Source organism: Rhinatrema bivittatum, chromosome 4 (genome assembly GCF_901001135.1).
Source record: "Rhinatrema bivittatum chromosome 4, aRhiBiv1.1, whole genome shotgun sequence".
Classification (NCBI taxonomy): domain Eukaryota; kingdom Metazoa; phylum Chordata; class Amphibia; order Gymnophiona; family Rhinatrematidae; genus Rhinatrema; species Rhinatrema bivittatum.
Window position 1 is genome coordinate 131,474,916 of NC_042618.1, and position 72,089 is coordinate 131,547,004.

Genomic DNA, 72,089 nt, shown 5'->3' on the forward strand with positions numbered 1-72,089 from the left:
TAAAGTTTCCTTCAAAATATAAAATTAAATTTCAGGGAGTACATTTTACTTTCTTTGGGGCCGATGCAATATTATTCGCGGAAAGCGGGCGTTGACGTTTCACTTGTGCGACCTTAGTGCCTCCTTGCTAACGCAACCCCACGATTACCGGCAGTCTGCCGGTTATGAACACCGACGCCGAGTTTATCGGTATCGGTTTTCATTACTGCAGCCGGCTGGTTATGAAAACTGATGCCGAGCATATTAGCGTCTGTCTTCAAGGCGGCCGGCAGAAGGTTTTTTTTTAAACTTTTAAAAAAGTAAAGTTTTTTCTGCATTTCTGTACTTTTTTTTCAGTGCACTCAGCTATTAACGCCTGTCTGAGACGCATGTTTATTTTTTTGCATTTGGAGTGAATGAGTAATAGCCTCATTCACATGCACTTGCATGTGATGAGCACTAACTCATTCACTCTGCGTTGGATGCACGTTCAATAGGCACTAATCCCCCTATTGCATTAGGGGGTGGATTAGCACCTATTTAACCCGTGTTCGACAGCGGGTTAAACAGTGCACTTGGCTGAGTGCACTGTATTGCATTGGCCCCTTTGTGACGTTATCAGTTGGCCAGTTTTCTCTAGGAGTACCTGTCTGAGCTAAAGGTTTAATCCGATGGATAGAAAAAGGTCTTTGGCTTTGTATATGGGGGTTTATATGACATACACATAGCAAGCAGGCATTTTTTTCCTCTTGAATTATATTTCCCTTCTATTTTTCTAATATTTTTACTTCTCTTTAATTTGTGGACTAGATAATGAGGACATGGGAGTTATATTTTACTGTTTATTCCAATAGTTACCTCTCATTATTTTTGTTATCTTTTTAATGCTTTTCTTTATATCAAATGTTATATTTGAATTTATTGGAAATTAACAAGCGAATTCTCAAAGGAGTTACATATGTAAATGTAACATACTATTGTGGACCCAGAAAACAAATCAGAAACCAATCCAAATTGCTGATAAGCGAAGAAACATGAAGTGATCGGTGTAAAGCAGCCTTTATTAGAATGAGCCCGACTCTGGCCGAGTTTCACTCCCACAGGAGCTGCCTCAGGGGCTATCGTTGTTAGTTGTCTTCAATTGTGAATGAACATCGATCAGTCAGAAATCATACAATCCAGGAGAAGCGCAAGGCAATGCGTTCACAGTGACTGTTGTAGTTGCACATTCCGGTTTTGTATTGCCAGTCTAGTCAGCGTTACTTTCTGGATTGCTATCAAATTTATTATAACACCAAGTTGCTTAGCCTGGATTGTATGATTTCTGACTGATCAACGTTCATTCACAATTGAAGACAACTAACAACGATAGCCCCTGAGGCAGCTCCTGTGGGAGCGAAACTCGGCCAGAGTCGGGCTCATTCTAATAAAGTCTGCTTTACACCGATCACATCGTGCTTCTTCGCTTACATACTATTGTGGTAATTTTCTAAATCTATTTACCCATGTTAAGTCCACCTAATGTGGATAAAGCCTATTGACAATTCCATGGCATGTATTATAGCAGTTTTCAAAAGCCCGCTTACACAGATAAAGTGCATTTACATTTGTAAAACCCAATTTTAAGTGTGTAAATGCTTTTGAAAATCAGGTCTAATATTTCTAATCAGAAAAAAAATCTAGCAATCTAGCTACTTTGGCTTTTTCCAGTAAATATTGCTGTAATGATAAATTGTTTGCAGTGGACAAATTATGTGTGATTATAATATAGTATATTAATCAGGAAGAAAGCAATCATTATAACATTAGTGAAAAGAAATGTAATACCAAAACCAACATTTTTTAACAGTTTATTTTTGGGGGGTTTTTTGACCTGGCAGTTTCCTCCTGCTCTTTTGGGCTTCCAGCTCAGCACTAGGATTTAGTGCCATAAGCCTTCGTTCTCAACTACCCATATATTTTTATCCCCTCCCAATTTATTGTTATGATCTGGTGTGGTTGTGGACCCTGGACAGTAGTGAGAGTTGGCTCCACCCACAGGGAGGAGCCTTGTGGGGACTCACTACGGTAGGCATGGCTTCAGCAGAGACGGACACAGATGAGCTAGACTTTATTGTACTAGAATCATGGAAAATACCCACAGCAAGGATAGAAGACACAGTTCAATAGTAAGGCAGCTCGATGCAGATATCCCTGGTAGTGGCCCGCAGCGCAGGGTATGCCGAGGATCAGTGAATAGAAATCCAGAGTAGTGCAGGAGGTCAGCAGAGCGAAGTAGATGACGGTACTTACTCCGTAGTATAGAAGGGCAGCTGGAATGAGCATGGTAGTGGTCCGAAGCACGGGGTACACCGGCGGTTCCGTCAGCTAGGAGATAGAAGCAGCAGCAATATTCCCAAGGCTGAACTAGCGATATCCTGAAGAAAAGTGAAGGAGTCTCCAGGCAAGAAGGCCCTACGAGGAGCGGATAGCAGAACGTAACAAGGCCCCCGAGGAGTTGGTACTTAAGGCGTTCTAGTTCAGGAAGTAGTGAAGCGAAGCGTCTCCGAATGGAGTGGAATAAGCAAGAAGGAAGTCCTTGCTAACTCGTAGTAAGCTTGGGATGGCTGGTTTAAATACAACAAGCGAGTGTCGTCATGCAGAGGGGACGCTCCCGAGGTTCCCGCCATGACGTCGATAAGAGAGGGCCTGGCACATGCACGTGTGCCCTAAGAAATCCCTGACTCAAGATGGCAGACGGGATCGCCCACGCCACCCTGGGGACGCCTAGGAAGGCGGTGTTTGCAGGCTGAGGCCGCCATGGCCTTAAAGATCACTGTAGCAGGGAAAAGAGAGGCGAGCAGCAAAGGTCGAAGCCATCTGCGACTGACGGGTGCAACAGTACCCCCCTTCTTAGGGCCCCTCCCAGGGGGTTTCAGCTTCCTTGGGTGAGTTAGATTAAATTGTTGGATAAGATCCTTGTTAAGGATGTTTTTAGCAGGTTCCTAGCTGTTTTCGTCCGGCCCTTATCTTCCCAGGATAATAGGTATTCCCAATACTTTCCACATTTGCGTATATCTAGGATCTCATCCACTTGGTATGTAATGTCCTCTTCAGCATTCAGAGGCTGTGGATCCGGGGTCTTCTTTGAAAAATTCGGAGAGGACGATTGGCTTCAAAAGTGATATGTGGAAGGAATTGTGTATTTTCATGGAAGTGGGTAATCGCAGGGTGTAAGTCACGGGTCCCAGGCAGCGGAGAATAGAGAAAGTGCCGATGTAGTGTGGAGAGAATCGAACAGATGGCAGATTGAGACGGATAAATTTGGTACTGAGCCATACCTTGTCTCCTTGCTGGAACTCAGATGCTGCTCTGTGATGAGTGTCATAATATTTCTTGGCCCGTTGTCCTACAGTCTGCAAAAGGCCTTTGGTTTATACCCAGAGCTGATGGAGTTCTTCAGCTGAAGCCGGGACTGCTGGCGATGGAACTGACAAGGGTATTGGTAGCGGAGGTAGTGGCTGACGGCCATACACTATCTGGAATGGGGGTCGACAAAGTTGAGGCAGATGGGTGTGAATTCAGGGTGAACTCAGCCCATGGGAGCAACTCTGCCCAGTCGCTTTGTCTGGAGTTGATGTAGGAGCGAAGGAACTGCTTAAGTGTTCGGTTTGACCATTTGATTGAGGGTTGTATGCTGACGTCAGGTCTAGAGAAATATCAAACTTCTTGCAAAGAGCTCTCTAGAACTTTGCTGTGAATTGTACACCTCTATCTGAAAGGATATGCTTCGGTATGCCGTGCAGGCGAAAGATATGACATATGAACAGCTTAGCCAATTCTGGTGCAGATGGGAGTCCGGGTAATGCCACAAAGTGCGCCATTTTCGAGAAGCAGTCTACAGTAACCCATATGGTGTTGTTTCCATTGGATACTGGAAGGTCAACGATGAAGTCAGTCCCTATAAGCGTCCATGGTTTCTCTGGACTAGGTAGAGGCTGGAGAAGGCTCCAAGGGCAACCGGTCAGAGACTTTTGTCTTACACAGGTGACGCAAGATTCTATGTATGCTTGTATGTCCTTCATCGAAGGCCACCAGTAGAATCTCTTTAGGGTGGATAACGTACAGGTTGTCCAGGGTGACCAGCTAAAGATGCATCCTGAGCCCATTTAAGAAGTTTCTTTCTTAAGGACAGTCTTTCCAGCTGGAATGGGTAGCAGCAAGACTTTATCTAGGTTGATTATATGACGAGGTGCATCTGGAACATCCTCAACATTGAAGGATCTTCAGAGAGCATCTGCGCATGTGTTTGTCAGCAGGGTGGTACTTGAGTAGAAAGCAAACTGATTAAAAAACAGGGACCTTAGGACTTGTCTATGATTAAGTCGTTGTGCATGTCGCAGATATTTCAAGTTTTTGTGGTGTGTGTATACAGTTATCTGATGTTGTGCCCCCTCTAACCAAGGGCACCACTCTTCAAATGCTAGCTTGATAGCCAACAGCTCTTTATCTCCTATGCCATAATTTCTCTCGGCAGGAGAAAAATGCCGGGAAAAAAAAAAAGAGCAGAGGTGTAGAGTATGAGATTCACTGTTCTGGCTAAGAACAGCCCCTACACTGACATCGGAGGCATCAACTTAGACTATAAGTGGATGTCAAGGGTCTGGGTGGAGAAGGCATGGTTTTTTGAGGAAAGCCTCTTTGAGGGTTTGAAAAGCTGCAACTGCTTCGGGAGACCACTGTGAAGGTTTGGCTCCCTTCTTCATCATGGCGTTAAGTAGTGCCATCAAGGTAGAATAGTTTTGGATGAATGTGCGATAATATTTAGAGAAGCCGAGGAAACAGCGGAGTGCTTTGAGACCAGTGGGTTGAGGCCAGTCCTGTATACTTTTGATGATTCATCTGAAAACCTCTACCGGACACCGCATAGCACAAAAAGGGTACAGACTCCTGATGGAAAGCGCATTTTTCGAGCTTGGTGTAAAGACGGTTATCACGTAGTCTTTGCAGGTCTCTGGCAACGTCTAATTGATGGCATTGCAAATCTTGGGAGAACATAAGAAATTGCCATGCTGGGTCAGACCAATGGTCCATCAAGCCCAGCATCCTGTTTCCAAAAGAGGCCAAAACCAGGCCACTAGAACCTGGCAATTACCCAAACACTAAGAAGATCCCATGCTACTGATGCAATTAATAGCAGTGGCTATTCCCTAAGTAAAATTGATTAATAGCCATTAATGGACTTCTCCTCCAAGAACCTATCCAAACCTTTTTTGAACCCAGCTACACTAACTGCACGAACCACATCCTCTGACAACAAATTCCAGAGCTTTATTGTGCGTTGAGTGAAAAAGAAAAGAATTTTCTCTGATTAGTCTTAAATGTGCTACTTGCTAACTTCATGGAATGCCCCCTAGTCCTTCTATTATTCGAAAGTGTAAATAACCGAGTCACATCTACTCGTTCAAGACATCTCATGATCTTAAAGACCTCTATCATATCCCCCCTCAGCCGTCTCTTCTCCAAGCTGAACAGCCCTAATCTCTTCAGTCTTTCCTCATAGGGGAGCTGTTCCATCCCCTTTATCATTTTGGTTGCCCTTCTCTGTACCTTCTCCATCGCAACTATATCTTTTTTGAGATGTGGCGACCAGAATTGTACACAGTATTCAAGGTGCGGTCTCAACATGGAGCAATACAGAGGCATTATGACATTTTCCATTCTATTAACCATTCCCTTCCTAATAATTCTTAACATTCTATTTGCTTTTTTGACTGCTGCAGCACACTGAGCCAACGATTTTAAAGTATTATCCACTATGATGCCTAGATCTTTTTCCTGGGTGGTAGCTCCTAATATGGAACCTAACATCGTGTAACTACAGCAAGGGTTATTTTTCCCTAAATGCAACACCTTGCACTTGTCCACATTAAATTTCATCTGCCATTTGGATGCCCAATCTTCCAGTCTTGCAAGGTCCTCCTGTAATGTATCACAGTCTGCTTGTGATTTAACTACTCTGAATAATTTTGTATCATCCGCAAATTTGATAATCTCACTCGTCGTATTCCTTTCCAGATCATTTATATATATTTTGAAAAGCACCGGTCCAAATACAGATCCCTGAGGCACTCCACTGTTTACCCTTTTCCACTGAGAAAATTGACCATTTAATCCTACTCTCTGTTTCCTGTCTTTTAACCAGTTTGTAATCCATGAAAGGACATCGCCTCCTATCCCATGACTTTTTAGTTTTCATAGAAGCCTCTCATGAGGGACTTTGTCAAACGCCTTCTGAAAATCCAAATACACTACATCTACCGGTTCACCTTTATCCACATGTTTATTAACCCCTTCAAAAAAATGAAGCAGATTTGTTAGGCAAGACTTCCCTTGGGTAAATCCATGTTGACTGTGTCCCATTAAATCATGTCTTTCTATATGCTCTACGATTTTGATCTTGAGAATAGTTTCCATTATTTTTCCCGGCACTGAAGTCAGGCTCACTGGTCTATAGTTACCCGGATCACCCCTGGAGCCTTTTTTAAATATTGGGGTTACATTGGCCACCCTCCAGTCTTCAGGTACAATGGATGATTTTAATGATAGGTTACAAATTTTAACTAATAGATCAGAAATTTCATTTTTTATTTCCTTCAGAACCCTAGGATGCATACCATCCGGTCCAGGTGATTTGCTACTCTTTAGTTTGTCAATGTGGCCTACTACATCTTTCAGGTTCACAGTGAATTTGTTCAATAACTTAATAATAAGATGGTGCCAGCCATAACCCACGCCATTTTTAAAGATGGCGCCAGCCATCCAGTGCTCCTACCATGTGACAGGGGCCAGCCAATGGCACAGATACCCTGTCACATGGTAAGGGCAAAGGGCCCTCGGCGCCATTTTTTAGTGGCAGCCGACGGCCCGAGAGCAGGCGATCGGTCCCAGGGCTTCCACTGGACCACCAGGTGATTTTAAAACATTTGGGGGGGGGGTTTGGGAGGGTGGGGGTAGGTTTAGGGGTTGTTTTGGTGTGCCGGTTTTCCCGCCCCCCCCCCCCCAAATAACTCCCGTTAGTGGACACAAACCCGATTAATGATTTTTCATGATAAATCGAGGGAATTTCTATTGTCTCGCACTCTTTAACAATTTAAAAAATATATCGGACGATATTTTAAATTGTCAAAAAACGATTCACATCCCTATTAAATTCAATAACTTAGTGCAGGCTTAGCCCCTTGTTGGAGGTGCAAAAGAGCAGACCCAGCAACCGTCTTGCGAGCTGGATCATCAAATACTGACTTGAATAGAGTAAGAAATCCTGGCAAGTCACTGAGGATTGGATCACTGCGTTCCCATATAGGTGAAGCCCAGGCCAGAGCTTTTCCATCTAGAAGTGACAGGCTATATGTGGTCTTGGCTAATGCCGTAGGGAAGTAAGATGGTTGTAGAGAGAAGAGCATACAGCATTGGTTGAGAAAACCCCTACACAACAGGGAATCTCCTGAGAAGCGAGTGGGGGCTGGTAGAGGTACAGCAGTCTGAACAGAAACCACTTGCGACAAGGCATCTTTATCAGACGGGTAGAAGTATACAGTTGTGAACTCAACTGGTTGAAAGCAGTTGTCAATGTCTCTAAGGTCCTCTGTTGTTCAGCAATGAGTTAGGCCAGGCCAGGTATGGCCTGCAGGGTTGAGACCTGAGTTGGGTTCATAGAGTTAGCAATTTGTTATAGTCTGGTGTGGTTGTGGACCCTGGACCATAGTGAGAGTTGGCTCCACCCACGGGGAGGAGCCCTTTGGGGACTCACTATGGTAAGCGTGGCCTCAGCAGAGACGGACACAGATGAGATAGACTTTATTGTACTGGAATCTTGGGAAATACCCACAGCAAGGATAGAAGACACAATTCAGTAGTAAGGCAGCTTGATGCAGATATCCCCGGTAGTGGCCCGCAGAGCGGGGTACTCCAGGGAACCCCTTTCTTGGAGGGATCCTGTAAGTGGCCCACAGCGCGGGGTATGCCGAGGATCAGTGAACAGAAATCCAGAGTAGTGCAGGAGGTCAGCAGAGCAAAGTAGATGACAGTACTTACTCCGAAGTGTAGAACGGCAGCTAGAATGAGCACGGTAGTGGCCCAAGGCACACCGATGGTCCCGTCAGCTAGGAGATAGAAGCAGCAGCAATATTCCCAAGGCTGAATTACCAATATCCTGAAGAAAGGTGAAGAAGTCTCTAAGCAAGAAGGCCCTCCGAGAAGCGGATAGCCAGAACGTAACAAGGCCCCCGAGGAGTGAGTACTTAAGGCGTTCTAGTTCAGGAAGTAGTGAAGCGAAGAGTCTCCGAATGGAATGGAATAATCAAGAAGAAAGTCCTTGCTAACATGTAGGAAGCTTGGGCTGGCTGGTTTAAGTACAACAGGCAAGAGACGTCATGCGGAGGGGATGCCCCTGAGGTTCCCGCCATGATGTTGATAACAGAAGGCCTGGTGCACGCGCGCATGCCCTAAGTAATCCCCGACTCAAGATAGCGGACGGGATCGTCCATGCCATCCGGGGGACACTGAGGAAGGAGGCGCGTTTGTAGGCTGAGCCGCCATGGCCTTGAAGATCACTGTAGCATGGAAAAGAGAGGTGAGCAGCAAAGGTCGCAGCCGTCTGCGACTGACGGGCGCAACATTTATGTTGTCTAGTCCAGTCATTGCACCTGGTCTCTTTCCAGAATTCTGCAATCACAGGCCCTAAATCTAGTCACTAGGTGTCGCCACCTCATGACTACCACCTCTCCCTCCCCCTCACAGGGGCTGTGAACTCTTTGTGGCACCCCCAGTCGTAGCTGACTTGGGAAGTGGAAAACCTGGCAGCATGCCCTTTTTCTCAACAGTTTTAATACAGTTTGTTCGGCATATTCTGCCATCCTTATCACACAGAGAATTGGGGTTGTTTTGTTAGATTACTGAGGAATGTTGAAGTAGTAATCAGGATGGATGATTCTGCCCTGGCATGCAAATCCCTTTTCTTACATTACATTTTCAGTTTATAGATAGATCTCCTTCCAAAAAGAATCCAGGGCAGCTTATAACATATCAACAAAATACATAATAGTATAAAAATATAATACAACAACATTCTAATAGCAAACGTATATCAGATCCTAACTATACCCCTTCCCGCTCCTCCTCTCATAAGAGGTCAGGACTAACAACATTCCTACCAAAGCCTCCACCCAAACATTCACACTAACCCTTGCACTCTCCCAAAGGAAGACAAATGACCCACCTCTTACTATCCCTGTAGTGGGCTAGCTCTTATGGTTGGCACCATGAAATCAACAGGAGGGGGTGGGGCCAAAAACATGAAGGCAAGCAGAAGAAACTGCTCAGCCACTTGAGGGGGAATTCCTCAATGGAAAATATTTCTCCCTCAGCCTCTCCTGCAGCTTAAGCCCAGCAATTCATCTATCTCTGGCAGCAGGGTGGCATTTATGGCTGGCAACATAGTGATATGAGCAGAGAGGGTGGGGGCCAAACAAACATGGATGCAGGCAGAAGCAGGAAATTGCTCAGGAAAGGTATAATATTCACACCAGGCAGAAAGAGTGTTACCAGATTTGAATACTGTAAAACACACTTTTAATATTACTTTATGTAGCCTACAAAATTCACAATAAAATATAAAGCATTTCAATGCAAGAGCTTTGAAAAGCTGTTATAATAGGGAAGAGATGAAAGCCTTTTGCTTTTATACAACCAGATTTGCATTTTTTCTTCATATTCATTCTTATCCACATCTTCACCCAGATCCTTGGACACTTTAGTTTCACTGCCCTGCAATGACACCTGCTGGGTAAGATTAGTACTGCAAGGAAAGAAAGAGCCCATTCTAATTGCGCACATAGTTATAAGTTCTTTTTTTTCTCCATAGTGGCGACTTGTCCTCCTGATACCAACTGGAAACAGCAATAGAAAAGAAACCTCACCCCAATCTCATCATGAGCAGGCATTCAGCCTGACTTATGAAAAATGTAATAAAGAACTTGAGAAACAGACTAAACACAACCCATGAGTGATAAGAACCAGTAACCAGTAATTCTCTTTCATTTTATTTGACCATAAATTAGTGTATAAATTAATATCTGTTTAATATCTTTCATAGGTTTTTCTTCACTCGAAAACTTATTTTTCAAAGCTGATAAATTATTCCGTCCTTTCATTATAACTGCTTTGGCAAAAATATAAAAATAGGGAAAGAAATTGAATGTCATATTTGGTTTCTTTGTCCTAGGTTTTCCTCTTTGATTCTTTGCATGGAATTAGATATCTTTCAAAGACATGCCACTAATTGTTATAGGCAGTCAAAGCACAGAATCTTTTACCAAATGCCATTGAAAAAAAAAAGCTCAAAGAGGAATGGGGAAGGAACACTGGATAAAAGGGTGCTAAATATTTATCATGAGCTCCCGTGCATTAATATGCAAAAGGAAACCCAATCCTTCTCAGCTTCAAAAGCTGGATATGTTTCTAAACATGTCATGTCTACATTTTAGCTTCTCTAGTTTCCTATTGTTCAAAAATAACCTCATTACCAGCACTGAGCATAAGGATTTATGTGGCTAATTGGAATACTTCATATCATGTGCCAATTAACATTCCAAGACCAAAAATGCTATGAGGCTCATATTTATTGTGATTTTGAGCAATTAAAATTCTGGGTATGAATTAGATGGTCTATAAGGGAGGCCTACTAGACAGGGTATACAGTAAAATTATTAGAAATCTATTTTTCTGAGATTATAGATAAAGCAGGCAGCCCACATTGCTTTTATATGAATGCTCAAATGAAAATGAGCTTAGGAGAAAATAGTCTTGAAGGTGCTATTATAGTTTTTCCTTAAATATTTGGCTAGACATAAAATTTACACATAAAATACAGCTGAGGAGTGACAACAGAAATTAGATATCGTCAAAACTAAATAAGCCTGGCAGTTTCTTAAATTGTCAGGAAAGGACAGAGCAAGCTACATTACAAATAGAACAGTTTCATTTAGAATGAAGCGTCGGTATGATATAAGAACTTGCCATGCTGGGTCAGACCAAGGGTCCATCAAGCCCAGCATCCTGTTTCCAACAGAGGCCAAACCAGGACACAAGAACCTGGCAATTACCCAAAGAAACAGACTACTCAGATTCTTTGGTCTGTCAGCCAGTATGCTCAAATTTAAAGACATAAGGGAAAAAGCACAGGCAACTATATAAAATGACCTGAATTTTCAAAGTTATTTACGTGCATAAAACAGGACGTTCAATGAATCATTTTCGCTTAGACTTTGAAAATAAACAGCTCCAAGGGGAAGCAGATAGGTTTTGTTAGGACTGATATCCAGCTGTCCTCTGAGAGCACCTGTTACAGAGAGGCAACTCTGCTTTCTCCGAGAACAGCAAAACTTGTTCACTTACCCAGTAGCGCATGCTCAAAATTTCAAGAAACTTTCTAGGCAAACCTCTGGTGTCAGACTCTATCTGATGATGTCACCCATGTGTAAGAGCAGAAATCCTGTTATGGATAAGCAACTCTGCATTCTCTGAGGGCAAGGAGGATAGCTGTCCTCACACATGAGCAATCCCTAGCTCTAGACTGTCCTGAATGAAAAAGAAAAAACATAAAGTAGGACCAATAAGCAGAAACTGTTTTTAGCTATTTTAATATTTTCTGAGGTCTATTTTTTTCTCTTTTGTTTTTAATAGAGGCAGCCTGGAATCAAAATAACAGACCTTACAGGAGATGTAATTGGGTTCTCTACCTCAAAGAGACTCATCAGGGCATACGGACCAAATCTACTGTCATATCAGGTAGACACTGTCCAAGCAATAGTGCAATGTGAATGTGTGGAGAGAATGCCACATCATAGCCATACTTTGGAAATCTCTAGTTCCAGAGACACAGATAATTTGCATCAATTGCTGATTCTCCAGGAAAACTCTAAAAAGCTCCAGGGCTTTACTATTCCAGCCACTCCCCTACAGGAAGCCTGTAGGGAACAGAGAAGGGTGAGCTTGGAGCACAAACACTGCTGGCATTGTGCACAATCCAGCCTGCAGCTGTGATTCTGGGACTTGGGATTCAGTTGAGGGTTAGTGAGGGAACACAACTCAAGTTTTTATGATTTATAAAGGAGCAAAGTGTGCAGTGGTCAGGGAGGGAAGAATAGGAAGAATGTTGGTATTATCTCTGGAGGGGAGAAGAATAGTGACAGTGGCAGAAAGAGTGTGCAATAGCAGGGAGAGGGTAGCACAGAGAAAATTGATTCCCCCTCCACCTACAAATCAACAGCAATCTCAGAGTGACCATAACTCAAAAATTCCAAGGAATGATCATATGGTTGAAGATCTCCTCCATGGAGGTTGATCTTATTTGGCCTACCGATGCTGCCATGGCTATGATTATATAAGTCTTGATATGCCCCACCAGATTCAGGCCTGCCCAGGTATAAGAGAAGGAGATACAACTCTGTTAGCTAATTAGACAGGGTGCACTTGGCAACTAAAGTTCCAGGTTTGTTGGTGTCAAAAGAAAAAAAAAAAGCTGAGTGGACTCTAAGAGTTTCAGTCTGCTTCAGATAGAAGGTCAAGGCTCCTTTGAAGTCCAAACTATGTACAACTTGTTCACCTTTGTGGACATGTGATCTGCAGAAGAATGTTGGAAGGACAATTGACTGGTTAAGGAGAAGTCCTACGCTACTTTAGACAAATTGTATGATCCAGAACTACTCTATTGTGAAAAAACTTTAGCATAAGTTAGATAAGTCACAAGGGCCTAGAGCTCACTGAGTCTATGTGCCTAAATGATCACTACCAAAAAGTAAACACCCATGTCAGGTACACTGCTGGCAATCTATCCATTCCCCTTCAACAGTAGTCTGGGTAGGTTCACAATGATGGTGGTGTCTCCACTTCTCACCAGGAGCAGAAAGCCAGCACCACCATGAGGGCTACAATCCCCTAAGATTTCCATATTGGTGTGTGACACTTTCACCGGTCTGTACACCATCAATTGCATCAGCTCCAGGGTCCAATCCCTGAATGAGCTTTCCTGACCATTCAAAAACTCAAATAGAAGTTAAAGGTTATTTATCTTTACAAATCCTCAGGTGGGGTTTGAACCCTCCCAGCCTGAATGGAAGGCAGAAGCCCTCCCCACTGAGCCAGCAACTCAATTTCCAAATAGTGGCTTCAGAAGTTCATCTCAAAGTCCAAAGTCTGGCTCCCATGGGCCTAACTGCCACCTCCCTCCATAACTCTGGGATATCAACTCTTCCCCAAAGGTACAACCACCCACTGGCAGTCTCTCAAACAATATCCTTAAGTAGGCACATCCAGATAGTCACACAGCCTGTATCTCCCAGCTCACCTTCCTGGAAGTCACACCAGTCATCCATCTTCCATCTAAGCAGGAGCACCAAAGTTCCAGTCTTGTAGAACAGCAGGTAGCATGGCCCTTCTCCTTCAGTCCCCAGCAGGAGACTGACTCTGCTGGGTTAGGGAGTCTCTTTTATACTCTAAACTCCTCCTCCTCTGCCAGCTGATTGACTCTGGGGAGGTCCCACCCTTAACCTCCCACACCTGTGTGTTTGTCTCTATGGTTACCAGGGGAGCTACCAGTGTATATCCTTGACTCTGTGTCACCTGGGTTTTCTTCCCCCTCCTTCTAGCACTTTGGTTCCAGGGAGATTTTGTTCCTGGCTTTCTTCTACCTACCCAGACTGGCATAGTGACCCCGTCACACGGTGGAATAGAAATTGTTTAAATGAATAAATAAATACTGGCGGGGTCTCCACTCTCTACCAGCTGAAGGAGAAGTTCCGGCAAGGTGAGAAGAAGGAGAGGGCAGATAAAGAGAAGGGAATATGGGTGAGCAGAGGAGGCAATATTTCTGAGGAAGGGAAAAGGAGGGAAGGGAGAGTGAGGGAGGTGAGAAGGGAGTATTGGGAGATGGAAGAAGAAGATAGGAAGTACAGGAGAGGAAAGTAGGAGGGAAAGGAAGTGAGTGAGAGGCGGAGATGAAAGAGAATTGAGAAGCAAAGAAATAGGGCTGGAGGTAAGGGTTGAGAAAGTGGAGGGAAGTAGAGAGAACAAGAATGTAAGCAAGTGTGTGAGTAGGAGTAGTTTTTCATGAGCAGGAAAAAGGATCTAAGGTCTTTCCCTCACACCAAGAGCAAACCATAGGTTTTCCTCATAGAATCCTGCCTGGAAGCCAGAAAAACATAAGACATCTCTCAGGAACATGCAGGGGATACAGAGCTGCCCTCTCAAGATCTAGACTATAAGATTCAAGGACTTGATGTTTGGATGGTACAAGAGCCCCAATCTTGAGTGATGAGAATTGGGGAATTTTCCAGCCTAACTGGATTCCTGATGGACATCTCCTGAAGGAGTGGAAATCAATAGGGAGCTAGGAAATCAAGGTTCCCCAGTCTCTTCTGAGTTTCATAAAGTTCTTTGCACTAGAGAAACTGAAGGATAAGCATGCATTAGATGGTGGCCCAAATCCAGGGCAAAGGCATCTGAGGCTAGTTTGCCATAAGTCCCCCTTCTGAAGCAGAAGAATAGGACCTTTCTGTTCAGAAAGGATGCACATAGATCAACTACAAGTGTGCCCCACTGGAATATCTGGTTTGCTATCCCCACTGCCAAAGACCATTCATGCGGCTCCAGGACTTGACTTGGTTGTCTGCGAGAACACTTTCCTCACTCATCAGGTATGTAGCTCTGAGAACCATTCCTTTGGAAATGACCCAGTATATCTGGACAGTTTCCTGACATAGGAAGTACAAATCTGTTCTTCCTTGCTTATTGATGCTGAACATTGCTACTGGATTGTCCATCTGGACAAGGATTCTGAACCACCCTTGTCTCTAGGAAATTTATCTGAAGGTTTCCCTGAGTAGACCAAAAGCTCTGGGTGCAGAGTTCCTCTACATGGGCTTCCTAGTCTAAGATGCACAAATCCATGATTAGGACAATTTGCACCGTAAGAGTATTCCCCAACCAGATAGAGTTGTTTATCTGTAACAGGCATTCTCCAAAGACAGCAGGATGTCAGTCCTCACAAGTGACAGCACCCAATGGAGCCTGACCCAGAACTTTTATTTCAAAGTTTCTAGAACTTTATGCCATGCATCCACATGGGGGCCCCTTCAGTCTGTTTTCTTAGCTTAAATAAGGAGAAGCCAACTCCAAGGGGAAGCGGGCGAGTTTCATAAAGACTGGCATCCTGTTACCCTTGGTGTAAACCAGTTACAAGTAAGGAACTTTGCTTTCTCTGAAGACAGAATGGCAGTCCTCACAAGTGGAGAATCCCTAGCTACAGACTACCTTGAATGAAAAAGAGGAAAAACAAAAACAGTATCAATGGACACTTTTTCTTTTATATTTTTCTTGTAAAAGGGCAGCTTGAAACAGAAATAACAGGCCCTAGGATGGATGGAGTTGGATTCTACACCTCAAAGAAATTCTGCAGAACAGGCTTACTGTCGTATCAAAAGTCCCTTTCCAAGTGTGAGATGTGAATGTATGGAGAGAACTCTGCATTACAGTTTTGCAGATCTCCTCCATGGAGACTAATCTTAGGTGGGTTGATGATGCCATGGTTCTGACACTATAATTCTTGACATTTCCACCAGATTCATGCCCGTCTGAGCATAACAAAAGGAGATGCAATCTGCTAGTCAATTAGAATGTGTTTGGCAATGGCAATGTACAATTTATTAGTGTCAAATAAAACAAAAAGATGGGTGGAATTTCCATGTGCTTCCGTATGCTCTTTTGCATTTCAAACTGTGCATTGCTGGTACATCTTATTTATTTATTTATTTATTTATTTATTTAGAGTTTTTCTATACCGGCATTCGTGATTAAAAACCACATCATGCCGGTTTACATACAACAAGGGATGAGAACAAAAAAACGGAACATAAACAAGTGCAAAGAGATCAAAAGTTACATTACAACAAGGGTCTTAAACTGGGAAGAGAGTTAGAATAAGAAAGCCGAGCAGTTAGGATTATATTATTTACATTATTTACATTATATTGTGAAGTCTCTTATACAAGTTGCTATATCTTATAAAATTGCTATCAATTATAGAATTGCTATCATTTAAATCGGATCTGGGAAGGCTTGTTTAAATAGCCAAGTCTTAAGCCTTTTTCTAAACGTAGGTAGGCATGGTTCTTGTCTCAAATCCGGAGGAATAGAATTCCATAATGAAGGACCGGCTGTGGAAAAGGCTCGGTCTCTGAAAGTTAGGTGGTGAGTGGTTTTGGTTTGGGGAACGAAGAGTGATCCTCTGTAGGCTTCTCTGATGGGTCGGGTGGATGTGTGTTGTCTAAGTGGTATTTGTAAATCGAGCGTTGCTTGGTGATGGATAGCCTTGTGGATGATATTGATGGATTTGTGGATGATTCTAAAGTGTATAGGCAACCAGTGCAGGTTCTTGAGAGTGGGGGAAATGTGATCTCTTCTCCTGGTGTTAGTCAGGATTCTCGCAGCTGAGTTCTGGAGCATCTGAAGGTGTTTAATGGAAGCGGAAGGGAGACCTAGTAAGATAGAATTGCAATAGTCTATCTTAGAAAAGATAATTGCTTGAAGGACCGTTCTGAAGTCTCGCACATGAAGGAGCGGTTTGATTCTTTTAAGTACCTGAAGTTTATAGAATCCGTCTTTAGTAGTTTGTTTGATGAAGGATTTTAAGTTAAGATGGTTGTCGATAATTATACCTAAGTCCCTTGTTTGGGTAGTAGGTGGGTTGGTTAGAGGACACGGAGATGGGTTGCTATTTTCTGGCGAGATGATAAGGAGTTCCGTCTTAGCCGTGTTTAATATCAAGTTTAAACTCAAGAGGAGGAGATTGATTTCTTTAAGACAGAATTCCCAGAATTCAAGCGTTTTGGTGATACATGTGGCCTGGGAAAAAATGCTGGAAGGACGACTGACAGGTTAAGAAGGAATTCCAACAGCACTTTAGTAAGAAACTTAGGTTGGGTATGCAGAACCATCGTATCATGATAAAACTTAGTATTAGGTGAATAACTTAATAGAATCTGGAGTTCAATGCCCCTACAAACCAAAATCACCACCATGAAAATATAACCTTCTAGGGCAGGTACATTAAGTCACATGCGTGCAGTAGCTCAAAGGGAGCTTTCATCAGTTGTTTCAGTACTATGTTGAGGCCCCAAGACACAACAGGAGGCCTGATAGGAGGTTTCAAATGAAGAGGTTCCATATGAATTACAACAAAGATTATACAAAGATGGATCTACCTACTGCATCCTGAGATGATCTGCATCCTGAGATGATCTGAGATGATCTTGAGACTCGACTCAGACAAATGTAGAAGGCAACTGAGCAGTTTTTGTGTGAAGGAGAACGAATCTAAGCAAAATTCCTCCATTTTAGTCCACAGGACTTTCTTGTAGACTCCTTTCTTAAAGTTAACAGAACATGAGACATCCTCTGATAGATCCAGAGGTTGCATCATTACACTCTCAACATCCAATCAGTGCAACCACCCTTATTCCTGAGAGATTAACGTTGGAGAATTCCCCAGTTTGATCTGATACATGATGGACATCTTCCTTATGAGTAGAAACCAAATCTGTCTCAGCCATAAAGGGACTATGACAATCATGCTCCCCCTATCTTCTCAACTTCAATAAAATTTTCATGATGAGCGGAATCACAGGATATGCATACTGCAGGTTCTCATGCCAATCGAGGACAAAGGCATCTGAGGCTAATTTGCATTGTGTTCCTTTCCTGGAACAGAAAAGTGGAAACTTTCTGTTCTGGGGAGATGCAAACAGATCTACCATGGGTATACCCTACACAAGGAATATCTGATTTGTTACGCCTCACTCCAGGGACCATTTTTGGTTTTCTAGAACCCAACTCCATCTGTCTGCAAGGGCATTCTTCTTAACTGCCAGATATGTGGCTCTCAGAACCATCCCTCAAGAGATTGCCCAGTCCCATATCTGGACAGTCTCCTGATACAAGAGGTCTGAACCCATGTCTCCCTGCTAAACGATGTAAAAATCACTACTTGACTGTTCATTTGGACTAGGATATAGAGGCTAGATGATGGAAATTAAGAAATGGAGTAACCTATGTTAATGTTAAGTTTAACATTCCTGCAAGGGGGTAATCTGCACGGGGTGTTACTGCCCTAAACAAGTTACTGGGCAACCTAGGAGTACACATGGATGATTGACTTTGGAGATTTAAATGGATAGCAGCAGGAAAGCCCCCACAGCCTCTAGTGATGACATTACCCACACAGCTCTCTATAAGGGCAATTCCCAGGAAGCAACTCACCTCAGCAACAGGTCCAACTACTTACTAGTAGTGTATGTTGCTTCCAAGCATTCCTGTCTTCGTTCCAGCCTTGTCTAAAGTCTTCATCCAGCTTGTCTTCAGTTCTCATTCAGCTGTCCCCAGTTTGTCTTCTGTCTTTGTCTCAGGCTGATTCATCCATATTGCTCTCCTGTTCTAGTCCTTGCCCACCTATCCTATCCATCCCTCTTCTCCTCCCTTGGATGGATAGCTGGTTTGACCTCAGCCTGGACGCCAGTTACAACTGACCACTGCCTGCCTCTGAGCATTGCCTGAACCTCAAATATGACTGACTGCTGCCTACCTCTGACCATTGCCTGGACCCCAGATATGTCTGACTGCCACCTGCCTACAGTCCAGCTTACCATGGTCCTTCGCCCCTTCTATCAGCAGAGAACCCACCTAAGTCATGCTGATCCCCCCATCCAAAGCTCAGCTCGAGGGGAATGTAAGCTGGTATGGGTGAATGTCCTTTCTGGTCTCTGCTTCATCTGGGTTCAATTGCTGATGGTAGGAACCTGTAAGGGCTCTTCCCTGCAGGTAGATCCAATTCTGCTTCGGTCCAAGTGTCCAGAAATGGAACAGGCTGCTGAGACCATTGACTCGGTGGACTTAATTTAACTGCAGGCTATCCCCATCATAGCCCACAGACTGCAAGACCAACAAGGTGCCCTGGAACACTTAGCCGTTATCATGGACTGTGTCTCCACGCACCTGGAAGCATTGACCACTTCACTGGTGCCACTTCCGTCCTCAGACGGAAGTGGCACCAGTGAACAACAGATCCTCTGCCTCATGCCACATCCACTCACCCAGTTCCTCAGCTGCCAGCTCCAACCCTGTATGCCGGGGACTCCAAGTGGTGTTGGGGATTCTTGAACCAAAGCAGAATGCACTTCCAATTACAGGCTCTACTATTCCCCGATGATTAGGCTAAAATCACATATACTCTCTCCCTGCTTGATGGGACAGCATTAGTATGGGCATCTCCCCTCTGGGAGTAAGAGGATCCCCTCTTTCTCGATATACAATAATTCATGAAGCAGATCTGCACTGTCTTCAAGGCACCAGGTCGCACAGCAGCGATGGCCTCCAATCTGCTGCACCTCTGAAAAGGTTCCCGAACGCTAGCTGAATATGCGGTAGAAATCTGAACACTGCCATCTGAGCTGAACTGGCCAAGGATAGTCTAGTCGCCATATTCTTGGAAGGCCTCTCTGGGAAGGTCAAAAATGAGCTCACTGCTCAGGATTGTCCCACTTCACAAGAGGCCCTCATCACCCTAATCAGCAAAATATATCGCTGCTGCAGCAATGGGCTTGAGAAGCCTGTCCTGCCTATAGGAATATCTCATTGCCACTTCGATTCCAACATCTGCTCTCACCCCTTGCTGCCACACCCTTGACCTCTTCGCTTTCAGAACCACAATTACAGCTGGGCCGCTGTCTCTTGGCTCCAGAAGAGAGGCTCTGTTGTAGACAGCAGGGCCTTTATCTGTACTGAGCTGCCCAAGGCCATCTCTTCGCTTAATGTCCAGAGATAGGAAAACCTCAATGCCTAGGATCTTTCAGGGAGATGACCCTAGGCCATACTGTTCTGGCTCCCCAACTAGTTTTAACAGTCACACTGGAATTGGGCTCCACTAGTTTCTCCAGGCTTTTGTAGATTCTGGCTCTGGAGGAAACTTCATCTTAAAGAAACTAGTCGACCAGCTCCAGATTCCCACAGTCAAGATGAATTCTCCTTTAGTGATCTCTTCCATCTATGAAGTCCTACTGCCAAGGCCAGGTCACCATGACCACGGTATCTGTGGCATTAGGCCTCTTGCATGTAGAAAAAGTCTGCCTTCTCGTAATCTCCACAGCCATTCATCCTATCATGCAACATCAGCCAAGGTTCCAGCAGCATCAGCCACACTTCAACTGGTTTGCTTTACAACTTGCCCGATGGGGTCACAGGTGTACAGACTCCTGCCTAGTGCCGGTAGAAAGTCCTTTTCCAATGACTGTGGCATCCTTACTCCTGGGACGTCCCCTTCAGTATGCAGATTACAAGGATATCTTCTCGAAAAAGATTTCTGAAATCTTCCCACCTCATGCAGGTACGACTGCAGCATTGAACTCATCTCAGGAGCAATGCCCCCACAATGACATATGTACCCCCTGTCTCTCCCAGAAACTTGGGCTATGTCCATCTATATTTAGGAGATTTTAAAATGGGGATTTATTCATCCTTCCTCTTCTTTGTCAGGGGCTGGGTTCTTCTTCATTGCGAAGAAAGATGTATCACTCAGGCCATGCATAGACTACCACAGCCTGAACACCATCACTGAGAAGGACCGTTATCCATTACCTCTAATTAAGCAGCTCTTCAACCACCTATAGAATGCCAAGATATTCACAAAGTTGTAACTCAGGGGTGCATACAACCTCATCCGTATCAAGTCCGGTGAGGAATGAAAAGCAGCATTTAACACTCGTGATAGACATTATGAGTATTTGGCCATGGCATTTGGGCTTTGCAATGCCCCAGCAGTTTTTCAGAAAAAGGTCAATGAGATCTTTCGCAATCAGTTTTACACCTGTGTAGTCATATACTTGGATGACATACTGATCTTTTCTCAAAACCTGAGTTCCCACCAAAAAAAACATTCACATTATCCTGCAATGCCTGAGAGAGAATAATCTCTATGCAAATTGGAAAAATGTGTCTTTGAGCAAGAGGAGATCCCCTTCCTTGGGTACATCATCTTACGAGATGGATTCTGGATGGATCCTGCCAAGATAAAAGCTATCATGGACTAGCCTCACCCGGTGTGCCTCCAGCCTTGCAAAGGATTCTAGAGTTTGCTATTACCGTCAGTTTATTCATAATTACTCCTCCATACCAGCTCCACTTACTGCCCTTACCCGCAAGGGCGCCAACACCAAATATTGGTCATCTGAGGCTATCAATGTGTTCCAACAATTTAATAAGGTCTTTGCAGACAAGCCCTGCCTATGTCATCTGGATTCTACATGACCTTCATCTTAGAGGTAGAGGTCTCTGCCCTGGGGGTAGGTGCTGTCCTCAGCCAACACACTCCAAAAGGGGTACTCTATCCATGTTTTTTCTTTTCTAAGAAGTTCTCCCCAGCTGAACACAATTACAGAATTGGAGACCGAGAGCTCCTGGCCATCTTGAGGAATGGCGCCACTTACTCGAAGGAGCTCAACACGGTGTTACAATGTACAAGGACCACAAGAATCTTGAACATCTACATCAAGCCCAGCAACTTAATGCAAGACAGGCCCATTGGACTTTGTTCTTCTTTCACTTTGATTTTGAACCATGGTATTGCCCTGGATCAAGAACCAGCAGGCCCTCTCACACTCCTTCCAGACCAAGGATATTCCAGAACCTCCCAGGCACATCATTGATCCCACTAAAATACTTCTGAATATTATGGTATCCGTCCCTCCAGGGAAGACAGCTGTACCTTCCAGATTGCATTGAGAAAGGGTTGAAATGGGCCCATGACTCCCATGTTGAAGATCACCCTGGATGAGCACGAAACCTTGAATTTCTTCAATGACAGTACATGTGGCCTCCAGATGAAGCAAGATTTCAAGGCCTATTTTGACTTATGTCCCACTTGAGCACAGCACAAGGTGCTGCATAGCCAACCCTGGGGGCTGTTACAGCCATTGACAGCCCCCAAGAAACTTTGGACCCACTTGTCCATGGACTTTATCGTGGATTTCCCCGTCTCTAATGGCACTACTGTCATTTGGGTGCTGATTGATAGTTTCTCCAAGATGGCACACTTCGTCTCATTACCAGGCCTTCCTTTTTACTCTGGAACTGGCATATATCTTCATCCTCCACATTTTTTGCCTACATGGACTACCAAAGCACATATTCTTGGATAGAAAAGTGCAGTTCACTGCACAGTACTGGCTTTCTCTATGCAAAAAGCTTGGCATCATGCTCGACTACACAAAAACCTACCATCCACAAAGTAATGGCCAGGCGGAGCGAACCAACCATACCCTCAAAATCTTCCTTCGCTCATCTGTTAATAAGCGACAGGACCACTTGGCCACTCTTCTACCATGGCCAGGGTCTCTCATAATAACCATGTCAATTCACCATGAGCTCTTTGCCCTTCCAGTTGGTTTACAGGAAACAGCCTCTATCTCCTCTGCCATTGCCTGTAACAGTTTGATCACCAGCCACTCACCTCTGCCCAGGAATCGCATGAATTATGGGACCAGACCAATCAGCTGATTGAGAAAGTCGCCACCCGAACCAAAAGAACGCAGATACCCATAGGCCAGTACCCCAATTCAAAATAGGAGATAAGGTTTGGCTCAGTACCCGCCACTTACATCTACGACTTTCTTTGATGCACTTGGCACCACGCTTTATTGGGCCTCTTTCTATACTGCTGAAGTGGGCCCTATCACATATCAGCTAAGACTACCACCCACATTAAAAATTCATAATGTATTCCATGTTTCATTGCTTAAACCAGTTGTGCTTTCATGGTCCTCTCAACTGCCACCTGAACCCCCAGAAGTCATTGCTGTTGCAAATGATGTCTACGAAGTCCAAGAAGACCTGGATTCCCGCTGGAGAGGAAAAAAGGTTGAGCACCTAATTTCTTGCAAAATTATGGCCTAGAAGGAAAATCATGGGAGCCATCCTGTAAGTATGTTTAGGGGTACAGGGACCTGTCTGTTACAGGACACTTCCAGTTGCCCTCCCACTTTACTTCATGATCCTAAGTTCAGGAAAAAGACAATGGGTTCTCCTCAGAAATAGACTTATTTATCAGATTTGACAGGATTTAGCATTTAGAAAATAACAACAATACTAGTCTCTAACATCCTGGCTACTAAGCACCAATTTACCCTAAGAAAGTTCTCTACCATGGGTGGTTGCAAACATACCATAAACCTTAGCCTGCTTAATAGATTAATACTTATGGCTAACTTACTTACCCCTGGTCCCAACTTCAAGTTATCTGCCTGTTTACCTCTGAAGCAAGCTCCGGCTAGAGAGATGGAGAATGTGGGCAGGGGAAGAGACTTGATTCTGGTCTGGTACTGGTAGAGCTACCAGCTGCCTGGGGGCTTGCTTTTGGTTCCCATACTGGCACAGTTGACAGGCAGCTCTTGTCTCCCCATCACCTTGGGCTCCGTACCACCAACAGACCCTGGGAAGGACCTCTCCTCTCTCTAGTCTCCTGGCCACACCTTAGTCATCTCCCTCCTCGATAGTAGGTGGTGCTGGGCTGCTTTGAGTCTGCTCTTTCTTTCAAGGTCGCATTCCTTTCTCAATATTTTCCCCCTGTCTTATAGGTTTGTGCATAATCATAGTGGGTGGAGGGTCTTTGCCGCATTGCAGGTCTTTTAACCCCCTCCCCATTTCATTGGAGGGGGGTCTTGCCATGTCTTGGACTGAGGCCATATGCCAAGCTGTTATGTCAGTGTCAGCATTTTCTCCTTCTCAGTGTGCCCCCCCTTCTTCCAAGGGTGGGGGTCTTTCTGACCTCTGAACTCCCTTGGCTGGTCCATGACTCCTGCTTATGGGTTTAAGCTGTTGCATTGTCCCTATACCTTGGTTGTATTTACACAGGCACTTCCAAACAGGCAGATCTTGATAAACAAAGGTTTCTTTTCTTAGCTGTGATAGTGCTTTGGCCTGTTGGCACACTGGTCTGCATACTTCTTTGGCTATTATGATTCATATTTGGTGCTTTCAGTGGTAAAACATGGGATATCTCCCTACAATCCTCTAACATCCTGGACACCAATCTCTGAAAGTATTTCCATCAATGGTATCCCAGGAAACCCAGAGCCTCAGGGAAGGGGCTTAAGAGGGGAGTACTGTTGCATTTGGCAGTATGAGGCTGCTCCCATGAACTGCCACACTCACATCAGCGGCCATCACATCAGCAGCCAGGCCATCATCGTCTCTCCTCAGTATGGCAAAAGCAGCAGGATGATGCTCTTTGTCACAGCAGGATGCCACCAACAGTGTGTGCTGTGCTTCCCCCAGGTATATGCGTGCATCACCTTCAGAGATTTAAAGGTACTGCGGTGGGAAAGTCTCCTCAGCCCCTAGTGATGACATCACCTGCACAGCCCTATATAAGGGCAGCTCACAGGAAGCAACTTGCCTCAGCAACAGGTTCAACTACTTCCTAGCAGTATGTGTTGCTTCCTAATGTTCCTGTCTTCATTCCAATCTTGTCTTTAGTCTTCATCCAGCCTTCAGTACTCATCCAGATTTCCCCAGTTTGTCTTCTGTCTTCATCTCCATCTGCTCCATCCATTTTGCTCTCTTATTCCAGTCCTTGCATACCTGTCCTGCTTGTCTGTCCCTCTTCTCCTCCCTCGGACGGAAACCTGGTTGGACCTCAGCCTAGACCATGAATACGATTGACTGCTGCCTGCCTCTGACCATTGCCAGGACTTCAAATATTACTGATCGCTGCTGGCCTCTAACTATTGCCTGGATCTCAAATATCACTGATTGCTGCCTATCTCTGACCATTGCCTGGACTCCGAATACATCTGACTGCCACCTGCCTATGACCTTGCTTACCACAGATCTTCACCCCTGCCATCAACAGAGACAGAACGCCACCCCCCCCCAAGTCCTAGCACTCAAGGTCTCAACCCAACAGGAGCATGGGCTGGTATAGGTGAAGGTCCTGACTGGTCTCTGCTTCACCTGAATCCACCTGCCGATGGTGACATCCTTCGGGGCTCCTCCCTGCAGTTAGAGCCAATCTTGCCTCGGTCCAAGGGTCCACAATACAACATTTCCCTTGGTAAAATGGGCTAAACTACATTGGTCTCCAAAAGTGAGGACAGCTGCTTTTGCATCAATTCTTGATACTGATATATCAATCAAGTGGATTTTGATGGGCAATTTGGTGGGAAATCTAATAGGTGCAATTTGTATTTTCTTCAGATTAAACTGAGGACCCATGTGTTTGAAATAATTCTGGGCCAAAGGCTTATATAAAACCTTAGCCTTCCTCTGGCAGGAAGGCTTTCTGGCATAGATACTATGCTCTCCACAATCCAATCAAAACCTCATCCCAGGTTTTGGCTGGGTTGCTGGCTGTGGCTTTGGGGCCTCTACTGCCTAGGACTAGCACAGGAAAGGATTGAGATAGTGAAGAAAAATGTCTCCTCAGCTAATCCAAAGAAACAAACTGGAAACCGATCCAATATTGCAGTAATGTCCAAAAGATGAGAAGGACCGGTAAACACCAGGAAATCTTTATTCTGCACAAACCATCATAAAAAGCCCGTCTCAGGCCGAGTTTCACTCAATGAGGTGCTTCAGGGGCTAATACAGCAAAACAGATTATAGTAGTCACATATAGAAATAATAAGTCATATACCAATATAAGGAACAGATAATGTAAAAAATTAAAAAACAAAAAGCTTTGGCCATTATACTTTGTCACAGTCTTTGTCATCTTCCATCTATGAGTATTATAATGATTCTAAATATTCATTTATTTGTGTTTATTTTATATGATTTAATTTTGTATGCATGGTGTATGTGTTTTCTATATGTGACTATATCTGTTTTGCTGTATTAGCCCCTGAAGCAGCTCATTGAGCGAAACTCGGCCTGAGTCGGGCTTTTTATGATGGTTTGTAGAATAAAGATTTCCTGGTGTTCACCGGTCCTTCTCCTCAGCTGATCGAAATGCCTCCTCAAACACAGCTCAGATATTTCCTAGTTGAGAAGGGTGGGTCAGGCGTGGCAATGAATAGGGTCTGAAGCATTGTACAATGATTTTTAATCTGAGCCACTACTTTTCTGACCTTATCTCCAAACAGATTCTCTTCATTGCACAGTTCGTTGCCAAGTCTTTCCTGGACATCCTGTCGTAAGTCAAATGTTCACAGCCATGCAAATCTGCAGGCACCAATACCACTGCAGTGACTCTTGATGCAGTCTTGAAAACATCAAAAGTCATTGGGCCATGTGTTTCCAGCACTCCATCTTCTAGTCCACTAATAACTCCAAGGGTTCACATTGCTTCAGAGGAAGATGCTCTAATTTCTCTTTTATGCTCTTCAGTATGTCCCGCATATACTGGCTCATGAAGAGCTGATAGGATGCTATGCTGGCAATGAGCATAAAACCTGAAAAATCTTTCTCCCAAGCAAGTCCATGATATGAGAACACATCACTGGAGGCACCAAGGAACAGGTTCTAGACCTCTTAAGAACATAAGAACATAAGAAATTGCCATGCTGGGTCAGACCAAGGGTCCATCAAGCCCAGCATCCTGTTTCCAACAGAGGCCAAAACCAGGCCACAAGAACCTGGCAATTACCCAAACACTAAGAAGATCCCATGCTACTGATGCAATTAATAGCAATGGCTATTCCCTAAGTAAAATTGATTAATAGCCATTAATGGACTTCTCCTCCAAGAACTTATCCAAACCTTTTTTGAACCCAGCTACACTAACTGCACTAACCACATCCTCTGGCAACAAATTCCAGAGCTTTATTGTGCGTTGAGTGAAAAAGAATTTTCTCTGATTAGTCTTAAATGTGCTACTTGCTAACTTCATGGAATGCCCCCTAGTCCTTCTATTATTCGAAAGTGAAAATAACCGAGTCACATCTACTCGTTCAAGACCTCTCATGATCTTAAAGACCTCTATCATATCCCCCCTCAGCCGTCTCTTCTCCAAGCTGAACAGCCCTAATCTCTTCAGCCTTTCATCATAGGGAAGCTGTTCCATCCCCTTTATCATTTTGGTTGCCCTTCTCTGTACCTTCTCCATCGCAACTATATCTTTTTTGAGATGCGGTGACCAGAATTGTACACAGTATTCAAGTTGTGGTCTCACCATGGAGCGATATAGAGGCATTATGACATTTTCCGTTCTATTAACCATTCCCTTCCTAATAATTCCTAACATTCTATTTGCTTTTTTGACTGCTGCAGCACACTGAGCTGACGATTTTAAAGTATTATCCACTATGATGCCTAGATCTTTTTCCTGGGTGGTAGCTCCTAATATGGAACCTAACATCGTGTAACTACAGCAACGGTTATTTTTTCCTATATGCAACACCCTGCACTTGTCCAAACCAAATTTCATCTGCCATTTGGATGCCCAATCTTCAAGTCTTGCAAGGTCCTCCTGCAATGCACCACAGTCTGCCTGCGACTCAACCACTCTGAACAACCCTGTATCATCCACAAACCCGACAACCTCACACGTCGTACTCCTCTCCAAATCATCCACACATACACTGAAAAGCACCGGTCCAAGCGCAGATCCCTGAGGCACTCCACTGCCCATCCTCCTCCACCGAGAAAATTGACCATCCAATCCCACTCTCCGCCTCCCATCCTCCAACCAACCTGCAATCCACGAAAGGACATTGCCTCCTATCCCATGACTTCCCAGTCTTCGTAGAAGACAACCACCACTGATTGGTGAGGTAGCTGCTGCTTTTCAAATCTGGGAGTCTTCTGGATATAAGAACATAAATTGACATACTGGGTCAGACCAAGGGTCCATCAAGCCCAGCATTCTGATTCCAACAGTGGCCAATCCAGGCTACAAGTACTGATGGCAGGGGGAATGAAGAAAAGTGGATCTATATACAGACAACAACCAACAAGGACTGAATTACATAGTCTGGGTAAACAAATAAGCATGAGTGTAGCTTGCTTATTGCGGCGTTACTTCCCCTACCTAATTAAGCTAGATATTTCACTTAGATGCAGTTCCAACACTGCTCTCTACATTAATGGTGGGGGTGGAAGGAAAATAGAACCAAAAGGTTACTAAGAGCCAAGAGTAACAGATAAGTATGAGAAAAAAAAAATGGCGAAACTTGCTGGGCAGACTGGATGGGCCGTTTGGTCTTCTTCTGCTGTCATTTCTATGTTTCTATGTTTCAATTACCAAAACACTAAGTAGAACCCATGCTACTTATGCTAGTAATAGCAGTGGCTATTTTCTAAGACAACTTGATTAATATTAATGGAATACTCCTCCATGAACCTATCCAAAACTTTCATTTTTGTAACTTATCTTTATTGATGTTCCATTACATACCTTAACAAGAAAAATAGTCAAATTAGGTGAGTCTCTTATAACAACAAACATTGAACAATGCATCTCAAGAACTGAATACAATCATATAGTGAATATATATTTGCATGTACAGCAAATGAGAAAACTACTGTATTTAATTTGACATTCATACAGTTAGTATTTAACCATTATCTAAACTTATCTAGTCTAGACTAATCTATCCCTTTAGCCCCCCCTACAACCCCCCCACCCTCATCCCCCCTCCCGCCCTAGGTTTGTCACGGATGAGGTTAAGCAACCACTTACATAGGAGAATATTTAGCTATCTGGGTACTGAGTCAACTCTGTCCCAGGTGGAGATTATGAAGCCTGCTAAAGAAGAACAATGGCCCCTATTTCGCCTCAATTACTGAGGGATTCTGACATTAAGATATCAAAGAGGATAGTAAGGGGAAACTTCTCTAAACTGTTGTGGGCGATAAGGAACACATTCTCCTCTGCTCACTGCATCACGTGACCCTTCATCAAAACCTTTTAAAAACCCATCTACACTTATTGCACTAACCACGTCCTCTGGAAACAAATTCCAGAGCTTAATTGTGCATTGAGTGAAAATAAATTTTCTCCAATTAAGTTTTAAATGTGCTACTTGCTAACTTCATGGAGTGCCCCCTAGTCCTTCTATTATCCGAAAGAGTAAATAACCAATTCACATTTAGCTGTTCTAGACCTCTCATGATTTTAAAGACCTTTATCATATCCCCCCTCAGCTGTTTCTTCTCCAAGCTGAACAGTCCCTAACCTCATCAGCTCTTCCTCAAAGGGGAGCTCATCCATCATTTTGGTCGCCCTTTTCTGTACCTTCTCCATTGCAACTATATCTTTTTTGAGATGCAGTGACCAGAATTGTACACAGTACTCAAGGTATGGTCTCATCACTGTTGTGCTTGTGGCTGCTCTTCACCCTCGCTCCACCCTCTCTACCTCTGTGGCGACTCCCTCTGGGTCTGATGGATGGCTTGCTGCCGCGGCATCTCCATGCTGCTTCTCCCTGGCGTCCCCGGACTGGCTCGATGCTGCGGATCCGCCATGTTCCTGATGAAGTAGGGCGCACGCGCACTCTGAAGTATGTACCAGCAAGGGCGCGTACCTCAGGGGCGTCCCCCAGTATTGACGTCATCCACTTCCAACACAAAAGGTCTTCACCTATACTTACGATATGAGTTAGCAGGGATTGATTGCGGGGATTCATCTGGACCCGCTTCTCTCTACGTTACTCTGCCTCCTTGGAATTACCAGGGGTACCCGCTCCTCGGGGGCCTCGCTCTCTTTTCTTTATTTCAGATTGCAGACAGGAACTGGTACTCGCGCCTCGAGGGCCTGCGTTCCTGAACACTCTGAAGATTCTCTACTGCCTGGAAGTGTTCGCAGATACAGACATTGTGAGATACTATTTCAGATTACAGATATGAACCAGTACTCGCTCCTCGAGGCCCATGTTCCTAAACACTCTGAAGATTCTCTACTCTAGGCAACTCTACCCCATTCACAACTCTACCCCATTGTGAATGGAGTGTGTAGTTATGAATGGAAATTTTTGTATTTGTATTGAATCCGTTTTTGGAGGTAGTAATGTGTACATTCGTATTAAAAATCTTCATTAAATGAATAAATATTTGACATTTTGATTTATTACTCCTTCACAATAGAATTAGTGAGTGGGGTAAAAGAATATACATGGCCTGTTTCCAGTGAATTTATATTTAAATATAGAACAGGTCTAGTGCGGTCTTGTTGGGTATTGTATGTTTTCAGATATTTCTTTAACAAAGTTGATAAAGGACAAGTCATCTGGAGGAGAACTCTTCCTTTCATCAGGAGGAGAGGGCTGTGAAGGCAGATCGTCTGAATCCTGGGACGAATCATCGGTCCAGAGATTGTATGGCTCATCACCAGCTCCCATATGTTCATCAGAAGGGAGTAATGGTGTTATTCTGGAAGGTCCAGGCCTACGCATCGATGGCTTTGGAAGTGGGACCGAGGGCATCAATGGAGGCATCGACGGCATCGAGGAAGGCATCGGAGACATCGCTGGAGGCACCGATGGAATCGGTGATATCGATGGATGTGTCGGTGGTAGCTCTCCGGAGGGCGGAATGGAGATCGGTGATTCTTCTTCTTTTTCCGATGACAAGGGTATCGGTGAGGAAGGAATCAGAGCCATTGGTTCTCTCAGATGCACCGGTGGAAGGGCACCGATTAACTTGTCCATTCTTACCAATAGCGATGCAAGCGTCATGGGTATCGGATCGGTGGCTGGCTCGGGAACCGGCATCGATGGAGGTTTGAACCCCTGGAGTGCTTTTCCAATGGCCTCTTGGATCATCTGATCCAATTCCTCACGGAAACCTGGGGCATGGATACCCGATTCCGGAGTAGGAGGCAGCACTGGCATAGCCAGAGGGTCCACCGGTGAAGGTGGAATCGCGGATCCTGGCACCTGACCAGGTGAGGATCGCCTCGGTGACCCAGAGACAGAAGAGGATGGGGCCTTTTCTGTTCGGGACTTCTTTGTCAGTGGCTCAGACGACATCGATGCCGAGGGCTTGCCTGTATCGTGGCCTGAGCTTTTCGATGGCAGTGTCTATGTTTTTCTCGATGTTCCCCTCAGTCTTTCTCCTAAGGAGGAACAGAGGGAGTCGACACCCATGGAGTCGTCGAAGCCGGTCGGGCAGCAGCGGTTTCCCGGTGCTGGCACGAAATAGACGGTACTGGTTCAGATGAAGTCGAAGCTATCGATGGCGTTGGGGATTTTGGCTGAAAGAGAAGTCCCATCTTCTCCAGCCTAGCCTTGTGACCCTTTGGTGTCATTTGGGCACATTTGGTGCAAGTAAGGACATCATGGTTGGACCCCAAACACATCACACAGACCGTGTGAGGGTCAGTGATGGACATTGTTCGAGTACAGTCAGGGCACCGACGGAAACCCGACGCCATGGCCTCGACAAAATTTAGCCACGGTGCTGTTGATGGCCAGTAAGCCCTGAGAGAAAAACTCGATGGGAATCGACCGCAAGCAGGTAAAAAACTTACCGTTTGACCGCGGAGCAAATATATCGATAAGGGGACCCCTGTGGGGTAAAATATTTTTGAAAATTTTGAAGAAGTTCTGTGAGGAAAAATTCCTGTCAGGAATCTCTGAAGAGCTCCTTAACCCGTGTGGCTACTGCTGCGCGGAAAAAAGAAGACTGAAGGGGGACCCCTGCTGGCTGCAGGGTTGGTGCTATGCTGGGCATGCCCAGTAGGTGCCAGTCAAAGTTATGGAAACTTTGACAAAAGTGTTCTGTGATTGGGCTCCATCCTGATGATGTCACCCATATGTGAGGACTACCATCCTGCTTGTCCTGTGAGAAACATTTTAACTATGACTTATTATTGTATCTTAGTAAAGGCAAGATAAGGAGAGGACTAGAGATTGTCGGATCAATCTAGGGTCAGGCAATAAAATATAGAATGGATAAGCCAAAAGTCCTTATCTGCCAAAAAATGCTGTATACACCAATACAACTATATAAATAATACATATCATAATAAGAAATTGAGCAGTCACAGTAAATAGTGTTTTCAAGGGAAAGCAGTTACCATATTTTCCGGCGTATAAGACGAGTTTTTAGCCCTGAAAATCTTCTCAAAAGTCGGGGGTCGTCTTATACGCCGGGGGTCGTCTTATAGGGCGAATAATTACCATATTTTTGCTCCATAAGATGCACTTTTTTCCCCCAAAAGTGGGGGGAAAAATGTCTGCGTCTTATGGAGCGAATATAAAAAAAAATAAAAATCTAACAAAACCCCCCACCCTCCTGACCCCCCCCCCAGACCTGCCAAATTAATTTACTACAACCCCCTACCCTCCTGACCCCCCCCCCCCCAAGACCTGCCAAAAGTCCCTGGTGGTCCAGCGGGGGGTCCACGAGCGGTCCGGGAGTGATCTCCTGGACTTGGGCCGTCGGCTGCCAGCAATCAAAATGGCGCCGACGGCCCTTTGCCCTTACTATGTCACTGGGGTCGACCAATGGCAGCGGTAGCCCCTGTGACATAGTAAGGGCAAAGGGCCGTCGGCGCCATTTTGATTACTGGCAGCCAACGGCCTTTGCCCTTACTACGTCACAGGAGCTACCACTGCCATTGGTTGACCCCAGTGACATAGTAAGGGCAAAGGGCCGTCGGCGCCATTTTGATTGCTGGCAACCGACGGCCCAAGTCCAGGAGATTGCTCCTGGACCGCTCCTAGACCCCCGCTGGACCACCAGGGACTTTTGGCAGGTCTTGGAGGGATCAGGAGGGTGGGGGGTTGTAGAAAACTAATTTGGCAGATCTTGTGGAGGGGTCAGGAGAGTGGGGGGTTGTATTTAATTAATTTGGCAGGTCTTGGAGGGGTCAGGAGGGTGGGGGTTGTATTTAATTAATTTGGCAGGTTTTGGAGGGGTCAGGAGGGTGGGGGGTTGTATTTAATTAATTTGGCAGGTTTTGGAGGGGTCAGGAGGGTGGGGAGTTGTATTTAATTAATTTGGCAGGTTTTGGAGGGGTCAGGAGGGTGGGGGAAGCTGAGGGATTCGTTTTAAAGGGTCGGAGTGGGTTTTTTGTTTATCGGCTCGGGCGCAGACAATTAAAAAAAAACCCGATCGGGCCGGACGAAAAAAAAAAACACGATGTGAATCGGAACCGGAATCAGAACCGATTCCGGTTCCGATTCACATCTCTACGGTACCTCCTTCTCTGCCTCTCAGATCTCGCACATGCACGTCTGCGCCACTTCACTGCAGTCCTCAGGAGCGAGATCTGAGAGGCAGAGAAGGAGGTACCGGTAATAGGATACAAGGGTGGGCCAGAGGGATGCGTTACCGCTCTGATAGTCTTGGAGACAGGGAGGGCTGGGCAGGCAGGGAGAGCTGACCAATCCAAGCAGGATTTGTATACAACAACCAGCCAATCACCGGTAAGGTACATCGCTTGCCGTGATTGGCTGGTTGTTGTTTACTGGGTACCACATACAGTATGGTTATGTAGTGACACAGAAGGGTAGTCTTATACGGTGAGTATATCCCAAACTCTATATTTTAACTGGAAAAGTTGGGGGTCGTCTTATACGCCCAGTTGTCTTATACGCCGGAAAATACGGTAATTGCAGAGAAATTAGGAATGCAGTGCAAAGGCAGAGCACTATACGCATGCACATAGTAGATCATTCCTTTAGAAAAAAGAAAGCAAGACAGAAGCCAGGGCACCCCTTCAAAAGATAAAAACACAAAGATATTTCAAAGTAGAAATTGTACTTCCTAGAACCTTGAGGCAAATCTACATCTTTTCATCTTAATGCAGCCTACTGAAAGAGCAAATCCCTGATTCACAATTCATGCTACTACAAGAATTGCTTTGCCTGGAAGATACTGGGAAAAAAGTTAAATGTTTTTGAAAAAGGAAAGGGTTATTAGTTTGGCTCAAATGGGTACCTGTAACAACATAAGTCTGCCCTGGGCTTTTTGGTAATGGAGAAGCATAAAATGCTTGGTAAATACTGCATGTGAAAGAAATGATCTGGTTTGTACTAATAAAGTGCAGCAGTGTATGCCAGATGAACTCTAGCAGATGTGTGGAACATACAGCATATAAATTCAGCTTAATGTGGAAAGTGCACATCCATGTTTTATTTGACAAACAAATGGGTTTTAGATTCCTACTCTAACAAATAAAAAATCTTTCCAAGGACTTGAAAACTTCCTGCAGTGGCCAGATCGCCTCCTTGATATATTGCTTTCTTTGGGTTACAATGCTTAGAACTGTAAAATATATACATTAATAATTTCAGTTGTCACTATGAAAAGGAAACAATTATATCTGATGTTGCTTCAGTTTTAATTTTATTTTTCCCAGGAATTTGTCAGTGATTATTATGACAAATAAAAACAGGACAACATAAGTTAAAAAAAAATCATTTTTCTCACTGATTTTTGTTCCTTTTTTTTTTTTATAACAAGCACTGATAAATTCCAGGGAAAAACAAACTAAAAACTGAAAATAAAGGTCCCTACAAAAACAGTATCAAGGAATACATGGGAAAATGTGTGGTGGGGGAAAAGGGACAATTCTTAAAGCCAACAGTAAAATTCATTGTATTACATTGCATTTTCTTTGTGCAGGACAAAATGAAAAATGGTCACACCTTTATGAAAATGAAAGATTTCCTCGCCAGTAAGCTGCCCTATCACCACTACCATCACCACTTCCTGGTTTTCTCTTTAAAAAGAGAGAATACATTTGGAAACAATTTCAAACTCTTAGTTGCTCTGAAACATGGTTTTATCTATTTCCACTTTTTATATGGCACCCTACCCAGGACACCTTACAAGAACAACTCATGGAAAGGGAATGTAAAGTAATAAGAACAATATGGAGGAAAGTGAACTGAAAACATTTGCAAACCAGGACAGAGGGATTTAAGATGTCAGGACAAACAAGTTAAAAGAAGAGAATGTTTAGCCAAGAGCAGAAGAGAGTAAGAATAAGGGGCTTTATGAATGTCAGAAGATGCCTCAGGATCACACCTCTGGTTGACTACACCATTTCAGTTACTGCAGAATATCAACACTAGCCAGATAAATTTTAGAAACACCCTGGGAGACCCCGCCCGCCCTCCTTTTTAACCAACTACAATTTAGCCAGGTAATTACCTGCATAAAGATTCTCCAGTGAGAGGAGTAGCAAATGACAACCTGCAGGTTTGTCCAGCTAACTTGAAAACTTAGCTGAATACTTAGGAATACCAATCTCTTTGCACTGCGCAATTGGGAGAGGGGGAAATTAGGGAGATTAACCAATAGAATAAAATGAGCAACCTTAACATCACAGAAAATGGCAAAACTTGTAGATATTAATAGAAAACAATTGCCATTTATTCTATCACTACAGCTGTAAAACTGCTGCCTCTCATCATTTGTAACAGTAGATGATAGCTTGTACCATATTGGGTAAGAATTTCATGAAATTAAATTTAAAATTTTTTATAACTTTGTTTCATCTCCCATATTATACATTATTTTTCTGTTTTAAACAGAATTTATACCACAAAAAGCATCTCTTCCTACAGAAAACGGAGACATTATCACCAGCATTTATGACACTAAACACAATCTTCAAAAAGTAGAACCAGCCAGGCTTAATTCATACCCCACAAAGAATCTGTTATATGGTAAGCATTTAAAGACTGGGTTTGCATCAGCAATCCTAGTGATAAAAAAGACCTTCATTGTACTGCCATATGCAAAAACAGTTCCTCGGTTTAATGGGTTTTGCAACAGATACATTTAGGCCGGGATTTTCCATTTTCACAGAGAATGGTCAAATCCCAGCGGTAACGGGGAGCACGAAGGGGAGGACGGGCCTGCGAAAACCGGCAGCGATCGTTATAAGGACTGTTACTGTGCCTGACATCAGCTGAGACCTCACATCCCGACGGTGAGGCTCACGGGGCTCCTCCCTGTGGGTGGTACCATCTCTCACCTTGGCCCAGGGCCCACATACTAACTAACCCTAACACAGGATACTTGGAAGACTCAGACAAGGTTTCGTGAAACTTGGAAGACTCGGACAAGTCTCTGTGCCCGGTAAGCTATCGCGGGCGAAAAGTCTCTTTTTGCATGCGATAGCCTTAGAAAATAACCCCCTTAGGGCTGGATTTTCTAACTTCGCGGAGCTCCCTGAATTTGGTGGCAACGGGGGGTGGGGGGGTGAAGCGGGGGGGCGGGCCTATGAAAGCTGGCAGCAATCGCACCACCGCGGTGATATCGCTGCCAGCTTTCACACCCAATAACACCACCATGAAAAGTGCTGCTATTGGGCTCGCTACTGGTGGCGATAACGTGGCTTACCTTATCACTGCCAGCGAAGTCCTCGCAAAGTCTGCCCCGACGCCACCACAACTCCTCCTCTTCCGGTGCTGAATCCGCCCTTTTTTAGCTATTGCACACGAAAAGGTAGAAAAATGACCCCCTAAGTTTGATAATTATATTGTTAGCTAAAAAATATATCCTCCACAAAAGCTTTTAATAAGAATGTCTACAATCCTCTGTTTCTTCACTTTCATTAAACTACTTCATTGTCTGAGAAAAATAAATAGTAAGAAAAAATACATAAACATCCAAAAATAATAAGGTTTGTGTAAATGGAAGTAAAATTAGCATATAATAACTGAAAAATTAAATACATGCAACCTAGCAATAAAGTAGCTATTTGAATTCTGAAGAGATAAACCAATTCAGAAATTCCACTATGATTATTTCAATCTCCGTGGATTTGTGTCTTTTAGTAATATGGGGTATAATACTTCCATCCAGCTAAGATCAAATGCAGATATTTTCAAACTGGGGTCTTAGTCCCCTCTGGGAAGATATTCATTAAAATTTATAGAATTGAGGAGTCCATCTAACAACAAGTCATGCCAGACTCTCACCTTTTATCACAAATATTTTAAAAGAAATGATGTAATCAGCAATCACAGATGAAATTTTGTGCTAAAAGTTTATTAGGGAGGAGGAATAGCCTAGTGGTTAGTTTATTAGGGAGTGGTTAGTTTATTAGGGAGGAGGAATAGCCTAGTGGTTAGAGCAGTGGACTATGAACCAGGAGAGCAAGGGTTAAGTCCCACTGTTGCTCCTTGTGACCTTGGGCAAGTCACTTTACCCTACATTGCCTCAGGTACAAAAACTTAGATTATAAGCCTTCTGGGGATAGGGAAATACCTATAGTACCTGAATGTAAACCAGAAACAGGGAGGAGGCTTCAGTTCTAGTCCAGTTAGTTTCACCTTGATGGTGGGAAGACTAATGGAATTAGTGCCAAAAGAAAGGATTGAGGAATAGCTCAAATCCAGAGCTTTATAAGATCTGAGGAAGCATGGTTTCACCAAGTTTCTGCTTGCACATTTTTTTCTGTGGATTTTTCACTTTACTGGAGTTGCAAAAATTGTAATCCTTAGACAAGAAATATACTATTTCAAAGTCATGTAAACAGACTTGCAGCTTTTTCGCACTTTTCTGCCAATCTGTTCTAAGAGTTTAGCCACCTGTGCAGAACTCAAGCTAAACTTTCAAGAAGAATTAACCGTACTTTTTGGATAAGCATGAATTCTCAACATTCACAGACTACTTTAAGCCAATTTCATTCTCAACTAGTGTTTTCTTTACACTTTTTCCCCTTCAGAACGCAAGAGAGGCTAGTGGTAAAAACTATGAAATCCATCTCATCACTTTAAAATATTGCAGATTATATATTTGCTACAATTAAAATACTTTAGAAGTTATAAATATTTTTAAGCTATATCATGCTAACATATTGGCAAAATTAATTTCCTTTAAAAGTATAAAGACATTAGCAACTGTAGCTTGGCTGTCTGGTTTTCTATTGTTGCCTGGCTTAGCAGCTATCAGCTTTGGAGAGGAATGGAGAGTATCATAATGCCTCTGTACTGATCTATATTTGTCAGCGCACCTTGAATTTTGCATGCAGTTTTGGTCACCACCATCTGAAAAACGACATAGCAGAAGCAGAAAAAGTACAGAAAAGAGCAACACAAATAATAAAGGGGATGGAAAGGCTGGGGTTCTTCAGCTTGGAAATGAGATGACAGAGATATATAGTAAAATCATGAGTGAGCTGGAACTGGTACATATACAAGAATATCTCCTTTCAAATAATAACAAAACAAGGGGACAATCCACGAAACTAACCAGCAGCAGATTTATAACAAATCATAAAAAGTTTTTTACTCAATAAAAAATCAAGCTTTGGAATTTATCATCAGAAGATGTGGTCATGGTGACTAGCACAGTGGGGTTTAAAAGAGGCTTGGTCAAGTTTCTGGAGGAAAAGTCCATAAACAATTTTTAGCCAGGCAGACTTGGAAAAGCAATTGCTTATCTCTGGGAGTGAGAAACAAGAAATAGACTGATTTTTTTGGAATTTATCAATATTTGTTACCCAAACTGGCCACTGTAGAAGACAGGTTGTTGGGTTTGATGGAGCTTGGTCATTCCCAGCATGTTATATGTTCTGTTCTTATGTCCTTAACTTGTGATTTTCCAATTAGAAAGTCAGAAGTGGCATTTGAACCCACGACTGCATAAAACACCCAGCGCAGAGAAGAAAAATCACTTAAGGGCAGCACTTTAAACCACTCAGCCATCAAGACAACTCACAACCTAGGCCCAAACAATCCCATTCTTTATTTTATTTATTTAAAATTTTTATATACCGGCATTCATGATACAATCACATCATGCCGGTTTACATAGAACAGGGGTGTACAAAGAACAAAAGAGTAACCTATTAGTGAGGAGGAAGCAGTTACAAATAACAAGGTACTAGAACTGGGAGTAGAGAAGAAAGGGAGAGGATAACATTAGATAAAGATATTTACATTAAATTAACATTTTTACAATGGGAGGTAGTTCAACAGGCTGCAAGGGTTAATCAGTGTCCGGGAATGCTTTTTTGAACAGTCAGGTCTTAAGTCTTTTCCTGAAGATTGGGAGGCTGGGTTCTTGTCTGAGGTCTGGTGGGATGGAGTTCCATAAAAGGGGGCCGGCTGTTGAGAAGGCCCGATCTCTTAGAGTGATGTGTTTAGTAGTTTTGGCTGGGGGTACTTGGAGGGATCCTCTGAGTGCGTCTCTGGTTGGTCTGGAGGAGTTATACTTTTGGAAAGGGATTTGTAAGTCGAGTGGGGAGTGTTGATGAATGGTTTTATGTATTATGGAAAGAGATTTGTAGAGGATTCTAAAATGAATCGGCAACCAATGGAGATCTTTTAGGATTGGAGTAATATGGTCCTTCCTCCTGGAATTTGTCAGTAATCTTGCCGTAGCGTTTTGTAACATCTGTAGGGGTTTAGTGTAGGAGGAGGGTAGGCCCAGAAGGATAGAGTTACAGTAGTCGATCTTAGAGAAAATGACAGCTTGAAGGATGGTTCTGAAATCTTGAGTGTGGAAGAGTGGTCTAATTCTTTTCAGAACTTGAAGTTTATAGAAACAATCTTTGGTGGTTCTGTTGATGGAAGCTTTAAGGTTCATCCGGTTGTCTATTAACACTCCTAGATCTTTCACATGTGTAGTAGTGGGGGTGGTTGGAAGATTAGAGATGGAGTTGTTGTTATCTGAGGAGATGAATAGTAGTTCTGTTTTACAGGAGTTTAGTACTAGGTTTAGGTTAGATAGGAGGCGTTTAATTTCGAAGAGACAGTTTTCCCAGTGATTCAGTGTTTTTGTGTAAAACTCTTTCTTATATATTATTTTTCATTTACTGCTGCCTCACATTCTTCACCTGTCTCAGGACAGCTATGCCACGTCAGAATCTTGAGTTTATGCAACCCACCCTAATCCATAGTGGTGAAGAGCCTATCATCAATAGGCATTTTGCTTTGTTTCTGTCTAACAATCTGAATTCCTAAACATACAACTGTGGATGTTAAAGCGGTATCAGTATTTCAGTATTACCCATGAAATAAAATAGCAAACCTGAGTAACCAAATATGCAAAGAACATACTTTTCAGAGATTAGAGCTGAAAGAATCTGCTCTGTATCTCTGGCTTGCTCTCTCACCATCAGTTTGAGATATGATGTAAGCAATCGTAGTATTCCTACTGAAAACAGTTACACAAAAGTATTATTCAGCTGGTTATCTGCTGCACTCAGCAACTCAAGTGGATATCCAATTAGAGACCAAAAATCAAAGAAGAGAACTTAAAATTCATTTAATTCAGATGTAAGCAGCCAAAGAGGAGAAGAACTGGAAAAGGAAGAAATTAAGTACACTGTCATCTGGAAATATTGAAACATGAGCAAGAGCTACAGTGGTAAACATAATTTAAAATAATAGTGCAAAGCAGATCTTTATGACACTGAATGTGAGCAAGAATCACTATGAAAAATGTCAAGCTCATGTTAATACTATAGTCTGGTAATTGTTAAAAACAATCTTCAAAATAAAGAAAATCATTTTACAAAATTCATTTATTTCCATATGCATTGCATCTATTTAGTTTCGTAAGTTTCAAAACACTGTCATCACTCAAACTATAAGGCACCAGGGTATCCAGCATGATTCTGGTTGTAAAAGGAATTGTAAAATGATTATGGTGACTTTTTGCAATGGTGTATACTCAGTTCCATTTTGAAGTGTCTGAAAGGCAGAATATACATCAAATAAATAAATCCATCTGGATAGGGGCATCTCCAAGGCTCTCTCATTTTGTGAGACCTCCTAATAAACTGACTTGAACTGTGAATTTGGCCAGTCTTCCATTAATCCGGTCTGCAAGCTCGGCTGACCTTGGTACCAAGGTACGCCCTTAGATATTCCAGAGGCAAGAGGGAATCAGATTGCTATTTGCAAGTTGACCAATCAGCCCACAACATCCAGGAGCTGACCTTCCCTTGGTGGAGGCCGCCTGGCATTCCAAAAGGGACTTGATACTTTAATATCCATAATCCTCCTTTAGCAAGAAGGCCGAGGCCATCACCATTACCTTGGTGAGGGATCTGTGATAAGGTCAAAGGCTTATATCTAGTGATCTTCCATAATGGAAATGAGGAAGAAAGTATCCATATGGGGAAAGGGGTATACAAAGGTATTTGTTCATTCCTTATAAAGTGAGAATGGGTCAGAAGGAGCCTTTAGTCAGGACCTTAGGGTAACCATAGTACCGACCTTGACCCTGTCTCTCAGACCTGTAAGGGATACCATAAAGTCATTCAGGAATGCGAGTAGTGAAACAACACCCCCAGATCCACTGTGTGAAGTTGTGTGCCCGCTCTTGGTAACACCAGAGAAGCATACATTCTATTGGGACCAGCCAGGAGAGAACCAAGCCTTAGTGAGCAGACCAAGTAGCCCCTAAGAAATTGGCGTCATTCCCTGAATTTCTTCCTCCTAACTTTTCTTATAACTGGAGGGGTGCTTCCCAGGACTGTAACCTCAGGTTTCCCTAAAACAGCAGCAACCTTTTGAAGATCCAGGAGAGGGCCAGGAGGTTTCTGCTTAGTGGGAGCCTAAGGAGTAGCCCTTTTCCACCAAGCAACAAGAGTGAGAGCCACTGGCATAGAGGAGTGCTATGTCCATAGCAAGGTTGAGCCCCACTGGCCACTGAGACATCTTCAGAATTTCTTGAGCATGTTTTACACCTCGTGCACTAAAAGCAAGTTTGCTTACCATAAACAGTGTTTTCTGTAGATAGGATAAATTAGGCAGGATTTGTTTGTTTATTTATTAACATTTGACAACTGCTTTAATGTTTAAAAAATGCTCAAAACGACATACAATCTTAGAACATTCAATTTAATACAATACAGCATACAATAAAATAACATTTATAACAAATTTGTTGACCAGCAATTTCCCAAACCTCTTTCATTTCATCGTAACAGGGTTATTTAATAAATGCTGTAAACATCTTGTTTACAATCTTTTCAATTGTATCAGGTCACTAGGGATGTGAATCGTTTTTTGACGATTTAAAATATCGTCCGATATATTTTAAATCGTCAAAAATCGTTAGGGCCACGATACAATACCAATTCCCCCGATTTATCATCAAAAAATCGTAAATCGGGGGAAGGGGGAAGGCAGGAAAACCGGCACACTAAAACACCCTAAAACCCACCCCCGACCCTTTAAATTAATCCCCCACCCTCCCGAACCCCCCCCCCCCAAATGCCTTAAATTACCTGGGGGTCCAGCGGCGGTCCGGAACGGCCTCCTGCAATTGAATTGTGTTGTCTTCAGCCGGCGCCATTCTGCGCCGCCATTTTGCAAAATGGCGGCGCAAAATGGCGGCGGCCATAGACCAACATGATAAGACTGCAGGAGGTCGTTCCGGACCCCCGCTGGACTTTTGGCAAGTCTTGTGGGGGTCAGGAGGCCCCCCCAAGCTGGCCAAAAGTCCCTGGGGGTCCAGCGGGGGTCCGGGAGCGATTTCCTGCCGCGAATCGTTTTCCGTGCGGAAAATGGCGCCGGCAGGAGATTGACTGCAGGAGGTCGTTCAGCGGGGGTTCCGGATTCGCGGCAGGAGATCGCTCCCGGACCCCCGCTGGACCCCCAGGAACTTTTGGCCAGCTTGGGGGGGGCCTCTTGACCCCCACAAGACTTTCCAAAAGTCCAGCGGGGGTCCGGAACGACCTCCTGCAGTCGAATCGTGTTGGTCTATGGCCGCCGCCATTTTGCGCCGCCATTTTGCAAAATGGCGGCGCAGAATGGTGCCGGCTGAAGACAACACGATTCAATTGCAGGAGACCGTTCCGGACCGCCGCTGGACCCCCAGGTAATTTAAGGCATGGGGGGGGGGGGTTTGGGAGGGTGGGGGATTTAATTTTAAGGGTCGGGGGTGGGTTTAGGGTGTTTTAGTGTGCCGGTTTTCCTGCCCTCCCCCTTCCCCCGATTTAGCTACGGACCGCCGCTGGACCCCCAGGTAATTTAAGGCATTTGGGGGGGTTCGGGAGGGTGGGGGATTTAATTTAAAGGGTCGGGGGTGGGCTTTAGGGTGTCGGTTTTCCTGCCCTCCCCCTTCCCCCGATTTAGCTACGGACCGCCGCTGGACCCCCAGGTAATTTAAGGCATTTGGGGAGGGGTCCGGGAGGGTGGGGGATTTAATTTAAAGGGTCGGGGGTGGGTTTTAGGGGGATTTAGTGTGCCGGTTCACGATTTTAACGATTTTCACGATACTCTAAACACCCAAACGGCGACGATACAATTCCCTCCCCCTCCCAGCCGAAATCGATCGTTAAGACGATCGAGGACACAATTCACATCTCTACAGGTCACTTTCTGCTCTTATTTCAATAGGGAGGCCATTCCATAGAATTGAGATATTAGCTGTAAATGATCTGTTAGACAACCGTACGTGATAAAACATTTTAAGTGGTGGCAGCTGCAACAGATAATTTTCTACTGATCTTAAATTTTTTCCTGCCTCAATGATCTGTGGGTAATATCATCAAGCAGCACTAAACAGATTTATCTCTCCAAACTAGTAGAGCTTTACGCTCTACTGAGTATGTGCGGGAGTTCCCACGTGGGCATTGCCTCGAGAGCCTCATTAGTCTATATAGCTAGGTAGTCAACTCTCCAGGAAGGCAGGAACATATCATTCTAATTCATCTTGCTATCTACGGAAAACACTGTTTATGGTAAACAAACATTTTTTTTTTATAATTTATATTTTATTGAAATGTAATCATTTTAAATGAATTAAGCAAAGAAAATATTGAATCAAGATATGCATACACAATAGAAAAAAGATATAACATAAAAATCACATTATAATAAAGTCCTCAATCTGGGGGTGGGGGGCACCAAGGATAAACATAAAAGAAAAAGAAAGCAAAAAAGGAAAAAAGAAAGCATACCAGTAAATAATATTTATTTTCCAGAGCTCCTAAGGCCTTTGGCTATTTCAAGTATTAACAACTTTATCTATAAGAAATGTATCTAAATGAGCTGGGTCATCAAAAATACATTTATTCCCTTGGAATGTAATACATTTAAATGGGAATTTTAGAAAAAAGGAAGCTCCCAAATCTAGCAAATACTGTTTATACTGCAAAAAGGTTTTCCTCCTCATATGGGTTTCTCTAGCAAAATCAGGAAAGATTTGAATTTTCTGACCATAGAATTTCTCATTCCTATACTAAAAATATTGTTTGAGGAACAAATTTTATTTATATGTAAGGCAAAAGAAACAATAAGAGTAGATTGTGCTGATATATTATCATTAGAGCTTTGGAGAAAATCGGAGACATTTACACTATCAAATGAGGTTAAAACATCATAGGGCCTGTTGCGGACGGAACGGTGGACCCTTGGACTGGCCTGGCGGAGTGGGATGGATGAATAAGAGAACTTCGCAGAGATGGAACAGGCTGGAAGGCGGAACCAGGATGGACGTAGAGCCGAAGTCTTCACCCTGGAAGCTCGAGATCCCCCCAGGAGTAGCCCGTGAGGACTCGGGCCGATGGGACTTAGGTGATGGCAGCGAGGCTGGAAGAGAAGGTAGAGTCTTCACCCTGGAAGCCTGAGATCCCCCAGGAAGGAGCCCGTGAGGACCCAGACCGCTGGGACTTAGGTGACGGCAGTGAGCTGAAGAGAAGACTAACCAGAAGTCGAGGCAGGCGGCAGACACGGAGAGTCGGAAGCAAGCCGGAGTCAGGAACCAGAGAAGCAAGCCAAGAGAAATCCAGAACCAGGAACCGTGAACCGGAGCAGAAGCGGGATCAGGAGCCACGAAGAATCCGGAGCTAGAACTGAAGCGGGACCAGGAACTGGAACAGAAGATCCGGAGCTGGAACTGAAGCGGGACCAGGAACAGGAACAAACTGAAGATCCAAGCAGAGATGAAGGCAGGAAAGCAGGAACACAGCAACTAACTACCCAAGGCAGGGAACCTCGTTGCATGGCAACATGGTCAGTCAGACACCGGGCTTAAATCCCTGCCTGCGTCTGATGTCACTTCTGGGGGCAGCCCGCGATCTGGCGGGAAAAGGCCTTTAAATACTCCCTCCTCGCGCGCGCCTAGGAGGGGAGGGGCCTGGTTCTGAAGCTCGGTGGCATCTCCCTCGTGGAGACGCTGCCTCGGGGAGGCCTGAGTAGGCCCAACGAGTGGCGGACCTTGTCGCCGGCAGCCCGGGAGAGAAGGTAAGGGCCCGGTCGCAAGACCCGTGACCGGGACCGCAACAGGGCCGATGCAATACATGAACATGGAAAACAGGCGCTCAGGGTTGAACGCTCGCTTTCCTAATCTGCGCCCAGGCACCTCTCCTGAGTACGCAATTCAATATTTAAATGAGGGTTCACACTGCCAAGGAGGCACTAAGAACAATGTGCGTCCCTAGTGCCTCCTTGGCAGCAGGCACCCAGGAGAGGTGGCTGTCAGCGGTTTAGGAAAATGGACGCTCATTATTTGAGTGTCTTTTTCCATAAACTGACAGTCAACACCTTTTTTTTTTTTTTAAACCTTTTGGTTCCTCCGACTTAATATCACCACGATATTAAGTCAGATGTACAGAAAAGCACCCTTTTCTGTACTTTTTTGGGCTGTTCAGAAATTAATGCTGGGCAGGCATTAATTTTTTAGCGTAAAAAGCGCAGTTGCTTACAGGTTGCTTACAGGTGTTCTCCTAGGACAGCAGGATGTTACTCCTCAGAGATAGGTGATATCATCAGATGGAGCCCAGCACAGAAAACGTTTGTCAAGGTTTCTAGAAGCTTTAACTAGGACACTGAGCATGCCCACCATGCCACTATCCACACGAGGTCCCTCTTCTGTCTCATAACATAGCAAAACATTTGAGCGAAAAAATAAAATAACAAAACACATGATGACCCAATTCCGCTGGGTGGCGGGTGGGTTTTCTGAGGACTAACATCCTGCTCTTCTAGGAGAACATTTGTTACAAGTAAGCAACTGCACTTTCTCCTAGGACAAGCAGATGGGTCCAGGCTGCTCCTGGTCACAATGAAGACCAACAGTCACTGAACAAGGTGAGAATGGGCACAACAACAACTGCGGTGCTGTTGGTCAACAGGAAGACAGCCTGGTTCCAAATAGGGGCCTTAGGTAGGAAGAGTTGGGTCTAAACCTGGAAAAGACTGCGGAGGACAGATTGACTGAAGGCACTATCCTGTCGACCATCCTTGTCCAAACAGTAGGAGGCAGCGAACGTGTGTAGGGAACTCCATGTCACTGCTCGGCAAATGTCTGTGAAAGGGACCTCCCGCAGGTGGGCTACCAACGCTGACATGGCCCTCAAAGAGTTAGCTTTGATTCGGCCTCCCAGCTGAAGGCCTGCTTGTGCATAGCAGAAAGCAATGCAGTCCGCTAGCCAATTAGATAGAGTCTGTTTACCCACCACAACTCCCAGCCTGTTGTTGTCAAAAGATACAAAGAGCTGAGTGGATTGGCTGTAAGTTGCTGAGCATTCCAAATAGAAAGCCAAAGCCCTTTTGCAATCCAAAGTATGAAAAGCCCATTCCCCCAGGTGGGAATGAGGCCTCAGAAAGAAGGTGGGCAAGACAATGGACTGATTGATGTGAAAGTCAGTCACAACCTTAGGCAGGAACTTGGGGTGCATACGCAGGACCACATGATCATGAAAAAGCTTTGAGTATGGTGGGTACATAACCAAGGCCTGAAGTCCACTGACTCTACAAGCTGAAGTGATCGCCATTCTACGAGCTGAAGTGATCACCAGGTGAGGAACTTCAGGTCGCAGGGGCATAGAGGCTTGAAGGGAGGACGCATGAGCCATGCTAGGACAATGTTGAGGTCCCAGGACACAATAGGAGGCTGAATAGGGGGCTTCAATTGAATCAGACCCCTCATAAAGCGACACACTAAAGGCTGTACCAAGATGAGAGTGCCAGTGACACCTCGATGGTATGCACTAATGGCACTAAGATGAACCCTGACTGAGCTGGTTTGAAGCCCAGACTCGGAAAGGTGACACAAATAGCCCAAGAGCTTGGGGAGGGGGGGGGGGGCATGTGAATGGATCTAAGCCATTCCCTCACCCCAGGCGGAGAACGTCTTCCACTTTGATCTGTAAGACTTCCTGGTGGAAGGCTTTCTAAAAGCCACCAGCACCTGGGAGACATTTTCTGAGACGTGCAGGGGCTGAAAGACTAGGCGCTCAACATCCACACTGTCGAAACCAATGCCCTGAGATTTGGATGGTGCAATGAGTCCTAGTTCTAAGTGATCACATCAGGTGCAGTCCCCAGTCTGATAGGATCCCTGATTGACAGATCCAGAAGAGGAGGGAACCAGATCTGTCGGGTCCAATAGGGCGCCATGAGTATCATGGTCCCCTGGTCCTGTTGAAATTTTAGAAGAGTCTTCAAGAGGAGTGGGAGAGGAGAATACGCATGCAGGAGGCCCTTCCTCCAGTGAAGGGAGAAGGCATCGGAGGCTGCATGACCGTCTCGTGCGAACAGAGAGCTAAAATTGTTCCCCTTGCAGTTGTACAGGGATGCAAAAAGGTCTACATCCACGGGTCCCCACCGGCAGAAAATCTGGGCTGCCACCGACAGGTTCAGGGATCATGCGTGCAGCTGAAAAGAGCAGCCTAGATGGTCCACTAATACATTCATGGTCCTGGATAGGTATGTCACCCGCAGCGACATCCCCTGCGACAGGGCACAGGCCCAGATCTGCACTGCCTCCTGACACAGGAGGAACAACCCCGTGCCTCCCTGTTTGTTGATATACCACATCACGACTTGGTTGTTTGTCCAAATCGGGATTTCCTTGTATGACAACCGGTTCCGGAATGCCCAGAGGGCATAACGAATCGCCCAAAGCTCTAGGAAGTTTATCTGGCAGAAAGCTTCCTGAGCAGTCCAGTGACATTGCGTGCAGAGGCCGTCCACATGGGCTCCCCAGCCCTGAGGAGAAGCATCGGTAGTAAGGACTACTTGGTGCAGGGTAGATTGGAAGGGGATCTCCTGCTCCAAATTGGAGAGACTCTTCCACCAGGATAGAGAGGTCCTCGGAGGTGGTGTGATGGAGACATGGGCCTCAAGATCTGGGAAGCCTGCTGTCATTGGGACCGCAACATCCATTGCACACTGAGCAGGCAAAGAAGGGCTAGCAGAGTAACATGGACCGAGGCTGCCATGTGATCCAACAAGCGAAGCAGAAGGCAGGCACTTATATTCTGACTGCTGCGCATGGAAGTTGCCAACGAAGCTAGGGCAAGGGCCCAGTCACGTGGCAAGAACGCTTTCACCTGCACCATGTCCAGCCTGGCTCCTATGAAGTCCAGCCTGGGAGACGGGCAGAGGTGAGAGTTTTGGTAGTTGATAACAAAACCCAAGGACTGCAGTGTCTGCTCTGCATTGTCAGGGTTAGAGCACCCATTGTCCCCGTGCGTGAGTCACTCTTGATTAACCAGTTGTCTAGGTATGGGAAGACGTGCACTGCATGATGCCTAAGATGTGCGGCCACCACTGCAAGGTACTTGAAGACTCGAGGGGGTCACGCCAAACCAAAAGGCAGTATCTGGTACTGGTAATGAACCTCCCCCACTATGAAGCGCAGATACTTTCTGTGCCCGGGGAAGATGGTAATGTGGGCGCAGGCGTCCTTGAGATCGAGGGAACAGAACCAGTCTCCTCTTTTCAGGAGGGGAATCAGAGTGCCCAGAGAAACTATCTTGAACTTTTCTCTTGCAAGAAATTTGTTCAATGCCCTGAGGTAAAAAATGGGACGCAAACCCCCCAGTCCTCTTCAGTATGAGGAAATACCTTGAATAGAACCCTCAGCCCTGTGAGGAACGGGCCCCCACCACTCCTGTCATGAGAAGGGCGGACAGTTCTGCCCAAAGTATGACCTGCTGGGTGGATGAACCCCATGATTAACATGGGGGAGAGTTCTCTGGAATCCTTCTGAAATTGAGACAGTACCTGATGGACTATGGCAAGGACCCATTGGTCCGAAGTGATGGTTCCCCAGGGGTGGGCGAAGTAAAGAAGTCTGCCTCCCACTAGGGGATCCAGCACCAGAGGTACATCCTACTGACCCATGCTCCCTCGCCACCAGTCAAAAGCCCGAGGCCAGGGCCTGTTGGGGGGCTGGCTGGGGTCTAGGAGCACACTGCTTACAGGAACGACCTCTGGAGCTAGCGCAGGGTGTGCAAGTCTGAGAGGTAGGGGGATAATATTTCCTCTTCCGATAAAATGACTTCTTGGAACTTGGCCTGGAAGATTTTCTGGCAGAGGAGGTTTGGTCTGAAGCACTAGCAGAGAGTTGTTGGAGGGTGGCATGGTGATCCTCCAACTGAGCTACCGCATCTCTGACCTTATCCCCAAAAAGGTTATCACCTGTCAGCCAGCTTCTCCTACACCTCTGGACAGAGATCGGAAGCCCACAGCCAGGCTATCCTAAGGGAGCCAATGCCTAAGGTGGCCACCCGGGCTGCTGTCTCAAAAAGTCATAGGTGAACCTCACCTCATGTTTCCTGGCTTCCAGACCCAACTGGACAACAGCAGAAAGCAACATCTGTTGCTGCTGGTGGAGGCTTTCTGCGAGCTCCTGGACCTGTTTCCACAGGTTTCGGCTGTACTGGGTCATGTACAACTGGTAGGAGGCGATACGGGTGATGAGCATAGCGCCCTGAAAAACATTCCTACCCAAAGCATCTAGTTCCCTATGTTCCCACCCTGGAGGGGCACAGGCATGGGTGCGGGAGCGCTTGGCCTTTTTGAGAGTGGACTCCACAACCACAGATTGGTGTGGGAGATGCCACCTCTCAAAACCCTGCTTGCTGCACCAGGTAGGTGGCATCTGCTTTCCTATTTACGGGAGAGATGGAGATCAGGTGTTCCCACATTCTAAGGAGAAGCTCCTTAAAGATATCATGAATGGGACCAGCCACTATCTCCTTAGGAGTGTCGACAAATTGGAGTACCTCCAACATCTTATGTCACACATCCTCCTCCTTCTTGAGAAGCTGGAAGGAGATAGCTTCAGCCATGGCCCTAACAAACCCCATAAAGTAGAGGTCTTCTGGGAGACACCAACGCCTTTCCTCCAGTGGGGAAGGCTATAAAAGGAGGTTGTCTGAGATTTTGGATGAAGACTCTGAAGAGTCATCTCCCCAAGGGTCATAAGGGCCCTCTTCCTCATTGAGGCCATCGCAGGACCTGCATGGGCGATGCCTGAGGAAATCTCTGGTCCTGGGCTCCAGTGGCCTGGAAGGCACTGAGTGCATGGCAGGAATCAGTGATCCAGCTGGTATCGGGGGAACCAAGGGCCGCGGAAGGCCATAGGGCCCAGATAAAAGCTCAGGTAACCGAAGCTTCAGGTCCACGGCACTGGCTGAATCATCCTTCTTGGAGGACCCAATAATAGGGATTGCATCAGGAGGGCACCAAGAAGGATGTCCAGATTCTCGAGCAGAGGTGCCAAAATAGATGGCAGAGGCTCAGGGACAGGCGTGGGGACCTGTGGCGGGGGCGGCTCAACTGTCCACAGAGCTCGGAGCACTATACTCTGCACCCTGCGATCCAGCTCCTCCTGAAATTCTGGTGAGGCCAGGACTGAGGGAGGGAGACGAGGCGTTATCTATGTTTTCTCGGTTCTCCAAGGAGGCACGGTGTCTGGCACCGCCTGGCACTCCTGGGCTTATCGGAGAATTAGGCCTCTGTACCACGGGATCGCTTCAGTGGCAGTGCTGCAGCCACCAGCACCGCACCAGAACCAGAGCCGTGCATCCACGGCGACCATGTCGATGCTTACGAGATCTCCCACAGTGCTCGGCCCAGTCTTTCCCCGGGTGCCAAGGAAGCGGAGGATCTCAATGTCCTAGAAACCGGTGAGATCATGGAGGACTGATCACCATTCCCTTCCCCAATATCTTTAGAAGACGTTGTTAGGGGAGTAGTGAGGGGGAGCGGATCTAGTGGCTTCCCTCGACCCCTGGGTGTCAGGGACTTCGACACGGGTGTTGATGGAGCGGACTTTTTAGAACCAAAAAGTTTCTCCATTTTATCGAGACGAGCATGATGGCCCTTGGGGGTCATCTGATCACACAGCTGACACCCTCGGACGTCGTGCGAGGCCCCCAGGCAGAGGATGCAAACCTCTTGCAGATCTGTGGTGGACATGGCCCGCGGCACTGGGGACACCGACAAAATTGGATGATGCCATGAAAACAACCGGCGTGCGGTCAATGATCGGGGCCAGTGAGAGGTGGGACTCTGGGAATCCCAGTAGTGGCACTCACCTCCCTCTGTAATCTCTGAAGGTTACCCTGAGGAAAAGATGGGTTACAAAAAGAAGAGAGAGAGCATAGATCAAGGAAGAAATATTTATGAGATAAAAGAAAGAAAAGAGAAAGCTTAGTTTTAAGGAGCTTTGAAGACAAAAGAATGTGAAACTGCATCTGATAAAGGATAAAAGAACAAGAGGTGACTTTTTTCTGTAAAGAAAAAGTACAGCAGCCAAATACATAGTGCTAGTAATGTCCTTAAATCATTTTTCTACAGGTCTCAAAATTATTTTAGCAAGGCCATACAAGCCTACAAACAGATCCAAGTATTGCTGAGATATGTTTAGTGTGAACAAGATGAACAAACAGCTAAGAGAAATTTCAAATATTTCAACAGAATCTTCTAAAGAAAGCAAACAGACATCTTAATCATGGCACACTGGTTATACAGTCTGAGCTGTTGTTATCCCTTGTGCAAGAGGAAACATGCAGGTATGCGAACATTACACCTATATTACGCAGCTGCACAAGGTTACAAATGCATAGTATTATTTTCACTTGATCCTACAGTACCATGTACTGTTAGGTAATCAGAAAAAAGTGTGGATTTGATAGAGTTGAAGGACTTAATTGATTTGATTTGATAGACTCAATAGACTAGCGGACTGTCAAGTCCGAACTTCTCTGGATTGTCTGATATGGTACGTCAGGAAAAAGTGGAAAAAAGATACTGTGCATCTGTAGCTAGTTCAGCAGCAATGAAGACATTCTATGCTGACCTGATTAACTTAAAATCACCCAGTCAGAGCTTTTTTCTAGAGCCTCAATTTGGGATGAATTTTAAGAGTTACTTGCATTAAAAGGTCCATATACACAAGTATATGGGCTGAGCACAAGCAGCTCTATAATACTAAAAAAACATGCATCTATACATGTGTGCAACAGAACGTGCCAAAAAATGGGTTAGATTTGGAGCAGGTCAGGGGCGTTCTGGTGTGGAGACAACACTTACCAGCATAAATCCTGATTTTAAAACTGGCGAACACAGCACGTGTCAGGATATTACCTGTGCATATTTACTTCTGCTCTTTTTCAGGTGTAAGTCAGAATTAAACTCGTTATACCAAAAGGTGACTGTGTTCTGGGTAAACTGGGAGGAGTGCAGGCTGAAGGAGGGTCTTGATGAGCTAGAGATAGACTGAGCAAACTGGTGCACTAAGGGCCGGATAATAAAAAGGTTACGCGCATAACCTGTGTTACGCGCACTGGGCCTATTTTAAAAAGACCTGGCGACATGCGTAAAGTCCCGGGATACGTGTAAGTCCCGGGGCTTGCAAAAAGGGGCAGGAAGGGGGCGGGGTCAGAGGCTCCAGGCACAGCGCCCCGGCAGTCGGCTGGCGCGCACAACTTGCGCCTGCCCAGAGGCAGGCACAAAAGGTAAAATAAAGATCGGGGGGGGGTTAGAGTAGGGCTAGGGGGGGAAGGTTAGGGGAAGGGGTAGGAAGGTCAGGCTAGGGGGAAGGGAAGTTCCCTCTCAGGCTGCTCCGATTTCGGACTGATGAGAGGGCAGGAATATATATATATACTGTGACATCAGCTTTGCTCCATCTGCTGGTAGAGGTGCATAACCCATTTGTTCTGGATCTACCTATCTATATTAAAAAAAGGGAAGTTATCAGGTGGTAGTAATTTCTCATTGTCTGCGCAAGTGTGTGCATACTGTTTGAAATACGCCTAACGCGCATATGTGTGCTCCTAATTTTAAATGGTTATGCAAGAAAACATTATTCATGTGTCTTTTATGTGCACAAGTGAGCAGAGAATACTGATGGGCTGATGTCAGTGCAGGCATATAAATACTGTGATCACCCCTAAGTGATCAACCTGGTTATTTCCCTCACACGTGCATGTTTTAAAATGTGCTCACTTGTGTGCGTAAAAAGACACATGAATAATGTTTTCTTGCATAACCGTTTAAAATTAGGAGCACACATATGCGCGCTAGGCATATTTCAAATAGTATGCACACACTTGCACAGATAATGAGAAATTACTACCTGCCTGATAACTTCCCTTTCTTTAATATAGATGGATAGGTCCAGAACAAGTGGGTTATGCACCTCTACCAGCAGATGGAGATGGAGCAAAGCTGATGTCACACTATATATATGCCTGCACCGACATCAGTATTCTCTGCAAAAGCTAACTGTGGATAGACTAACAAAACTCGATTATTAAGAAATAACCATTCCAGCACTCAGCCAATAGGAAAAAAATATAGAGCTCAGACAATGCTTGCAGTTCGGATACTCTACGACCTGAACAAATTGCCACAAGATGAACTTCCACCTATTCCATAAGTTGGGCAATTTTCTGAGAGACTTGCTGGCTCTTGGTTCCTCACTGCCAAATTATGTAAGCCACAGTCGTTGCGTTGTATGACATTATTTGGACCACTCAACCCTGTAATTGATCGCTGAACTGCAAGCATGCCAACTGGACAGCCTGGGCTTCCAGCTGACTGATGCTCCAGAAAGGCTCTTCTGTACTCCAGAGCCCTTGTGCTGTCAACTCCTGACAGTGAGCTCACCAACCCTGGAGACTTGCATCTGTCACGACTACTAGCGAGTCCAGTGATGTTAGGAAAACCCCCTTTCTCAGATGATCTGCTTCTAACCACCACTGCAGGGGTGTGCAGACTTCCATCAGCAGGTGAAGCCGAATCGAATAGTCCTGAGACTGTGGGATGCAACGAGACAGCAGAGTGCGCTGAAGAGGACACACAAGCGCCCTCTCCCATGGCACCACTTCCAGGGTTGCCTCCATCAATCCGAGCACCTGTAGATAGGACCAAAGAGTCAGGCACATTGTGTTCAACAATAGACACAGCTGCACCATCAGCTTCCAAATACGACCGTCTGGCAGGAACACCCTGCCCTGCTTTGTGTCGAACCGAAAACAGAGATACTCTAGTGATTGAGATGACTGAAGACTGCTCTTGGTCAGGTTCACCACCCAACCTAGCTCCTGTAACAAGATCATCACCTTGCACAACACCTGGAGGCTCTCTTCCAGAGTCTAGGCCTAAATCAGCCAGTCATCCAAGTATGGGTGGTCCAGAATCCCATCCTTTCTCAACACTCCCACCACCACCACCATAACCGTGGAAAAAGTTTGGGCACGATGGCCAAACCAAAAGGTAGCGATCAAAACTGATAATGACGCTCCAAATCCACGAAGCGCAGAAATCGATGCTCTAACTGGATGAGAATATGCAGGTACCTCTCAGACAAATCCAAGGATCTCAGAAACTCCCCGACTGCACTGCCATCTGAGCATAAGGTTTCCATGAGAAAATGAGTTACCCATAAATGACGGTTGACCCCCTTGAGATCCAGAATGGGACTAAAGTAGCTCTCCTTCTTGGGCACAACAAAATAAATGGAAATTTGGCCCATATTTTCTTGAGTCATAGGCACCGGGACCACAGCCCTCAGACTGAGGAGTCTTGACCATGTACGCTCCACTGCCTGCCTCTTCTGCAGGGAGTTGCAGGGAGACACCATGAATATGCCTCAAGGAATACTGTGAAATACCAACGCATATCCATCTCGTATCACCTCCAGGTGATACGAGATGGATATGCCAGCACCCACTGGTCTAACATGATTTCGACCTAACTTTAATAAAAGAGAGAGAGGAAACCCCCTATCTCCTGTTCCCAGGGATGGGTCAGCACACCTTCATTGGGAGGTTCAGGGGGCTCCAGCGCCCAAGCCTGCATCCCATCTGGGCTGCCTGGGACGAAAGGACTGAGACCTACCCAAAGGTCGAGTCCTCTGAAAGGCCGCTCCTCTGTAGGGTCGAAAACATTTGGATCCCCTAGTACAACCTCTCATGATAAATAAGCGCGGCATCTGTTTCTTATCCTCCAGCAACTGAGGAACCTGGGGCTACCCCACTTATTGGCCATTTTCTGCAGCTTGCTCCCAATCAAGAGCGAGCCTTTAAAGGGCAATTTTGTAAGGTTCGACTTGGAGGTTGTATTGGCTGTCCAATTTCTAAGGTAACACTAGTACAGAGGGTATAAGATAATGGCTACACTTCTAGAGAACTATACACATCATAATATAGTATTCAATTTACAAAAATGTTTATTCATATACATACATTAAACTCCTATCTAGACAAATAAATGGGATAAGTGGGATGGGATAAGTGTGAATGTCTAACACATTCACACTTATCCCATCCACACACATCCAATCCTATTAAAAACATATATCATGTTCAACAATTACAAAAGTTCCATCAGTGTTATAAACAAGCAGTATAACTGGTCATATCCCAAAAGAAGGCTATGCATTCAATATTTTCATCACAAGAATTTATAGTACAAGAATTTTTAGTATATAATATGCTGCTGCTCTCTCAGTTCCATCAATGTTATAAACATGCAGTATAGCTGGTCATATCCCCCCAAAAAGATTATACATTCAATATTTGCATCAAAGACATTTTTTCTAATACTGCTGCTCTCTCCTATAACAAAATGGTACACTACTACTCTACTCTATAACAATCAACTTCAATTCACATTTTTATCCATCCTCATAGCATACCCGTGCTCTTCCTCACACTGTCTTCAATCCACAATTTTATGTCCATACTCCTTGTATCCATCCAATAAAGATCTTTGTTTCACCCTGACTTCTTACGGTTTCATCAGGGACTCATTCACTCCAACATTCCAATGTAACAATCAAACAATCTAATTAATCAACTACCAACAACACCAATTCTAAATCTAACCAAAAATTTATAAACTTACCACTCCATGAGAATCAAATGTTCACTTCCTATAACACCCATGTTTTTCGCCATGTCACAGAAACTTATAACCAGTCATTATATATCAATTTCTTCATCAATTTAATATGATATGAGTTTCTTCACAGAATTTATCCGATTGCACAAACTACAACCCGAAAATAAACTCTATTATAATCAAGAAAGCAATACACATACCTCATCAGACGCTATCCAAATCATGCTACTCACGTTACACCGGAAATGATGGGCTCGCCAAAGTACTCCAATATGTTAGGTAGGTCAGCTCCCGATCTCGCTTTTATTGCAAATTACTACCATGTATTAGCCAATCATCTAAAAATCCGCCATGTTCAATGCCAAAAATTAATCCCAGAAACCTTCCCCAGCTCGTGCAAAGCATCAATTACCCCCAACATTCTGTCCAACATACTGATAATATCAATACTATCCATGATCCACGTTGTCCCGGTGTGCCCGAACCCTTTAAAGGGCAGACGATGGCCCCAGGCCAGCCCTTTCCAGGCCGGCCAGCCCTGCGTGGCCGGTGCAGACCCATCGGGGTCAGGGGCTCGGAGACACTCGGAGGCCTCCCCTGAGGCCCCCAACTGGCGCCCGCACTCGGCCCGAAGCAACCCCCAGAATTGGTGGTAAGCCCCGCCCAATGATCCACGTCGTCCCGGCGCGCCCGAGCCCTTTACTGGACAGATGATGGCCCCAGGCCAGCCCTTTCCAGGCTGGCCAGCCCTGCATGACCGGCACGGACCCATCAGGGTCAGGGGCTCGGAGGGGCTCGGAGGCCTCCCCTGAGGCCCGTGACCGGCGCCCGCACTCGGCCCGAAGCGACCCCCAGAATCAGCAGTAAGCCCCGCCCAATGATCCACGTCGCCCTGGATCACCCGAGCCCTTTAAAGGGCAGACAATGGCCCCAGGCGTCGCGAACTGGCATCGTGTGCTGAAGGAGCACGACAAAGGGGCCTGCCCCTTTGTGCGCCCCTTCGTGCGCATCGGAACTCTGCTCAGCAATCATCCACCTCCACAGCTCTCCAGAACCCGGAATCCCACACAGCAAACATCCACCTCTTGGCTCTCCAGCTCTCCAGCATCCGGACTCCCACTCAGCAGGCATCCACCACTCAGCTCTCCAGCAACCGGACCCCCCCCCCCCCCCTCTCCCACTCAGCAAACATCCACCTTCACATCTCGCCAGCAAGAACTGCTCGCAACTATACCGCAGCCTCCCTTCAAACCACCACTTATTTATCAAATTCCTACGGAAGTAATAACCTGTACACCCCACCCTCCATTACACAGCCTCAGAACAAGAGAAGCATGACACAAGCCTACCCAATCCCCATTCTACACCACCGTCTCCTCACCACTGAAAAATCACCCATGCAATCCCGGACCCACTCAACCAGAACTCTCATCCCAATCATAATCTCCCCTTTTACTCAACTCCTCGGACTTGCACTATTCTCACTGACACTCTTCAATCGCATAATCTCTCACAAAGAAATCGCACATCCTCAATGATTATCTTCTTGACTCAATGCTAGACATCTGTGCCATCATGGAAACCTGGCTCAAATCTTCAGACATAGCCCTGATAAATCAACTACCTACACATCTATACAATTTCTTCTCACTGCCCAGACAAAAAAAAAAAAAGAGGTGGAGGCCTTCTCCTAGCTGCCAAAAAAGAGTTTAGGCTAACCTTACAGCCAGCCAAGACTGCATCTAAACTAGAATTAGGCCTCTTCAAATCCAATCTGCTTCAAATCCTACTCATATATGCTCCTCCAGGACTTCTAGACACAGATGCCTCCCCCATTGTAGAAACCATAGCTAAGTATATAAACTTGGATTCCCCAGCTATAATCCTAGGGGATTTCAACCTCAACGTTGATTCAACTCCTCTCTCTACCAACTGCGAAGCATTTCTCACCTCACTCATGGTCATGGGCTTCCAACAAATTATCAACGAGCCCACCCATAAAGCTGGCCACACCCTAGACCTTATTTTTATAAACTCTGGCATCATGCACTCTACTCCTCCTGAATGCATCCCAGTCCCATGGTCAGACCATTCGCTGATTTCCACCACCCTCACGATGAAAGAATGTCCAACCCCTCAACCTCCCCAATCCACCTTCCACTTTAGGAGACCATGTACCCCAGATGTTCTCAGCGAACACCTATCCAAAGAACTTCTTAACCTAAAGGTCTCAAACCCTAACTCGGCCCTACTTTCCTGGCACAGCATCACTGAATCGATAGCCAACAAATTATGCCCACTGTCAGCCAAAAAAATCATCCCGGCCCTGAAAAGAAAACAACCTTGGTTCTCCAATGAACTTCAAAAGCTTAAGCAAGACCTCAGACATAATGAAAACAAATGGCACAAGGCCCCATGTCCCAGCACCTTAGCTGTCTACAAATTCTCCCTCCATTTCTACAGGAGATCCATCCTCCGAAGAAAAAGAGACTTTTACGCTTGCAGAATTCACGACCTCACATTTGACGCCAAGGCCCTGTTTTCCTATGTATTTGAACTCACGAAAATCACCACGCCGACCATCCCGGACAACCAAGCACAAATTAAGGCTAAGGAACTCGCAACATTCTTTCAGAGTAAAATCTCCAACCTCTTAACACTCCTCCCCCCCAGCACTACCTCATCTCCTATCCCCTTCACCTCATTCTCATATACAGGAGCTAATCTTAACTCCTTCGAACCTACATCCTCCCTGGAGATCGAATCCCTACTAACCCTTTACCTATCCCTCCGACCAAATCCCGACTAAACTACTCCTATCGGTGCCAGATACTATCTCCAAGCCTCTAGCTGACATTATAAACTGCTCTCTATCGCAAGGAATCTTTCCAGATGTTCTAAAACTCGCCATCCCCCTTCTTAAGAAACCGAACCTAGACCCCAGAGAACCCAACAATTTCTGTCCTATTTCCAATCTTCCTTTTGTTGCCAAAATTATGGAAAAATTAGTCAATACTCAACTTTCAGAATATCTAGAAGACCATAAAATCCTATACCCAACTCAATGCGGCTTCTGCAAATCGCTAGACACGGAAACCCTCCTCATCTCCCTCACGGACCATCTCATCATGGGCCGAGACAAAGGACACTCCTTCCTGCTAGTACTTCTTGACCTCTTGGCGGCATTCGACGCGGTGAGCCACTCCATCTTCCTAAACCGACTATCAGACATTGGGATATCAGGCACGGTCTTCAGATGGTTTGATTCTTTCCTCAGTAATAGAGGCTATAAAGTCAAAATCAACAACAAAGAATCCCCGCGCATAAATTCTTCACTAGGAGTACCCCAAGGCTCTTCTCTGTCTCCCACCCTCTTCAATATCTACCTCCTACCCCTCTACCAGCTGCTAACAAGCCCAAAACTAAAACGCTATCTTTACGCCGATGACATACAAATCCTGATTCCTATAAGTGAATCCCTACCGAAAACACTCAAGTTCTGGGACAATTGCTTCCAATCTATCAACCTCCTTCTCACCAGCTTAAATCTTGTGCTGTTATGTTCGTGGACCCTTGGGCTGGTTGGAACAGAAGATGGAGTGCCGTGGGGGACCACAGCGAATGTCCCAACCAGGAGGCGGTTCGGAAACTCGGTGCTGGCTGACGCTCTGGTCTACAGAGAAGTCCTCTGCGACCAAGGACTCGACCTCCTCTGGACGGATGGACGGAGTATGACCGAAGAAGAAGAAGATTCTTCGCCCTGGAGACTGGCACTCCCCCGGGAGGAGCCCTTAGGAGTCCAGCCGCTGGGACTTTAGAAGATTCACCCTGGAAGCCGAAGTCCCCCCAGGAGGGGCCCGTAGGGACTCGGCCGCTGGGACTTAGGCGACTTCCTGATGTTGTGGGTGGTCCGGATGCAGGCGCCTCCTGCAGGTCGTGGTTCCGGACGGCTGGCGCCTCCAGCAGGTCGTAGGAAATCCAGGAGTCAGAATCCAAGGGTGATCCGCAGCCGGTTCAGAGTCGGAGCCAGAGAGCGATCCGAAGTCAGTCCAGGAGTCAGAGCCAGAAGAATCCGAAGCCAGTCCAGAAGTCAGAGCCAGAAGAATCCGAAGCAAGGGAAGCAGGCAGAAGCGGGACGAAGATAACCAGGAACGCAGCAATCACAGGACAAGTCCAGGAACCTTGTTGCAAGGCACAAATGAGAGCTCGATGCAGGGTACTTGTACCCTGAGGCGTCTGACGTTACCCTCAGTGCAGCTGAGGATTTTCCCGTGCTGGCCCCTTTAACTGGGGCTCCTCCCCGCGCGCGCGTCAGGGGGCGGGGCCAGCCGCGTCTGGACGTTGGCGTCTCTCCTGAGGAGGGAGAGACGTGCTGGAAGGCCTGCAGGCCCGGAGGTTGCCGCGAATGACCCGGGGAAGCCCCGAAACGGCCCAGGCCACCCCCGAGGTAGGTGGAGAACCCGGGGCACGGCCCGGGACCGCAACATGTGCTTAACTCAGCCAAAACAGAACTCCTCCTCATATCTCCTGACCACAGCGATCTTCCTCAGCAGACCCACCCCAACACCATGGTCACCCAAGCTAGAGATCTTGAAGTGATACTTGACAAACCGTCTGAACTTAAAGAAGTTCATCAATCACACAACCAAGGACTGCTTCTACAAATTACAGGTGCTAAGAAGACTTAAACTACTTCTACATTTCCATGACTTCAGGACTGTCCTCCAAGCCATTCTATTTTCCAAGCTAGACTACTGTAACTCCCTACTTCTGGGTCTCCCTGCTTCCACAACCAAAGCTCTTCATATGCTCCAAAATGCGGCCGCTAGAATCTTGACAAATACCAACTGAAGAGACCACATCATGCCCATTCTCAGAAATTTGCACTGGCTACCAATAAATTTTAGAATACTACACAAATCCCTCACCATTATTCACAAAACCATTCACAACCAGGTCCCTATCGACCTTCATTTCCCACTCAGAATCCACACATCTTCAAGACCCATCAGAGAAGCTTACAAAGGAACTCTGCACGCCCCAGCAACCAAATCCACCCATCATGCAGCCACTAGAGATCGGGCCTTCTCGACAGCGGGACCAGCCATCTGGAATGCTATCCCCCCAGATCTCAGACAGGAACCATGCCTGCTAACTTTCAGAAAAAAACTCAAGACCTGGCTGTTTCAAGAAGTCTTCCCCTAACCCAGTCCACCCCCTTCCAATCCCTTGATCCTGGCAAGCCATTTCATCCAGCCTGCTATGCTCCTACATTAGTCCTCACCTCACCTTCTCAGCCATTCTACAGTTCATATACAAGTGCCACCTAATCAGTGCACTCCATTTCTGACCCTGTATATTTTTGTTATAGTTACTACGTTTATCTTCTGCTTCTGGCTTCTTCATCTCCCAAGTTTCCATGCCCCTGTTTTATTGTAACTTTTTGCCTCTTCTTCTATGTTAATGTTATAACCCCTTGTTCCATGTAAACCGATATGATATGATCTGTATCATGAATGTCGGTATAAAAAAGAACTAAATAAATAAATACTAACCCTATTCCACCTCGCAAAAATGTACCAACTCCATATAGAAATGCCTTCAGAGGAGGTCGACCTTATCCAATAAAAGCAGCCCACTCAATGGAACCATTACAGCTTTTTTATCTGTTAGAATCTATCTCTTCGTTAGATTTAGTGACGCTAATAATCTCTGATTAGATAAGAATATTGGGGCATAAAGAGCTGGGTAAACAAATTGAAACAAAGGACAAACTAAACTTCCAGAATGGTCCGGTTGTACCTAGCTTGACCAAGGGTTAACTGTTTGCAATACAAAATGGCGCCGGCCATATGGCCATATTGCCGTATTGCAAAATGGCGCCGGCCGTATGGCTGGCGCCATTTTGCAATATGGCAATACGATTCGAGTGCAGGAGGTCGCTCCCGGACCCCCGCTGGACTTTTGGCAAGTCTTGTGGGGGTCAGGAGGTCCCCCCAAGCTGGCCAAAAGTCCCTGGGGGTCCAGCGGGGGTCCGGGAGCGATCTCCTGTGCTCGTGACGTTGGGGGACAGGAACCAAAATGGCGCCGGCGCCATTTCTATTAACGCACCCGTGGCCCGAGAGTGGAAGATCACACCGGGACCCCCCCCCCCACTGGACCCCAGGTAATTTAAGACATTTTGGGGGGGGGTTCGGGAGGGTGGGGGATTTATTTTAAAGGGTCGGGGTGGGTTTTAGGGTTGTTTTAGTGTGCCGGTTTTCCCGCCCTCCCCCGATTTACGATTTACACGATTTAAAAAAAAACAAAACCGCAACGATCCGATTCCCTCCCCCCCCAGCCAAAATCGATCGTTAAGACGATCGATCACACGATTCACATCTCTAGTTTACAAGGTTACCTAAAAATAACAATGGTGATGATAGGTAAAAGTTTCAATGGGAAACTATGCAGTACCTGCAAATTTTGCACCTGCTTTCTCTGTGGGTACAATTTTTTTTTAAACCAAAGCAAGTAGATTTGAAAATCAATTCTAAACATGTAATTACTCTACCCATCCCCGGGATCACCTCCAGCAAGTCAGTTAAAGCACGTCTGTTGTGGATGCCAGGATTTACTACTAGCTGCGCAGAGGACGGAAATTTTCAGATTGTAAACAACATTGAAAACTTCCCTCAATAAATCTAACAAAGTACTACAGAATTAATTCAAACCCTCATGACTATGTCATACCTCCTATACAGATGGCATTTATATATTGGTAATAAATATTTCAGCCAATTGGATTGGCTCATAAATTCCTCCACACAGGAAATATGAGAGATTGAGATCGTACACTGGGGCTTTAAATTAAGAGTGAGGCTGATTCTTGTCATAGTATGTGCAGAACAAACCCCTCTAGAGACACTGCCTCAAGAGATAGGCAATGATCATAACAATGTGAGCCAGTTATTTACCTTTACAATTGTGTTACCAGTAAATAGAGTATTCACATTTGTGGTACAGGAATTAAGAAACACATTTAAAAAATATTTTCCCAGAATGTCAGGGATGTAGGATAACGATCTGTGCTAGGTCAACAGTAGCAATATGTGTTTCAGAGTAAGCAACCATACATTTATCATGGCATTAACTGCAATACAGCTGGTAGCATTTTTTTCCTTTTCTTCATGCAGAGAAATAATAATCTCATCAGTATGCAAAAGTTTATGAATTCGGTTAGGGCTGTGGTTTAATATTATAAGCGATTTATTCTCAAAATAAAAATTATATATTTGTCATATTCTGGATGATGTAGAACAGAATTGTAAAGAAAAGGGTGACTGTTCTGCTTCAGTGCATGGCTGCTCTGATATTCTCATTTATAGTTTCACGATATGTCTTCTCATCTGGTCTTCATCATATTAAACCAACAAGATAGCAAAAATTGTAACTATGTAGACATCATGTTTCTGTTATTTTTATCTCATTTCTAAAGAGACTAATATTTAAAGTTTACTACACAACCATAAAAAAGGAACAATGCTTCCCTAAAAATCATATGGAAAAATAAAATACATAAGAGTGAAAAGAAAAATGATCTAAACTTCTCCAAAAATAATTTTGTATATGTATAAAATAGACCAAAAAAGACAGTGGGTATATGCTCAATTCAATCTGCAGACTTGTGCCTTCAATGGTCTTTAGACTGAATCATTATTAGCAAAAGAATCGATCATCTGCCATCTTGTCATATGGTCTTATAAGTCTAACTCTACACTACTATCTAAAAAGTAAACAAACATATTTGATTTAGAATAATAAACTTTAAAAAGAATAAAAAGTGCATATTTCAACCACTTATCTGATTCAAATGGTTCATAGTAATTCAAAACGACATGCTAGCCTCTCAAAACAAAAGCAGACCATTGCTGCACACCTGACACTGACCACGTTTTGGCACAGTGTGCCTGTTTCAGGGGTAAAAGTCACTCTTCTCTGTGAAAAAAACAAAAACAAATATTGTAACGTGATTATCAAAACCTCAAACCAAAATTTTACATAATATATTCAAGCCATAACATAACATCTCATTAACATGGTAAAAATGGCTGTGGTCTACTACTCTTGAACGTCATCACATGTTTATTAACCCGTGATTTGAAACTCCTCCTCCTGCCAAATAGACAAACACTTAGGGGTACATTTTAAAAGAGAGCGCGTGCGCGAACAAAAGTATGCTAGATTTTATAAGATACGCGCGTAGCCGCGCGTATCTTATAAAATCCGGGGTCGGCGTGCACAAGGGGGTGCACATTTGTGCAATCGGAGCGGCCTCGGAGAGAACTTTCTTTCTACCCCCCCCGCACCTTCCCTTCCCCTACCTAACCCACCCCCCCAGCCCTATCTAGACCCCCCCACCTTTATCGGAGAAGTTACTACTGCCTCCAGGCAGTAGTAACTTACGCGCACTGGCGCGGCAGGCCCCAACACAGGCCGCTGTGTTGGGGCACTCGGCCATGCCCCCGGACCGCCCACACGTCCCCAGACATGCCCCCAATCCCTAGTCACGCCCCTGGCCACACCCCCGACCACCCCTTTTTGCAAGCCCTGGGACTTACGCGCGTCCTGGGACTAGCGCGTGACGCCGAGCCTATGCAAAATAGGCTTAGCGCGCGCGGGGGAGTTTGGGGTAGGTTTTCGGGCGGTACGTGCGTATCTTACGTGCGTACCCCTTTCAAAATCTACTGCTTAATGAATAAAATATGGGTGGCCAATTCCAGTCCTCAAGAGCAACAAACAGGCCACGTTTTCAGGATACTCAATGAATATGCAGGAGATAGATTTGCATGCACTGCCTCCAATGTAGGCAAAACTATTTCCTGCATATTCATTGTGGGTATCCTGAAAACCCAGCCGTCTGTGGTTCTCGAGGACCGGCTGGATTTTCAAAAGGTTACGCGCGCTGGGCCTATTTTCAAAAGGCCCAGCAACGAGCATAAAGCCCCGGTTTGCGTGTAAGACCCGGGGCTTTACGAAAGGGGCGGTCTGGGGGCGGGGGCAGGGCCAGAGGCCTCCGACACAGTGGCCATTACCACTGTGTCAGAGGATCATGTGCTGGTAGGCTGCCGGCAGGCGCAAAAGGTAAGATAAAAGTCAGGGGTGGTTAGAGTAGGGCTGAGGGGGAAGGTTAGGGGAAGGGGTGGGAAGGTCAGGCTAGGGGGAAGGGAATGGGGGAAGGCAGCGTGCATGTTATAAAATCTGAATTCACTGAGAGTATGTGATAGAATGCACTAGAACTGACGCTGTTTCTGACCCCAGGTTGGACTCCAAGGTTCTGTTGCCTTCATTCCCATTGTATTGGAACCGAATGCCATAGGTTCAATGTCCTAAAAAACAGTGTCCCCAGGCTTTTGTCCTTTCTGTCTCATCACCTGATAAATCGTCTGTGGAGGATTCAAAAATAAGTCTTTTGGTAACACTACAGTATGGATCGGATATGAATTTTGAATAAGGGCTTTTTTCCCTACAAATTATTTAGTACCTTTCCGAGTAGGATTTTGCTTACAGCGGTTTATTCGGGCATTAAGATTAAAATTGTTTTTTTAAGAATCAATAGATAATTTGTATGACCAATAGCTTGGTGGTATCAAGATCCTCAAAATGGATTCCTCCAGGTCCAGTGGCCCTGTTGTTCAAGTGTTCCATCAATTCATTAAACAAGATTTGCACTCAGTATGCACCAGGGGATTTAAACGAGTTGACAATTTAACCCATCTTGAGAAATGAGTGTTGACTGAACTTGGTCCAGATCATAGCAAAACCCAATGACAAAGGCAGTATGATAGTGGTTTTAGATAGTAGGGATGTGAATCATTTTTCAACGATTAAAATTATCGTCCGATAATGTTTATATCGTCTTAAATCGTTATAGAACACGATACAATAGAAATTCTAACGATTTATCGTTAAAAATCGTTAAATCGTGTTAGTGCGCACTAACTCGAGTTAGTGCGCACTAACTCCCCGTTAGTGCGCACTAACTCGATTTAGTGCGCACTAACTGAAAATGATACAAATAAACACTTTCCAGGTCACTGAAGGTCAGTTAGGAATGAATATGTGTTCCTATTGGCTGGCTGCCCTCTTATCTATTGATGTTACCAAGGTTACCACTGAGGTGATGGTTGGGGGGATGGGAAATGGAACTGGAAACTAACGAACACCAACAGAAAATGAAACAAAGTGTTCACACTTCCCAGGTCAGTAAAGGTCACTTAGGAATGAATATGTATGTATGTATTCCTATTGGCTGGCTGTGCTCTTATCTATTGATGTTACCAATATGGTTGGGGGGATGTGAATGGAAACAGTTGGAAGCTTGACAAAAAAAGTAATGTAATGATCAGCACTCACGTGACTAGAACTTGTTTGTTTATTATTTTTGTTAGCAGGCACCTGAAATGCTAGTGCATGTTGAATTTGCCAATCACTGTGCATTTTAGAAAGGTGGTCCTGGCTGGAACTGTACACAGTTCAAATATATGTAATTGATTGTTGGTAAGTGTATTTTTTAAGTAGCCACACTGGCACCAGTATGTTTACTTTTCCTCCTACTTAACTCACTAGCTCAGCTATGTAAGAAGGGCTTCTCTGCTTGTGTGTTGTTTTTGTTTGGTGTGAGGAGAGCAGAAACATCAGATCTTTATTCAATCTACTACAGTCATCTCTTACAGTGCCCTATCCCTATTAATACCAGGAGTGTTGTGATCTTCCTGCACACAGTGCCCTAACCCTGATACCAGTCTGAGACAGCTCCCTCCCTGCATTACTAGTGAGAGGCTGGCTTCACAGACAGGGGGGAGCTGCCTGACCCTCACTCCTGACTTCCCCCATGTCCCAGCTAGTGAATGGTGTGTGGGTGAGGGGGGGGGGGGGGGAGGATGGTGAAGTCTGAGACAGCTCCCTCCCTGCATTACTAGTGAGAGGCTGGCTTCACAGACAGGGGGGAGCTGCCTGACCCTCACTCCTGACTTCCCCCATGTCCCAGCTAGTGAATGGTGTGTGGGTGAGGGGGGGGGGGAGGATGGTGAAGTCTGAGACAGCTCCCTCCCTGCATTACTAGTGAGAGGCTGGCTTCGCAGACAGGGGGGAGCTGCCTGACCCTCACTCCTGACTTCCCCCATGTCCCAGCTAGTGAATGGTGTGTGGGTGAGGGGGGGGGGGGGAGGATGGTGAAGTCTGAGACAGCTCCCTCCCTGCATTACTAGTGAGAGGCTGGCTTCACAGACAGGGGGGAGCTGCCTGACCCTCACTCCTGACTTCCCCCATGTCCCAGCTAGTGAATGGTGTGTGGGTGAGGGGGGGGGGGGGGGAGGATGGTGAAGTCTGAGACAGCTCCCTCCCTGCATTACTAGTGAGAGGCTGGCTTCACAGACAGGGAGGAGCTGCCTGACCCTCACTCCTGACTTCCCCCATGTCCCAGCTAGTGAATGATGTGTGGGTGAGGGGGGGGGGGAGGATGGTGAAGTCTGAGACAGCTCCCTCCCTGCATTACTAGTGAGAGGCTGGCTTCACAGACAGGGGGGAGCTGCCTGACCCTCACTCCTGACTTCCCCCATGTCCCAGCTAGTGAATGGTGTGTGGGTGAGGGGGGGGGGGGAGGATGGTGAAGTCTGAGACAGCTCCCTCCCTGCATTACTAGTGAGAGGCTGGCTTCGCAGACAGGGGGGAGCTGCCTGACCCTCACTCCTGACTTCCCCCCATGTCCCAGCTAGTGAATGGTGTGTGGGTAAGGGGGGGGGGGGGGGGGATGGTGAAGTCTGAGACAGCTCCCTCCCTGCATTACTAGTGAGAGGCTGGCTTCACAGACAGGGGGGAGCTGCCTGACCCTCACTCCTCCGGGGTATTGTGATCTTCCTGCACACAGTGCCCTATCCCTGATACCAGGGGTGTTGTGATCTTCCTGCATGCAGTGCCCTATCCCTATTAATACCAGGAGTGTTGTGATCTTCCTGCATGCAGTGCCCTATCCCTATTAATACCAGGAGTGTTGTGATCTTCCTGCATGCAGTGCCCTATCCCTGATATTGGGATGTGTGCAAGAAGATCACAACACCCCCGGTATCAGGAATAGGGCACTGTGTGCAGGAAGATCACAACACCCCCAGTATCAGGAATAGGGCACTGTGTGCAGGAAGATCACAACACCCCTGGTATTAGGGATAGGGCACTGTGTGCAGGAAGATCACAACACTCCTGGTATTAATAGGGATAGGGCACTGTGTGCAGGAAGATCACAATACCCCTGGTATCAGGGTTAGGGCACAAGTTCTAGTCACATTGACTGATCACATTACTTGTTTTGTCAAGCTACCAACTGTTTCCATTTCCCATCCCCCATATACTGTCAGTAGGAAACTTGGTAACATGAATAAATAAGAGGGCAGCCAATAGGAATACATATTCATTCCTAAACTGACCTTAACTGACCTGAAAAGTGTCAAATTGTATCATTTTCAGTTAGTGCGCACTAACTCCCAGTTAGTGCGCACTAATCGGAAAAAAAACGATTTTTAACGATTTTTTAACTAAAAAATCGTGCCTAAGACGATTTTCTTGCCCTGCCACACGATTTCTATCGTTAAGACGATATGGAAAACGATTCACATCCCTATTAGATAGTATACTTATAAGACCAAGGTTTATCGCCAACTCACTGATACAACTTATTTCCATCTAATTCTGGTAGACCCTGCAGAAACTTTGAAGTATTAAGTAGATAAGTTATTACAGACTGATTTTCAAACATCCTGGATTGCACAGAAGGACTTCCAGTTTTTAAGCCATTTCAAGAATTATGACACCACCGAGCTGTCTGTCACACAATTGTCTATTGATCCTTAAAAACAGTTTTCCCTCTAAGCTGTGAGTGTGTGTGCGCACACATGGCCCGTGAAGGCCGCGCACATGGTATAAAGTTTAGCTCAAAGAGTTTTTAATCTTAGAGTTTTTCCAAAAACTAGGCAAATTATTAGGCATTAAATCATTATCCTTGCACAGCAATGATGGGAGACACCTAACGTGTGCTACATAAGGTCTGTGCCACTTTGTGGGTTAAGAGATCTCTAACTCATCTCTACGCAGTCCATAGTATTGGTTTAAACACTTGCTCCAAAGTTTCTGTAACCCCAGTGAATTTAGGCCTAAGTGCACACACTGATGCGGCTCTCTGACAGAGGCCAGGATGCCACCTGTTACTTAGAACTGACTTCTAGCCTGCTAGGTCATTAATGGGATGAGGTCAGGGAGAGTTCATACTCCCAACCTCCAATGGCATAGCTCAGCGGTTCAGGGTACAGCAACACAGTGTGGATGGGATGCTAGCATTGCTAGGCTACACAATACACACGCGTACAAGAATTTTTGCTCTGCATCAGCAGCTAGATGACTGAGTGTATATGATGCCATGTGATAATATAAATCATTTATAAAGAACATTAGAAAAAGATAGTGTCAACTGGTTAAGTATAAATAAGTTGATAATATTTAAGTTAATTACAGTTAAGATAATAAGATTTGAACGCATAAAAACCAAAATGAGTAAATGTGTTAAACACAAGAGAAAAGCTACATCATTTAAATCCGAATGGCTAGATGAGACTGTTGAAACTAATACCGTGAAGTCGCACGGCCTAACTCGTGTAGCCCTGCGTGAAATGTTTCATATGATGAAGATAAAGGAGTCATTTGTCTGATCTGCACTGAAGCGAAAGCTGTAGGAGAGTTTTCTATGGATAAAGGTTGGAACGAGGTCTGGAAACTGGATTTCCTCAAAAGACATCTAGTAAGTAAATCTCACATTGACAGTATAACAAAATTGAAAAATATGAATCCACTATTTCGCGGTGGGTTGAAGAACCTGTTACTAGAGACTCCAGAAGAAAAGCAAAGGAGGCAAATCATTGTAGAACGGAAGCGTTCAAATCCAGATGAGATAAGGTCCTGATTGACAGCGTCATGCTAGCCATCAAATTGAACTCCTCTATGCTGACTGTTACAGATATAAATGAACACATGGCCAAATTTGTAAAGCTGCCAGATAGTTGGAGAAGTAAAAATAATGCATTTGAATTTCTTGAACTCATCAACAGCGTTGTTCAAAATGATATAATGCAAGAAATTTCTTCGGCATTGTTCCACACTTTAACCGTTGTTGAAAGCATCGACATATCTTTGACCAAATGCTTAATACTTTACTTTAAGTATTGGCCTAGCAATGCTTTGTATTACAAAGTATCATTTGGTGGCATTTTGCAATTAGAACATTGCAATGCTGCTTTAATCGTATCTGCCATCAAACTCTTTTATACAGCAAACAAGCTTGATTTAAGGAAGATGGTTATTTTTACATCGGACGCCTCTGTTATGTTAGGAAAAAAAATGGAGTAGCAGCACAGTTGAAAAAAGAAATCCCACACCTAACTCAGCAACACTGTGCAGCACATTGTGAAGATTTAGGAATAACTGATACATGGAAAGAAGTCAAGCTGATGCAAGACATTGAAACTCTTATCAGAACTGTGTACTCGATGTTTTGTAGATCTATTTCGAAAAGAGTTAAATTTCAAGAAATTGTTGACTCCTCAGTGCATGATTCAGTGGCATTCAGACCTTTAAATGAAGTGTGATGGCTGTCGAGGCATTTTGCTATGCAAGCTATAGTTCGAAACTATGCTGTTTTGTTACAATATTTCGAGGAAGAGCTGGGAAAAGACCCAATTGCCAAATACTGTTTCAAGAAGCTGAGCACTTCTGAGTTTAGGGTAGCTCTGGAAATTTTGAATGATGTTCTATCAGATTTGGCTTCATTGTCTCTTCTTCAGAAGAAGAAGGGTTTAACAACTCTAGAAGCTCACCATCTAGCTCGAGGCAAACTGAACAAGATCAGAAGTCAATACCTAACAAGCTCACCTCAGTGGAGTCAAAGTGTTAAAGCACTATTACAGGTACCAACCAATAGTGCAGTCAACACAAGCTCGCTGATCACATTTATCAATCTCTTGTGTGTCCATCTGGATGAAAGGTTTCCAGAAGAGGAAGTACAGGCATGGGCTGCATTTGATATTGGGTCACTTATCAATTGTGACTTTGATTTCGGAATTCATAACATTAAATCACTTTGTGCTCAATATAAAGAGTTTCTGCCTGAGGAGTTAACGGTAGTTGATCAATACAATGACTTCAAATTTATTGTTGCTGAGAAAATCAAAGACAAAGTTGTTTCAAATTTGTCATCTATGTTGTCGTTTGTAACTCAAAATGAACAATTCAAAGACCTCACTGTATTGATGGATATTGGAGGAACATTCATGACATCCAGTGTAGACTGTGAACATGGCTTCAGTTTAATGAATGCTACAAAAACCAAATAGCGGAATCGGTTACAGACAGAGCATTTGGATATGATCATGCATGTGAAGAACTATCAACAAGATGGCGGAAATATAGATCTTGACAGAATCTATAATGAGTGGACAAATGTCAAAGACCGCAGGGAAAAAATGTAAATATTATGGACTGTGAAGTTGTGAACTGAGTTATGAGGCGCAGTCGTCCAGTATATATGGTATAAAACAAATAAACTGTTACGCTTTCTACTTGCTATACCTTAGTAGCATATTTAGTTAAGAAGTATATAAACATGTTAACATTTCACTTGGTCTTCACTTCTTTTTTAACTCTAGTAGGCTGAGTTGTAAGTTTGGACGCCCAACATTAAGTTAAGTTTCGGAAAAGTTGCACACAACAAACTTTTTGCGAACATAGCATGTCAGAAATTAGAGGGAGCGTTGCCCCTGCCACTTAAACCTTTGTAAATAGTAAATATTTGTTCAGTGTTGTAAGCTGGGCCCTGTCCTGCTTTTACATTCAAAATGCAATCAGCCTGCCTCCCCCCTTCCCACCAACCTGCAAGGAAGAATTGTCCTGCCTGCATCCCCATCTCCCTGCCCCTCCCCATCCCTGCTGATACCTTTT